General features: G+C 38.8%; 3 protein-coding genes and 1 long non-coding RNA gene across 4 annotated transcripts; 3 read left to right on the top strand and 1 right to left on the bottom strand.

The window, feature by feature from the left end:
• The first annotated feature begins 12,108 nt into the window (after nucleotides 1-12,108).
• Nucleotides 12,109-23,870, top strand: LOC117338544 (apolipoprotein D-like). Its single transcript, XM_033899902.1, has 4 exons — nucleotides 12,109-12,186; nucleotides 18,375-18,499; nucleotides 22,598-22,686; nucleotides 23,647-23,870. The coding sequence occupies exons 1-4, from the start codon at nucleotides 12,109-12,111 to the stop codon at nucleotides 23,868-23,870; spliced, it is 516 nt and encodes a 171-aa protein (XP_033755793.1).
• Nucleotides 23,871-23,915: 45 nt separating this feature from the next.
• Nucleotides 23,916-25,220, top strand: LOC117338069. The gene is made up of 3 exons (XR_004534957.1): nucleotides 23,916-24,441; nucleotides 24,492-24,939; nucleotides 25,039-25,220. It is a non-coding gene; the product is annotated as an uncharacterized LOC117338069 (long non-coding RNA).
• A 157-nt stretch (nucleotides 25,221-25,377) lies between these two features.
• On the bottom strand, nucleotides 25,378-44,020 carry LOC117338068 (peptidase inhibitor 16-like). Its single transcript, XM_033899253.1, has 6 exons — nucleotides 43,683-44,020; nucleotides 28,924-29,053; nucleotides 28,439-28,539; nucleotides 27,610-27,725; nucleotides 25,895-26,001; nucleotides 25,378-25,520 (listed from the first exon to the last, which is right to left on the bottom strand). The coding sequence occupies exons 1-6, from the start codon at nucleotides 43,926-43,928 to the stop codon at nucleotides 25,471-25,473; spliced, it is 750 nt and encodes a 249-aa protein (XP_033755144.1). The 5' UTR covers nucleotides 43,929-44,020; the 3' UTR covers nucleotides 25,378-25,470.
• Nucleotides 44,021-50,566: 6,546 nt separating this feature from the next.
• LOC117338645 (peptidase inhibitor 16-like) lies at nucleotides 50,567-55,456 on the top strand. The gene is made up of 6 exons (XM_033900003.1): nucleotides 50,567-50,836; nucleotides 51,544-51,670; nucleotides 52,621-52,721; nucleotides 53,794-53,904; nucleotides 54,196-54,293; nucleotides 55,277-55,456. The coding sequence occupies exons 1-5, from the start codon at nucleotides 50,591-50,593 to the stop codon at nucleotides 54,286-54,288; spliced, it is 678 nt and encodes a 225-aa protein (XP_033755894.1). The 5' UTR covers nucleotides 50,567-50,590; the 3' UTR covers nucleotides 54,289-54,293; nucleotides 55,277-55,456.
• The last annotated feature ends 16,633 nt before the right edge of the window (nucleotides 55,457-72,089 follow it).

The following is a 72,089-nucleotide window of genomic DNA, read 5'->3' as shown; positions in this document are numbered from 1 at the left end:
GCAATTATCAGGCTGTCAAGGAAGTGGAGGTGGGGCAATCATCAGGCTGTCAAGGGAGTGGAGGTGGGGCAATCATCAGGCTGTCAAGGAAGTTGAGGTGGGGCAATCATCAGGCTGTCAAGGAAGTGGAGGTGGGGCAATCATCAGGCTGTCAAGGAAGTGGAGGTGGGGCAATCATCAGGCTGTCAAGGAAGTGGAGGTGGGGCAATCATCAGGCTGTCAAGGAGTGGAGGTGGGGGCAATCATCAGGCTGTCAAGGGAGTGGAGGAGGGACAATCACCAGGCTGTCAAGGGAGTGGAGGTGGGGCAATCATCATGTTATGAAGGGAGTGGAGGTTGGGCAATTATCATGCTGTCAAGGGAGTGGAGGTGGGGCAATCATCATGCTGTCAAGGGAGTGGGGGTGGGGACAATCATCAGGCTGTCAAGGAAGTGGAGGCGGGGCAATCATCAGGCTGTCAAGGGAAGTGGAGGAGGGACACTCCATCAGGCTGTCCAAGGGAATGGAGGTGGGGGACAATCATCAGGCTGTCAAGGGATGGAGGTGGGGACAATCATCGGCTGTCAAGGAAGTGGGGTGGGGACAATCATCAGGCTGTCAGGAAGTGGGGGTGGGGACAATCATCATGCTGTCAAGGGAGTGGGGGTGGGAACAATCATCAGGCTGTCAAGGAGTGGAGGTGGGGCAATCATCAGGCTGTCAAAGAAGTGGAGGTGGGGCAATCATTAGGCTGTCAAGGAAGTGGAGGTGGGGACAATCATCAGGCTGTCAAGGGAGTGGAGGTGGGGCAATCATCAGGCTGTCAAGGAAGTGGAGGTGGGGCAATCATCAGGCTGTCAAGGGAGTGGAGGTGGGGCAATCATCAGGCTGTCAAGGAAGTGGGGGTGGGGACAATCATCAGGTTGTCAAGGGAGTGGAGGTGGGGCAATCATTAGGCTGTCAAGGAAGTGGGGGTTGGGACAATCATCAGGCTGTCAAGGGAGTGGAGGTGGGGCAATCATCAGGCTGTCAAGGAAGTGGAGGTGGGGCAATTATCAGGCTGTCAAGGAAGTGGAGGTGGGACAATCATCAGGCTATCAAGGGAATGGAGGTGGGACAATCATCAGGCTATCAAGGGAGTGGAGGAGGGACAATCATCAGGCTGTCAAGGAAGTGGAGGTGGGACAATCATCAGGCTGTCAAGGGAGTGGAGGAGGGACAATCATCAGGCTGTCAAGGGAGTGGAGGTGGGGCAATCATCAGGCTGTCAAGGAAGTGGAGGTGGGGCAATCATCAGGCTGTCAAGGGAGTGGAGGTGGGGCAATCATCAGGCTATCAAGGGAGTGGAGGTGGTGAAAATCATCAGGCTGTCAATGAAGTGGAGGTGGGGCAATCATCAGGATGTCAAGGGAGTGGAGGTGGGGCAATCATCAGGATGTCAAGGGAGTGGAGGTGGGGCAATCATCAGGCTGTCAAGGAAGTGGAGGTGGGGCAATCATCAGGCTGTCAAGGGAGTGGAGGTGGGGACAATCATCAGGCTGTCAAGGGAAGTGGAGGTGGGGCAATCATCAGGCTACAAGGGAGTGGAGGTGGTGACAACCATCAGGATGTCAATGAAGTGGAGGTGGGGCAATCATCAGGCTGTCAAGGAAGTGGAGGTGGGGCAATCATCATGTTATGAAGGGAGAGGAGGTTGGGCAATCATCAGGCTGTCAAGGAAGTGGAGGTGGGGCAATCATCAGGCTGTCAAGGAAGTGGAGGTGGGACAATCATCAGGCTGTCAAGGGAGTGGAGGAGGGACAATCATCAGGCTGTCAAGGGAGTGGAGGTGGGGCAATCATCAGGCTGTCAAGGAAGTGGAGGTGGGGCAATCATCAGGCTGTCAAGGGAGTGGAGGTGGGGCAATCATCAGGCTATCAAGGGAGTGGAGGTGATGACAATCATCAGGCTGTCAATGAAGTGGAGGTGGGGCAATCATCAGGATGTCAAGGGAGTGGAGGTGGGGCAATCATCAGGATGTCAAGGGAGTGGAGGTGGGGCAATCATCAGGCTGTCAAGGACGTGGAGGTGGGGCAATCATCAGGCTGTCAAGGGAGTGGAGGTGGGACAATCATCAGGCTGTCAAGGGAGTGGAGGTGGGGCAATCATCAGGCTATCAAGGGAGTGGAGGTGGTGACAACCATCAGGATGTCAATGAAGTGGAGGTGGGGCAATCATCAGGCTGTCAAGGAAGTGGAGGTGGGGCAATCATCATGTTATGAAGGGAGTGGAGGTTGGGCAATCATCAGGCTGTCAAGGAAGTGGAGGTGGGGCAATCATCAGGCTGTCAAGGAAGTGGAGGTGGGGCAATTATCAGGCTGTCAACGAAGTGGAGGTGGGGACAATCATCAGGCTGTCAATGGAGTGGAAGTGGTGCAATTATCAGGCTTTCAAGGAAGTGGAGGTGGGGCAATCATCAGGCTGTCAAGGGAGTGGAGGTGGGACAATCATCATGTTATGAAGGAAGTTGAGGTGGGGACAATCATCAGGCTGTCAAGGAAGTTGAGGTGGGACAATCATCAGGCTGTCAAGGGAGTGGAGGTGGGACAATCATCATGTTATGAAGGAAGTTGAGGTGGGGACAATCATCAGGCTGTCAAGGAAGTTGAGGTGGGACAATCATCAGGCTGTCAAGGGAATGGAGGCGGGACAATCATCATGTTTTGTAGGAAGTTGAGGTAGGGCAATCATCAGGCTGTCAAGGAAGTGGAGTTGGGACAATCATCAGGCTGTCAAGGAAGTGGAGGTGGGGCAATCATCAGGCTGTCAAGGAAGTGGAGGTGGGGCAATCATCAGGCTGTCAAGGGAATGGAGGTGGGGCAATCATCAGGCTGTCAAGGAAGTGGAGGTTGGGCAATCATCAGGCTGTCAAGGGAATGGAGGTGGGGCAATCATCAGGCTGTCAAGGAAGTGGAGGTGGGACAATCATCAAGCTGTCAAGGGAGTGGAGGTGGGGTAATCATCAGGCTGTCAAGGGAGTGGAGGTGGGACAATCATCAGGCTATCAAGGAAGTGGAGGTGGGGACAATCATCAGGCTGTCAAGGATGTGGAGGTGGGGCAATCATCAGGCTGTCAAGGAAGTGGAGGTGGGGTAATCATCAGGCTGTCAAGGAAGTGGAGGTGGGGCAATCATCAGGCTGTCAAGGAAGTGGAGGTGGGGCAATCATCAGGCTGTCAAGGAAGTGGAGGTGGGGCAATCATCAGGCTGTCAAGGGAATGGAGGTGGGACAATCACCAGGCTGTCAAGAAAGTGGAGGTGGGGCAATCCTCATGCTGTCAAGGGAATGGAGATGGGGCAATAATCAGGCTGTCAAGGGAGTGGAGGAGGGACAATCATCAGGCTATCAAGGGAGTGGAGGTTGGGCAATCATCAGGCTGTCAAGGGAGTGGAGGTGGGACAATCATCAGGCTGTCAAGGAAGTGGAGGTGGGACAATCATCATGGTATGAAGGGAATGGAGGTGGGGCAATCATCAAGTTGTCAAGGAAGTGGAGGTGGGGCAATCATCAAGTTGTCAAGGGAATGGAGGTGGGGCAATCACCAGGCTGTCAAGGGAGTGGAGGTGGGGCAATCATCAGGCTGTCAAGGAAGTGGAGGTGAGACAATCTACAGGCTATCAAGGGAGTGGAGGTGGGACAATCATCAGGCTATCAAGGGAGTGGAGGTGGGGCAATCATCAGGTTGTCAAGGGCGTGGAGGTGGGGCAATCATCAGGCTGTCAAGGAACTGGAGGTTGGGCAATCATCAGGCTATCAAGGGAGTGGAGGTGGTGCAATCATCAGGCTGTCAAGGAAGTGGAGGTGGGACAATCATCAGGCTATCAAGGAAGTGGAGGTGGGGCAATCATCAGGCTGTCAAGGGAGTGGAGGAGGGACAATCACCAGGCTGTCAAGGGAGTGGAGGTGGGGCAATCATCATGTTATGAAGGGAGTGGAGGTGGGGCAATTATCATGCTGTCAAGGGAGTGGAGGTGGGGCAATCATCATGCTGTCAAGGGAGTGGGGGTGGGGACAATCATCAGGCTGTCAAGGAAGTGGAGGAGGGGCAATCATCAGGCTGTCAAGGGAATGGAGGTGGGGACAATCATCAGGCTGTCAAGGGAATGGAGGTGGGGACAATCATCAGACTGTCAAGGAAGAGGGGGTGGGGACAATCATCAGGCTGTCAAGGAAGTGGGGGTGGGGACAATCATCAGGCTGTCAAGGAAGTGGGGGTGGGAACAATCATCAGGCTGTCAAGGAAGTGGAGGTGGGGCAATCATCAGGCTGTCAAGGAAGTGGAGGTGGGGCAATCATTAGGCTGTCAAGGAAGTGGAGGTGGGGACAATCATCAGGCTGTCAAGGGAGTGGAGGTGGGGCAATCATCAGGCTGTCAAGGAAGTGGAGGTGGGGCAATCATCAGGCTGTCAAGGGAGTGGAGGTGGGGCAATCATCAGGCTGTCAAGGAAGTGGGGGTGGGGACAATCATCAGGTTGTCAAGGGAGTGGAGGTGGGGCAATCATTAGGATGTCAAGGAAGTGGGGGTTGGGACAATCATCAGGCTGTCAAGGGAGTGGAGGTGGGGCAATCATCAGGCTGTCAAGGAAGTGGAGGTGGGGCAATTATCAGGCTGTCAAGGAAGTGGAGGTGGGACAATCATCAGGCTATCAAGGGAATGGAGGTGGGACAATCATCAGGCTATCAAGGGAGTGGAGGAGGAACAATCATCAGGCTGTCAAGGAAGTGGAGGTGGGACAATCATCAGGCTGTCAATGAAGTGGAGGTGGGGCAATCATCAGGATGTCAAGGGAGTGGAGGTGGGGCAATCATCAGGATGTCAAGGGAGTGGAGGTGGGGCAATCATCAGGCTGTCAAGGAAGTGGAGGTGGGGCAATCATCAGGCTGTCAAGGGAGTGGAGGTGGGACAATCATCAGGCTGTCAAGGGAGTGGAGATGGGGCAATCATCAGGCTATCAAGGGAGTGGAGGTGGTGACAACCATCAGGATGTCAATGAAGTGGAGGTGGGGCAATCATCAGGCTGTCAAGGTAGTGGAGGTGGGGCAATCATCATGTTATGAAGGGAGTGGAGGTTGGGCAATCATCAGGCTGTCAAGGAAGTGGAGGTGGGGCAATCATCAGGCTGTCAAGGAAGTGGAGGTGGAGCAATTATCAGGCTGTCAACGAAGTGGAGGTGGGGACAATCATCAGGTTGTCAATGGAGTGGAAGTGGTGCAATTATCAGGCTTTCAAGGAAGTGGAGGTGGGGCAATCATCAGGCTGTCAAGGGAGTGGAGGTGGGACAATCATCATGTTATGAAGGAAGTTGAGGTGGGGACAATCATCAGGCTGTCAAGGAAGTTGAGGTGGGACAATCATCAGGCTGTCAAGGGAGTGGAGGTGGGACAATCATCATGTTATGAAGGAAGTTGAGGTGGGGACAATCATCAGGCTGTCAAGGAAGTTGAGGTGGGACAATCATCAGGCTGTCAAGGGAATGGAGGCGGGACAATCATCATGTTTTGTAGGAAGTTGAGGTAGGGCAATCATCAGGCTGTCAAGGAAGTGGAGGTGGGACAATCATCAGGCTGTCAAGGAAGTGGAGGTGGGGCAATCAGCAGGCGGTCAAGGGAATGGAGGTGGGGCAATCATCAGGCTGTCAAGGAAGCGGAAGTGGGGCAATCATCAGGCTGTCAAGGGAATGGAGGTGGGGCAATCATCAGGCTGTCAAGGAAGTGGAGGTGGGGCAATCATCAGGCTGTCAAGGGAATGGAGGTGGGGCAATCATCAGGCTGTCAAGGAAGTGGAGGTGGGACAATCATCAAGCTGTCAAGGGAGTGGAGGTGGGGCAATCATCAGGCTGTCAAGGGAGTGGAGGTGGGGACAATCATCAGGCTGTCAAGGATGTGGAGGTGGGGCAATCATCAGGCTGTCAAGGAAGTGGAGGTGGGGTAATCATCAGGCTGTCAAGGAAGTGGAGGTGGGGCAATCATCAGGCTGTCAAGGAAGTGGAGGTGGGGCAATCATTAGGCTGTCAAGGAAGTGGAGGTGGGGCAATCATCAGGCTGTCAAGGGAATGGAGGTTGGACAATCACCAGGCTGTCAAGAAAGTGGAGGTGGGGCAATCATCATGCTGTCAAGGGAATGGAGATGGGGCAATAATCAGGCTGTCAAGGGAGTGGAGGAGGGACAATCATCAGGCTATCAAGGGAGTGGAGGTTGGGCAATCATCAGGCTGTCAAGGGAGTGGAGGTGGGACAATCATCAGGCTGTCAAGGAAGTGGAGGTGGGACAATCATCATGGTATGAAGGGAATGGAGGTGGGGCAATCATCAAGTTGTCAAGGAAGTGGAGGTGGGGCAATCATCAAGTTGTCAAGGGAATGGAGGTGGGGCAATCACCAGGCTGTCAAGGGAGTGGAGGTGGGGCAATCATCAGGCTGTCAAGGAAGTGGAGGTGAGACAATCTACAGGCTATCAAGGGAGTGGAGGTGGGACAATCATCAGGCTATCAAGGGAGTGGAGGTGGGGCAATCATCAGGTTGTCAAGGGCGTGGAGGTGGGGCAATCATCAGGCTGTCAAGGAACTGGAGGTTGGGCAATCATCAGGCTATCAAGGGAGTGGAGGTGGTGCAATCATCAGGCTGTCAAGGAAGTGGAGGTGGGACAATCATCAGGCTATCAAGGAAGTGGAGGTGGGGCAATCATCAGGCTGTCAAGGGAGTGGAGGAGGGACAATCACCAGGCTGTCAAGGGAGTGGAGGTGGGGCAATCATCATGTTATGAAGGGAGTGGAGGTGGGGCAATTATCATGCTGTCAAGGGAGTGGAGGTGGGGCAATCATCATGCTGTCAAGGGAGTGGGGGTGGGGACAATCATCAGGCTGTCAAGGAAGTGGAGGAGGGGCAATCATCAGGCTGTCAAGGAAGTGGAGGAGGGACACTCATCAGGCTGTCAAGGGAATGGAGGTGGGGACAATCATCAGGCTGTCAAGGGAATGGAGGTGGGGACAATCATCAGACTGTCAAGGAAGTGGGGGTGGGGACAATCATCAGGCTGTCAAGGAAGTGGGGGTGGGGACAATCATCAGGCTGTCAAGGAAGTGGGGGTGGGAACAATCATCAGGCTGTCAAGGAAGTGGAGGTGGGGCAATCATCAGGCTGTCAAGGAATTGGAGGTGGGGCAATCATTAGGCTGTCAAGGAAGTGGAGGTGGGGACAATCATCAGGCTGTCAAGGGAGTGGAGGTGGGGCAATCATCAGGCTGTCAAGGAAGTGGAGGTGGGGCAATCATCAGGCTGTCAAGGGAGTGGAGGTGGGGCAATCATCAGGCTGTCAAGGAAGTGGGGGTGGGGACAATCATCAGGTTGTCAAGGGAGTGGAGGTGGGGCAATCATTAGGATGTCAAGGAAGTGGGGGGTTGGGACAATCATCAGGCTGTCAAGGGAGTGGAGGTGGGGCAATCATCAGGCTGTCAAGGAAGTGGAGGGGGGGCAATTATCAGGCTGTCAAGGAAGTGGAGGTGGGACAATCATCAGGCTATCAAGGGAATGGAGGTGGGACAATCATCAGGCTATCAAGGGAGTGGAGGAGGGACAATCATCAGGCTGTCAAGGAAGTGGAGGTGGGACAATCATCAGGCTGTCAAGGGAGTGGAGGAGGGACAATCATCAGGCTGTCAAGGGAGTGGAGGTGGGGCAATCATCAGGCTGTCAAGGAAGTGGAGGTGGGGCAATCATCAGGCTGTCAAGGGAGTGGAGGTGGGGCAATCATCAGGCTATCAAGGGAGTGGAGGTGGTGACAATCATCAGGCTGTCAATGAAGTGGAGGTGGGGCAATCATCAGGATGTCAAGGGAGTGGAGGTGGGGCAATCATCAGGATGTCAAGGGAGTGGAGGTGGGGCAATCATCAGGCTGTCAAGGAAGTGGAGGTGGGGCAATCATCAGGCTGTCAAGGGAGTGGAGGTGGGACAATCATCAGGCTGTCAAGGGAGTGGAGATGGGGCAATCATCAGGCTATCAAGGGAGTGGAGGTGGTGACAACCATCAGGATGTCAATGAAGTGGAGGTGGGGCAATCATCAGGCTGTCAAGGAAGTGGAGCTGGGGCAATCATCATGTTATGAAGGGAGTGGAGGTTGGGCAATCATCAGGCTGTCAAGGAAGTGGAGGTGGGACAATCATCAGGCTATCAAGGAAGTGGAGGTGGGGCAATCATCAGGCTGTCAAGGGAGTGGAGGAGGGACAATCACCAGGCTGTCAAGGGAGTGGAGGTGGGGCAATCATCATGTTATGAAGGGAGTGGAGGTGGGGCAATTATCATGCTGTCAAGGGAGTGGAGGTGGGGCAATCATCATGCTGTCAAGGAGTGGGGGTGGGGACAATCATCAGGCTGTCAAGGAAGTGGAGGAGGGACACTCATCAGGCTGTCAAGGGAATGGAGGTGGGGACAATCATCAGGCTGTCAAGGGAATGGAGGTGGGGACAATCATCAGACTGTCAAGGAAGTGGGGGTGGGGACAATCATCAGGCTGTCAAGGAAGTGGGGGTGGGGACAATCATCAGGCTGTCAAGGAAGTGGGGGTGGGAACAATCATCAGGCTGTCAAGGAAGTGGAGGTGGGGCAATCATCAGGCTGTCAAGGAAGTGGAGGTGGGGCAATCATCAGGCTGTCAAGGAAGTGGAGGTGGGGACAATCATCAGGCTGTCAAGGGAGTGGAGGTGGGGCAATCATCAGGCTGTCAAGGAAGTGGAGGTGGGGCAATCATCAGGCTGTCAAGGGAGTGGAGGTGGGGCAATCATCAGGCTGTCAAGGAAGTGGGGGTGGGGACAATCATCAGGTTGTCAAGGGAGTGGAGGTGGGGCAATCATTAGGATGTCAAGGAAGTGGGGGTTGGGACAATCATCAGGCTGTCAAGGGAGTGGAGGTGGGGCAATCATCAGGCTGTCAAGGAAGTGGAGGTGGGGCAATTATCAGGCTGTCAAGGAAGTGGAGGTGGGACAATCATCAGGCTATCAAGGGAGTGGAGGTGGGACAATCATCAGGCTATCAAGGGAGTGGAGGAGGGACAATCATCAGGCTGTCAAGGAAGTGGAGGTGGGACAATCATCAGGCTGTCAAGGGAGTGGAGGAGGGACAATCATCAGGCTGTCAAGGGAGTGGAGGTGGGGCAATCATCAGGCTGTCAAGGAAGTGGAGGTGGGGCAATCATCAGGCTGTCAAGGGAGTGGAGGTGGGGCAATCATCAGGCTATCAAGGGAGTGGAGGTGGTGACAATCATCAGGCTGTCAATGAAGTGGAGGTGGGGCAATCATCAGGATGTCAAGGGAGTGGAGGTGGGGCAATCATCAGGATGTCAAGGGAGTGGAGGTGGGGCAATCATCAGGCTGTCAAGGAAGTGGAGGTGGGGCAATCATCAGGCTGTCAAGGGAGTGGAGGTGGGACAATCATCAGGCTGTCAAGGGAGTGGAGATGGGGCAATCATCAGGCTATCAAGGGAGTGGAGGTGGTGACAACCATCAGGATGTCAATGAAGTGGAGGTGGGGCAATCATCAGGCTGTCAAGGAAGTGGAGGTGGGGCAATCATCATGTTATGAAGGGAGTGGAGGTTGGGCAATCATCAGGCTGTCAAGGAAGTGGAGGTGGGGCAATCATCAGGCTGTCAAGGAAGTGGAGGTGGGGCAATTATCAGGCTGTCAACGAAGTGGAGGTGGGGACAATCATCAGGTTGTCAATGGAGTGGAAGTGGTGCAATTATCAGGCTTTCAAGGAAGTGGAGGTGGGGCAATCATCAGGCTGTCAAGGGAGTGGAGGTGGGACAATCATCATGTTATGAAGGAAGTTGAGGTGGGGACAATCATCAGGCTGTCAAGGAAGTTGAGGTGGGACAATCATCAGGCTGTCAAGGGAGTGGAGGTGGGGACAATCATCATGTTATGAAGGAAGTTGAGGTGGGGACAATCATCAGGCTGTCAAGGAAGTTGAGGTGGGACAATCATCAGGCTGTCAAGGGAATGGAGGCGGGACAATCATCATGTTTTGTAGGAAGTTGAGGTAGGGCAATCATCAGGCTGTCAAGGAAGTGGAGGTGGGACAATCATCAGGCTGTCAAGGAAGTGGAGGTGGGGCAATCATCAGGCGGTCAAGGGAATGGAGGTGGGGCAATCATCAGGCTGTCAAGGAAGTGGAGGTGGGGCAATCATCAGGCTGTCAAGGGAATGGAGGTGGGGCAATCATCAGGCTGTCAAGGAAGTGGAGGTGGGGCAATCATCAGGCTGTCAAGGAAGTGGAGGTGGGGCAATCATCATGCTCTCAAGGGAGTGGAGGTGGGGCAATCATCAGGCTGTCAAGGGAGTGGAGGTGGGACAATCATCAGGCTATCAAGGAAGTGGAGGTGGGGACAATCATCAGGCTGTCAAGGAAGTGGAGGTGGGACAATCTACAGGCTATCAAGGGAGTGGAGGTGGGGCAATCATCAGGCTGTCAAGGGAATGGAGGTGGGACAATCACCAGGCTGTCAAGAAAGTGGAGGTGGGGCAATCATCATGCTGTCAAGGGAATGGAGATGGGGCAATAATCAGGCTGTCAAGGGAGTGGAGGAGGGACAATCATCAGGCTATCAAGGGAGTGGAGGTTGGGCAATCATCAGGCTGTCAAGGGAGTGGAGGTGGGACAATCATCAGGCTGTCAAGGAAGTGGAGGTGGGACAATCATCATGGTATGAAGGGAATGGAGGTGGGGCAATCATCAAGTTGTCAAGGAAGTGGAGGTGGGGCAATCATCAAGTTGTCAAGGGAATGGAGGTGGGGCAATCACCAGGCTGTCAAGGGAGTGGAGGTGGGGCAATCATCAGGCTGTCAAGGAAGTGGAGGTGAGACAATCTACAGGCTATCAAGGGAGTGGAGGTGGGGCAATCATCAGGTTGTCAAGGGCGTGGAGGTGGGGCAATCATCAGGCTGTCAAGGAAGTGGAGGTTGGGCAATCATCAGGCTATCAAGGGAGTGGAGGTGGTGCAATCATCAGGCTGTCAAGGAAGTGGAGGTGGGACAATCATCAGGCTATCAAGGAAGTGGAGGTGGGGCAATCATCAGGCTGTCAAGGAAGTGGAGGTGAGACAATCTACAGGCTGTCAAGGAAGTGGAGGTGGGGCAATCATCAGGCTGTCAAGGAAATGGAGGAGGGACAATCATCAGGCTAGCTAGGGAGTGGAGGTGGGACAATCATCAGGCTATCAAGGGAGTGGAGGAGGGACAATCATCAGGCTATGAAGGGAGTGGAGGTGGGGCAATCATCAGGCTGTCAAGGGAGTGGAGGTGGGGCAATCATCAGGCTGTCAAGGGAGTGGAGGAGGGACAATCATCAGGCTTTCAAGGGAGTGGAGGAGGGACAATCTACAGGCTGGCAAGGGAATGGAGGTGGGGCAATCATCAGGCTGTCAAGGGACTGGAGGTGGGTCAATCATCAGGCTGTCAAGAGAATGAAAGTGATGAAATCATCAGACTTTCCTGCGATTATCTGTCATTGCTGATTGTCGATTTTCTTGCAGCGTTCCTTCTACTGTTGTTTTGTACTCCCATCTGCTATTTGGTTTTCCTTCTCGTCATGACAATTTTATTTTCTTTCAGTTTAATTTAATCACCTTTTTTATGTAGCAATCATGTTCATTCATTTTTCGAAAAATCCCAGCGGATGATAAATCATTTTCTATTGGTCAGAATAATACTGCACTCTTTTCTTGACACATTTTTCAGTCGCTGTGTGTGTTGACGTATTAACTATTGTTGTTTCGATGCTAATACAAGTCCGTTCCGATTTGTCACAAACATTTACGGAATCGGTTAATTAAAAATGAAAAATCGTGTACAAAATCAAACATTCCTTTTCACTGCAAAAAATCAAGACTAGCCACCATCATGCTGTGTTATTCTCCCCGCAACATTTCTATGAATATGCATGAGCAGCGACATGGGGGTCCAGTATAACAGAAACAGTCACTTGTATAACACAGTACTTCCTTTACTATCATCATTCTGTACGACTGACTAGAATTGGATTCTGTACAGAGAATGCATTCACGAGCTTTATGTGTGCTGGTGACATTAAGATTGGTCATTATGGACATCGACGGTCAGGTTCTCTCCCATGGAAAGTGTCCGAATGTTGAACCAATGCCAGAATTCAAGATCCAGCCGGTAAGTTTTCATATCAGTCAAAATATAGGATCTTAAATGAGTTTCCATTATATGAGATTTTATAAAACGAGTCTTGGAATTGTTTAACTGTATGATGTCTCTATCATCACTGACGAGTCCTATCAGGACGACACAGCTGTCGGATGTCCCTATCATCACTGACGAGTCCTATCAGGACGATACAGCTGTATGATGTCTCTACCATCACTGACGAGTCCTATCAGGACGATACAGCTGTATGATGTCCCTATCATCACTGACGAGTCCTATCAGGACGACACAGCTGTATGATGTCCCTATCATTACTGACGAGTCCTATCAGGACGACACAGCTGTATGATGTCCCTATCATCACTGTCGAGTCCTATCAGGACGACACAACTGTATGATGTCCCTATCATCACTGTCGAGTCCTATCAGGACGACACTGCTGTATGATGTCTCTACCATTACTGACGAGTCCTATCAGGACGATACAGCTGTATGATGTCCCTATCATCACTGACGAGTCCTATCAGGACGACACTGCTGTATGATGTCTCTACCATTACTGACGAGTCCTATCAGGACGATACAGCTGTATGATGTCCCTATCATCACTGACGAGTCCTATCAGGACGATACAGCTGTATGATGTCTCTATCATCACTGACGAGTCCTATCAGGACGATACAGCTGTATGATGTCTCTACCATCACTGACGAGTCCTATCAGGACGATACAGCTGTATGATGTCCCTATCATCACTGACGAGTCCTATCAGGGCGATACAGCTGTATGATGTCTCTACCATCACTGACGAGTCCTATCAGGACGATACAGCTGTATGATGTCTCTACCATCACTGACGAGTCCTATCAGGACGACACAGCTGTAGGATGTCCCTATCATCACTGACGAGTCCTATCAGGACGATACAGCTGTAGGATGTCCCTATCATCACTGACGAGTCCTATCAGGACGATACAGCTGTATGATGTCTCTACCATCACTGACGAGTCCTATCAGGACGATACAGCTGTATGATGTCCCTATCATCACTGACGAGTCCTAGCAGGACGATACAGCTGTAGGATGTCCCTATCATCACTGACGAGTCCTATCAGGACGATACAGCTGTATGATGTCCCTATCATCACTGACGAGTCCTATCAGGACGATACAGCTGTATGATGTCCCTATCATCACTGACGAGTCCTAGCAGGACGATACAGCTGTAGGATGTCCCTATCATCACTGACGAGTCCTATCAGGACGATACAGCTGTATGATGTCTCTAGCATCACTGACGAGTCCTATCAGGACGATACAGCTGTATGATGTCCCTATCATCACTGACGAGTCCTATCAGGACGACACAGCTGTATGATGTCCCTATCATCACTGACGAGTCCTATCAGGACGACACAGCTGTATGATGTCCCTATCATCACTGACGAGTCCTATCAGGACGATACAGCTGTATGATGTCCCTATCATCACTGACGAGTCCTATCAGGACGATACAGCTGTATGATGTCCCTATCATCATTGACGAGTTCTAGCAGAACGACACAGCTGTATGATGTCTTTAGCATCATTGACAAGTCCTAGCAGGACGACACAGCTGTATGATGTCTTTAGCATCACTGACGAGTCCTATCAGGACGACACAGCTGTATGATGTCTCTATCATCACTGACGAGTCCTATCAGGACGACACAGCTGTATGATGTCCCTATCATCACTGACGAGTCCTATCAGGACGACACAGCTGTATGATGTCCCTATCATCACTGACGAGTCCTATCAGGACGACACAGCTGTATGATGTCCCTATCATCACTGACGAGTCCTATCAGGACGATACAGCTGTATGATGTCCCTATCATCACTGACGAGTCCTAGAAGGACGATACAGCTGTAGGATGTCCCTATCATCACCGACGAGTTCTAGAAGGACGACACAGCTGTAGGATGTCGCTATCATCACCGACGAGTCCTATCAGGACGACACAGCTGTATGATGTCCCTATCATCACTGACGAGTCCTACCAGGACGATACAGCTGTATGATGTCCCTTACCATCACTGACGAGTCCTAGAAGGACGACACAGCTGTATGATGTCCCCATCATCACTGACGAGTCCTATCAGGACGATACAGCTGTATGATGTCCCTATCATCACTGACGAGTCCTATCAGGACGATACAGCTGTATGATGTCCCTATCATCACTGACGAGTCCTATCAGGACGACACAGCTGTATGATGTCCCTATCATCACTGACGAGTCCTATCAGGACGATACAGCTGTATGATGTCCCTATCATCACTGACGAGTCCTAGAAGGACGATACAGCTGTACATGTAGGATGTCCCTATCATCACCGATGACTTCTAGAAGGACGATACAGCTGTATGATGTCCCTATCATCACTGACGAGTCCTAGAAGGACGACACAGCTGTAGGATGTCGCTATCATCACAGGACGCGTCCTGATAGGACTTTTCAGGACGACACAGCTGTATGACGTAGTATCATACATTTTTTTATTCTACTGTATCTAATCCTCAATTAGTGCTTTAAACTGCTAATATCTTGCTCGTCTTTTGCACTATCCAATTTTTCTAACATTTTCGTTTATATGTTCAACACCGCAGGAATTATCGTAAAGCTGGTTTTGTATAACCGTAGTTAGAAAATTAAACTACCTATATACTTTGATTTCGGAATCATTAAATCACTGAAATGTGTTTAATGCAGAGTTATGTGTTATACCAACAATATCAATGGTTTTAGTGTATCAATTGTCAAGTGATACGAAAAAAAATATTTAAAAAATACAATACAATAATTCTATGAGAAAACAAAGAACGTGATGGGGATGTGACATCTTTTAATCAAGATGTGTATGTACTGGACACAACGCCATATATATCAAATTAGACCTCTCCAGTTCTGGGCGTAGACGTACTGTACTATGTACTCGTACACGGACGCGTACTATGCAATTCCTGGGGTTCGTATGAAAAGTTAAAATCACTTATATACGTACATTAAAATCTCTTATATGCACTAAAATCGTGCACATTGCATGTGCTCATATAAAATAAGACGAACATAGCTTCAAAAATTCAGATTTTATCATCTATAACATTTCCAGTTCTGTGTGTAGACTGACGCATATTATACAAATGGTTACATTTAAATGTTTTGTAATGGGAGACACATATTATAATACAAATGTATAAAGAAATTTCCATAAAATTAGCCATTTCAAGGTTAAGTAATATCTTTATTATCATATCAAACTATTACAATCATTTAAAAAATCATATTACGCTGACTCGCTTAGATCCCCTATAGTATTTCGTTAGACTTTCGCCATTCAGTGATGTCAATAACAGATAAGTTTCACTAACACCCTCACACAAAGCATTACATGGAATAGGAGGGGGTAATTAGCTATGTCGAAACACTTTATCTTGATTGATACTACCTGTAGATTTGATCATGTGACGCAGTGACAGCTTGCTTTGTCACGTGATATGTTTGTTCACCCCATGCTTCATAGTCAGAACCTAGCTGATACAAAGAACGCTTACTAAAATGTACAATATCAGTTTATATGCGAGATAGCTTTAGTTCATCAACCATGTATTGTTCTTTGTGGCTGTTTGCAATAAAAAAAATCTATATCGGGTTTATAATACACTAGCGGAAGAAAGAAACGCAAATCTATTTTCGATAAATATTATTTTACATGATTCTTTAATGATGTGTTTATGGTGTGGGTTTCTCGATTATTTCATCTTCACTGAAAACATTTTGATAATTTTCACTGCCCTATCACAAAGCAAGGATACCCTACCCCGTTTCCTGATCCAAATCAGTAGTGTATAAAACCCACCCCTGGCATCAGTCGCTACTCTTACTCTCCTTAACATTGGCCCCATTAAATGACATTATTCCATTCCTGAATAAGGGCCTACGTTAGTTGAGCGACGTCATATGGAAGTTGACGCACTTTCTAACTCACCTGTCTAGCTCGTCCCACAAATGCTCAATCTGGGACATACAGTATATGGACTATACGGCGGCCAATCAAGGCCTGGAACGTTGTTTTGAGCCAGAAAGTCACGACAAACCCCAACAATATGGGGCCTCGCGTTCACCTGCTGCAACGTTAGGTTGCATTGATGGATAAGAGGAAGAACGTGTGGTCTCAAGACCTGATCCCGATATCTTACTGTTGTAAGATTACCATGGATAACCATGAGAGGTGTTTCACGCCTTGAGGTATCCCTGCCCTTAACATAACTGTTTGTTTTGTTTTTTGTTTAACGTCCTTTTAATAGCCAGGGTCATTTAAGGACGTGCCAAGTTTTAAAGGTGGATGAAAGCCGGAGTACACGGAGAAAAACCACCGGCCTACGGTCAGTACCTGGCAACTGGCCCACGTAGGTTTCGAACTCGCAACCCAGAGGTGGAGGGCTTGTGTTAAAGTGTCGGGACACCTTAACCACTCGGCCACCGCGGCCCCTTTACCACAACAGACCCTACCCCGAATCTGTCGCTTTCCGTTACGCAAGCGTCAGAATATCGCTCGCCACGACGTCGATAGACACGTTGTCGTCCATATGACGTGTAAAGCTTAAAGCGACACTCGTCAGTGAACAACATGCGTGACTAGTGGGCAAAACGAAACCGATTAGGTGCATGTGCAATAAGCCACTGCATTCGACGTTGGCGTCGCCTCTGTTTAAGTGGCTGACCTACATAGGACATCCTCACCTTAAATGAAATTTCCGCAACTTATTCCTAACCGTTCTTGGACACACTGGCCGCATGTCTTGATCATGACGTCGCGACGTAATGCGTGGGCGTCCGCTCCTGGGACGATCACCCAATCTCCCTGTGGCCCTGAGACGTTCAACTTAGCGGAATACTGTTGTTTCATGTACAATGTATACCGTATTGTTGGGTTACATGATGTCCTGAATGCCCCTGAATTATCAGAGCAATGGCCCTACCCCTATCGACTTCACTTAATCGCGGTATTTTGTTGTAAAATCGCTGCTAATGTTCGATTTGTAATTATTTACTAGCAAATATGGTGCAATAATACCCCGGATGCACGCTTTCTTGAAAAATCTGCTGAAAATGTAACAGAGCGCATGATAAATTAAATTTAAATCACTGCCTTCGCTAGGGATCGAACCCGGGACCTCTGGCTTACTAGTCTTACGCTCAACCGATCGAGCTAAAGAGAAGATCTCTCTAGCCGAGCGGTATATTGCGGCTAGTATTTACCAGGGTTACAGGCCTCATATGTCTGTTGGTTCCGCCGTCACCGTCCCGGATCTCGTTTTGATATTGGATTTGACATAGTACTATATTTGCATCATAAAGGAGAGGACGCTTACTCTGCAGGGACATCTTATTGTATGTTTCAAACGTTACCGTGATATGTGTTTTAGTAAGGATTACGGTTTTGTTAACACATAGGTATTTCTTTGTTCCTTACGTAGGCTAGTAGCTTGTCATCGACTACTAAAAAGGTATCCACTCCTTGTTATTAACTAAGGTTAATTGGCTTGGTATCTTTGCAACTACAATTGTACTCCGGTTCTCCTTTAAAGAACATATTATTACTGGGATATGACCTTGGTTTACCGAACGCTTACTCTTCCGAAACACATGGGTTTAATCGTTTTGTATGTTTTATGTGTATATTTGAGTCTTTTGTTTGTTCACATGCTGCCTTCATTTAATCGATTTTGAGTTGGAATTAAGGTTTTGTGTTCACATCGGTAAACTCTTTATGTTTTTAAACATATTAAATAAGATATTTGGCTTATTTGGATTATTAGATAGGGGTGACTCCGTTGTGTAATTACCAATTAATTTCCATGCGTGTTTATTTGGTAGTACAACAAGCATACTCCCGGATATGTAGAACTCTGTCATATTCCAGTCATTCGATGTGCTAAATATTGCTTGTAAAGTAATCTTATATGTAATATCAGTTTCGAAAATTTCAAACTCACTTATATGTATCTGTAACCTAACATAAGTTGATTTAAACATTGTTTTTTAATCAACATATATATCTGACCTTAATGATGAGAAAATGTAATCTAACTCTGTGCACATGCCAAAAGAATTTATGAAAACAATAAACTATATTTTTATATCTAAAAGTTCCTTGGGGTGTGGTACGAGGTGTTCCGATTCTATGACCAATTTGAGGAGAATCAAAGTTGTATCCGAATGGAATATACACTCAAACCAGATGGACATATAGGCCTTCACAACTTCGGAGATATGTAAGTATTTTTACTTTCTACCTAAAATTTGACACTACTTCCTGGCAATACAATTAGACTACATACGTATCTTCTTATTTATGTTCTTTTTGTACAGGAAATAATAACCAAAACACTGCTTCAGTCGTTATATATAATTAACTACGATTACGCTTTTACGAGGGATGATTGATATGTTGTGAGCCTCGTATTGAAGGAGGTACTCAAGGATGTTCTTTTTAAGTCCCTACTATTCTCTGACTATATAGGGCCCTGTTTTCCAAGGATCGGTTTCATTTGGTTAGTTTATATCGCCATTCACGATAGTGACTTTAAGTTGATTGAGCATCCGCCTTATTCATCTGATCTCGCTCCATCAGACTTTCATCTATTTCAAAAACTGAAAATAGCTATTTCAGTCCGATGATGACGTTACATGCATGCAGTGGATGGCTTTATTAAAATATTAAAATGGCATTGAGGTCCTTAAACACTGCTGGCAAAAGTATATAGATACTGAAGGAGATTATGTTGTAAAAAAATAATACAATATGTCCGTCAAAATTCAAATAATTCAATATGAGGCTGCAACATATCAATCAGCCCTTGTAGTTTAGTTTTAACTTGATTTCTTTCCTTGTTAAAAAACATTGTATTAAAGTAGTTTCTAGAAAAAGGATTCAAAAACAAGTGAGAGACACGTACATAGATTAGTCTCCTTTTCCTTTTACTTCTGCATGAAGTCAACATGACCTTTATTTTTCGTGCTCTGCTATTTTCCATATAGCAACAATTATAGCTATGAAGATACAATATTCGCTCCTAACGGAAATTATACAAAGTCAGCGCGAGTTGGTGATATAATACACTAATTAGCCTCCGACAGAGGTCCAGAACACTTCAGAACGCATTGGTACCAGTCCCGAAAGAGGGAACACAACATACCGGTGCTTACTTCATTGTATTTGGAACATTTGCGATACAGATCACAATACAAGGAGTTAGATATGTATATATAAAGCATTGCATTCGTTCACGACCACTACGATCGGAGACAGAATCCTTGTTATGTGTTCCAAACTTTCTACTCTGACATATGATAACTGCAGTGTTTCGGAAAGGTAACAGACACTTTGGGGGAATAGTTTACCATCTGCTACCAGGAAGTCGAAAACCAGGCCAAGAAAATTAAACTTCATCTGTTTACGTCTACCTTTTAGACTCTAACGCTGACTTCATGTAAATTAGCACCTATTTACTTGCATTGATATTTTATTATATATATGTTATACCTGTTATATGCATTGTGTATCACTTGACATGTTATTATATCATTAATGTGAAGCGCAATGTTATCATATCATTAATGTGAAGCGCAATGTTATTAAATCATTAATGTGAAGCGCAATGTTATCATATCATTAATGTGAAGCGCAATGTTATTATATCATTAATGTGAAAATTAATGTGAAGCGCAATGTTATCATATCATTAATGTGAAGCGCAATGTTATTATATCATTAATGTGAAGTGCAATGTTATTATATCATTAATGAGAAGCGTATTGTTATTATATCATTGATGTGAAGCGCAATATTTAAGGTAGTTTAGACAGTGCTGTATATATATGATGTAAATTTGTTATTATCATACATTGAATCCCCATCAAAGATCTATTAGGACTACTGTCATTTTCATAAAATGGGTTTAAACATATGACACACCAAACTTATCGGTAATATAAATAGATATACAACTGAGTAACATTTATCTTTTTGTTTCTTCACATAAGTGACCTTGATGTATTTCAAATAATGAAATAAATTGTAATAATATACCTGTTCTTATGACGTATCCACGTAGTGTATGAAGATGAGAAAATTGTAAGGATACAATACTTCAAATGTCAAGAATATTTCAAATGAATATATCATATCTAAACGTCTTACTGGAGGTTAAAACATGAAATGAACACCATATAATATGACATGTTCACCGTTTTCTTGATGATAATGAACCGCGAGCAGTAACCCTTGACCATGGCGTGTTAAAAGTTGTAATATTCAATAATTCCATATCTAAATTCAATCCTTTATATTTTCATTGATCCATTGATTAAAGAGAGACGATTCTTACAGAAATATATAACTCTTGCAACCTTATTTCTGGAATGTTCTGGAAGAGAGATGTGTCATAATATTTTGTTAACAAATATTTATTGTCAAGTGGTTGCTTACAAAAAGTGTGTTAGAGAGTTCTAGAAAAGAGATTGTTGGAGAATTTGCTTGAAAGATTTGGCAAATTGTATAAATATACAACGAGAGACAAATTGTTATTCAGAAGTGGTTTACAATTGTCAATGAGAGCTATATGAATTATTTTAGATTATTAATTGCGTGGGACTGAGAACTGACTTACAACTGTTAAGGGGGGCTATATGAATTCTGCTGGATTATTAATTGCCCGATAGTGAAAACTGATTTACAACTGTTATACCCCCATCACACTAGGTCACGTTCCCACTACGTCCAACCACGTCCTGGAAAAAATTGAAGAACGCAATGCGAACGCAGAAAGAACTTGTACAACGTAGTAAAGACTCAATAGAGACCGATAAGGACGTGTTATGGTCTTCATGGACCTGGAGGACGTGAACAAACTTTGAGCATGTTAAAAAAAAGCGTAGCGAGGACGTGGTCCAATCGGGACGTAGTAAGAACGTAACAGGGACGCAGTACCAGCGGTATTGACGTGGTAATGACGTAACCAAAACCCAATGAGAACTTCATTGACGCAGTGGAAGCGTAGCGCTGATGGAAAGGATTGTATTACGTTCTCATTGCGTTGTCAGTGCGTTCTTGCTACGTCAATGTAGTTCTTATTGCGACCTCTCTACGCTTGTACAATGACCAAGGTACGCCAATACCACGTTGTTGATGACCACGTTAGGTTTCCAGTACGTTCTTACGGTGCTCATTAAGTTTACGACACGTCTGTCACAGGTTACCACCACGTCAAAACCACGTCCAGAGGATCGGCTGTATAAATACTCATTTCAAGTTTAATTCATTATCACTTTCGTTCAAACTACAAAAGAAGATGGTTACAAGTTATCAAGAACTTCTCTGCCCTGCCTGTACCAGTCGAAAAATTCGGTTCTTCGTCATAATCGTTGGTTGCTTCGGATGCAACAACGCTGGCAACTGGTGGTGGATTTTTTAGAATTTTACCTCTGCCTCTCCCACCACGGCCTGTCTTGGACTGTCCGGATTTTCTCGGCGGCATATTGTGAATATTGCAGGGGAATGGAAAAAAGAAACAAGTCAAGTTGTATTTATAGGGAACGGGCAAACGCAGAGAGAACGTAGTAATTACGTAATGCACGCGTAGAAAGATCTTTTTGGACGTAGTAAGAGCGTATTAAGAACACACAGAGCGTGGTGCACGCGCGAACATGCGCGAGATAAGGTCTTAGTGGAAACGTGTAGGACGTAGTAAGAACCCAGCAAGGACGTAATGAGGGCGTAATATGAACGTGACAACTGCAAAATTCTCCATTTTTGCCACGACCCCGCTGCGTTTCTCGAAATTTTAAGGACGCAGTGCGGTCTTCGTGGTCTTTGTCTTAGTGTGATGGGGGCATTAAGGAGAGCTTTGTGAATTCTGTTGGATTATTAAATCCTGGAACTGTGAGCTGTGGGATTTAAAACATTCTTAATTCTGGAGAAACTTAAAGGAAAGGATTACTCAGGGACAGCTGTTAAGTAATTAACTGTGCTGATTAATACACCACCTCGTACACCACGAATCTGTAAGGTGTTTAGTTTTGTATATATCATTAAATTGTGTTTTGAACTTAGCTGCTGGGTTTCATCTATCTGTTATTATCACGTAACAATATTTATGTTCAACATTTTATATTTATATTCAATATCTATACATAGTATTTGATCATAAAATATTATAATATAACCTATATCTTTAAGAATAAGCTTTTGACAGGCATTGACCAAAAGTCCATGTGCATTTCTACAAATCGATAAATGTGTACGATGGCTACTGCATAGACTGTAGCATTTGATAATAAAACTTGTCACTGCCTGCTATCTCTCTACACAGGCCAGACAACACCACGGTGGTAGCCGAGGGAGACGGTTATGTTGCCGACCCTTCCACTCCAGCCAGGTACATGGTCACGTTCGCGGATAGTAAGTATATTGCGTAACTCTGTTATCACATGTTCAGGTATGTAATCTTTCAAATACCAATTCGCATAATATTGACCATATGTAGACACTATTGATAACAATTTCATACTGATACATTCATATAGTCAGCTTTATTTCATACCTGGTGAATATTACCTGTCGATATAGGTAATGTTATTACATACTGCAGAGCATTTCTATAGTGATACATCTAGTCGTCGTCAGACCTTATACATGTTTACATTACAAGGCATTGTATCGGACATTTAACACTAAAATAATCTTATGTTGTTTTTATCGGGATATCGTTTTGGCTGGAATCCATCGGTTAGTATCCAATGATCGATTTAAAGGAGAAATGAAACAATAAGATGTCCTCAAATGCTTTCTTGAAATGCATTGTTTAATCATACCTTGTTATTTTTACATAAATGCAAAAATATATGCAGAACAACGGTATCAAATAAGCTAATGCATATACAGATGTACATTAAGCATACTTTTGGATGGCGCTGGTGGCTTGGTTGGACTATGGGTGTTTTCGATTAACACGAAGCCCACATTTTTCCTGCGACGTCCTGCAACGAAGTGTTGTAATATGTTTTATCTCCGTCCGTCTTGTATGTAGGTAAATGTTTACATAACACCGATTCCCAGCACTCTAGCGGCTTTGTTCCCATAGGGATTTTGATCAAACTTCACACAATTACAAAGAACAATAATATCTCGGACAAGTGTTCGACTTTCAGGGTTGTTAGTTCAAGGTCAAGGTCACCATTACTTTTTTTTTTTTTTTTTTTTGAAAATCAAAGTTTCTTTTAAAACATTACAGTGTAATAGCTGGCGGGCGCGGGTAAGGGACATGTACTGTTTTAGCTATACTCAGTGTACTTATTCATAAAATATACTTACATATTAAAAAAAAACAAAAAATAGCAATACACATTACTTCCATTTTAGGCTCTCAACCATTGGACTATTCCATCGTAGCAACCGATTACATAGACCACGCCCTCGTCTTCTCCTGTACCGAGATCCTGGGAATGGCTAACGCCCAGTTCGCCTGGGTCTTGAGTCGCAACAGGACCATTGACAGCAAGGTTATGCGAGGACTAACAGCAAAACTGTCGTGTTACGGAGTGGATATTGACTACTTCGAAGATAGTCCACAACTTAACTGCTGATGATGCCATTTTACTGTCATATATATTTCAAACATGACAGCTTTGAACAGCTGCCATTTTCGCATCCATAGGCAAAATGAAGAAAGGTTACATGTAAGAAACACATTTAGCATATAGGCTACAGATTCTATCAAATGCGATTTAAAACTTGTATTTTACATACTAGATTATCTTTAAATCTAATAGAACAATGCTTGTTGCATCAATTGTTGATTTTTCAACAAATATCATTTTACTAAATTATGATATTTTTATCCTTCACCATCTTTGAACGTACAATTATTACTCCATATCATTTTATCATTTACAAAAGAAACTGAATATATTAATGAAGAACAAGACATATACATACACAGGTACTGTAACCTCGGTCAGCTAATACAATGACACCACACAAATACATATACAGGTACTGTAACCCTCGGTCAGGTAATACAAGGACACCACACAAATACATATACAGGTACTGTAACCCTCGGTCAGGTAATACAAGGACACTACACAAATACATATACAGGTACTGTAACCCTCGGTCAGGTAATACAAGGACACTACACAAATACACATACAGGTACTGTAACCCTCTATCAGGTAATACAAGGACACCAAATACATATACAGGTACTGTAACCCTCGGTCAGGTAATACAAGGACACCACACAAATACATATACAGGTACTGTAACCCTCGGTCAGGTAATACAAGGACACCACACAAATACATATACAGGTACTGTAACCCTCTATCAGGTAATACAAGGACACCACACAAATACATATACAGGTACTGTAACCCTCTATCAGGTAATACAAGGACACCACACAAATACATATACAGGTACTGTAACCCTCTATCAGGTAATACAAGGACACCACACAAATACATATACAGGTACTGTAACCCTCTATCAGGTAATACAAGGACACCACACAAATACATATACAGGTACTGTAACCCTCGGTCAGGTAATACAAGGACACCAAATACATATACAGGTACTGTAACCCTCGGTCAGGTAATACAAGGACACCACACAAATACATATACAGGTACTGTAACCCTCGGTCAGGTAATACAAGGACACCAAATACATATACAGGTACTGTAACCCTCGGTCAGGTTTACAAGGACACCAAATACATATACAGGTACTGTAACCCTTGGTCAGGTAATACAAGGACATCACACAAATACATATACAGGTACTGTAACCCTCGGTCAGGTAATACAAGGACACCACACAAATACATATACAGGTACTGTAACCCTCTATCAGGTAATACAAGGACACCAAATACATATACAGGTACTGTAACCCTCGGTCAGGTAATACAAGGACACCACACAAATACATATACAGGTACTGTAACCCTCGGTCAGGTAATACAAGGACACCAAATACATATACAGGTACTGTCACCCTCGGTCAGGTAATACAAGGACACCACACATACATATACAGGTACTGTAACCCTCGGTCAGGTGATACAAGGACACCAAACAAGGGTTTCGGATGCAAGACTGATTTATTATCGTATTGTTGATGGACAGAAACAAATTAAGGAAATAAAAAGCGTGCTAGTATATTAGTAGTCTGTAGTTAATTACAGGTAGAGCTTCCACTGCTGCCATTGGCGCCACTGCTGGAACCTGTAACAGCATCAATGAAATTATTAAATTTAGAGATATTCCCTATATATTCTTTGATTATGTTGGAATACCTGTGTAAATTTTTGTAAAATATATCTCTGTGATGTTAATATTTCGAAATTTCTGCATGACATTTCGTTTTATCTTTGTACAATAACATTATTTGTTTCAAATTGTATTCCACGTGTGATAGTAATGTATTATATAATGTTATTTCTTAATATTTCAACCTTAACAATAAAAATAACTATTCCGAGCTGATGTTAAGGTAATTGGCAAACGTTATTAATAAATATTTTGTATTGGTCAATAATTATAATCTTCAGTTTCAATTACTTATTGTATGCAACCTTTTATGTTTTGACCGGACTTACCTGTATCCCCGGGGTTAGCACACAGTCTGTTCTGACAAACTTTACCGGAGGGACAAGCCGAACATGACCTTCCCTGTGTGTAGGGCTGTCTCCCACGGTAGTTACCCCTGTAAGAGACATAAAGGGAGGTAACATATGGAGACATTTCACATCAGGTCATTTTGTTATTCACGAGAATTCCAGTATGAAATTCGAAATTGGGGTATCATGAAATAAAAAAAGAGGCCTCATGGACAAATCTTGATTACATTTGTTTATTGGGAGGTCTGGCTTAACATCAAATATATGTGAATACATGGTAATATTTATAAAAATTACATAGAATACACGTAGATATTCGGTACTATTTATAAGAATGATGTAGACTTCACGTTAATATTCAGTACTATTTATAAGATTTACGTCAAATACATGTGATAACTTGTTACTGTTTATAAGAATTACGTGATATGTAGCTCATACTGGATAAGCAGGATTGCTGTTACGTAAGTATTGATTATTAGTATACAACTCGTTTGCCGTATATACATGTATAGTGTAATGAATGGCAGAAGACAGAGTTACCCATCCCTTACAGGAGTGGGAGTTACCTACCCCTTACATGAGTTAGAGTTACCTACCCCTTACAGGAGTTAGAGTTACCCACCCCTTACAGGAGGCAGAGTTACCCACCCCTTACAGGAGTCAGAGTTACCTACCGCTTACAAGAGTCAGAGTTACCTACCCTGTATAGGGGTCAGAGTTACCTACCTCTTAAGGAGACAGAGTTACCTACCTGGTACAGGAGTCAGAGTTACCTACCTCTTACAGGAGTCAGAGTTACCTACCCCTTACAGGAGTCAGAGTTACCTACCTCTTACAGGAGTCAGAGTTACCTACCCCTTACAGGATTCCGAGTTATCCACCCCTTACAGGAGTCAGAGTTACCTACCCCTTAGTTACCTACCCCTTACAGGAGTCAGAGTTACCTACCCCTTACAGGAGTCAGAGTTACCCACCCCTTACAGGAGTCAGAGTTACCTACCTCTTACAGGAGTCAGAGTTACCTACCCCTTACAGGAGTCAGAGTTACCCACCCCTTACAGGAGTCAGAGTTACCCACCCCTTACAGGAGTCAGAGTTACCCACCCCTTACAGGAGTCAGAGTTACCCACCCCTTACAGGAGTCAGAGTTACCTACCCCTTACAGGAGTTAGAGTTACCCACCCCTTACAGGAGGCAGAGTTACCCACCCCTTACAGGAGACAGAGTTATCCACCCCTTACAGGAGTCAGAGTTACCTACCCCTTAGTTACCTACCCCTTACAGGAGTCAGAGTTACCTACCCCTTACAGGAGTCAGAGTTACCCACCCCTTACAGGAGTCAGAGTTACCTACACCTTACAGGAGTCAGAGTTACCTACCCCTTACAGGAGTCAGAGTTACCCACCCCTTACAGGAGTCAGAGTTACCCACCCCTTACAGGAGTCAGAGTTACCCACCCCTTACAGGAGTCAGAGTTACCCACCCCTTACAGGAGTCAGAGTTACCTACCCCTTACAGGAGTTAGAGTTACCCACCCCTTACAGGAGGCAGAGTTACCCACCCCTTACAGGAGACAGAGTTACCTACCCCTTACAGGAGTTAGAGTTACCCAACCCTTACAGGAGGCAGAGTTACCCACCCCTTACAGGAGTCAGAGTTACCCACCCCTTACAGGAGTCAGAGTTACCTACCCCTTTCCGTAGTTACATACGACAATAATGGCGTTGGACCAACCACTGCTCAGACCGTAGACGGAGTTACATTGTGCAGCGCCACATCCGACAAACTCTGAGTCGTGCCACACAACCTAGTTATGCGTATGATTTCAAGTCACATAAACAATATAGCTAACAACACAAACTCCGAGTCGTGCCACACAACCTAGATATGTATATATCAAAACACATACATCAATTAGGCAACAGCATTTAGCATCAAACACAATTGATTTAGTATAGGGCATACTATATAGTATATATCAGAAACGTATATTACACAAGCGTAATAATATAACTCTATAGTATATTTTACAAGCTATAAAACATTTAACACAAACAATGGTATATATAACACAAACGTAATAATATATAGAGGATAATAATAAATATCTAAAATTGCCTTCAGTAATACCAGATATATTTCACGAGTGGGCCTAATATCAAAATGTTAGCAGCACGAGTGAAATATATTTGGTCGTACTGAAGAACTTGTTGGATCTTCTGTTCATTACATTTTATAGCAAAATCTACTGCGGCAGCTTTAAAGTTCTCCCATGGTCATTAGTAAGCAGTGCATTGATCATTGGTCAAATCAGTAAAAATACCAAAAACTATAACAGAATTGATGTATATAGCGCGAATTGTATAGTACATAACGCAAAACACGACATATACATCCTACGCTAAAACATTGACAGAAACCCCTTCCTACATATAATACCTCTATTACCACACATCGGGTACAATGACAATTTACATGAGAGTTAGGGGATACGTATATACCTCATTCTTGTTATCTTACCTGTGTATAGTGTCCACACACTGAAGTACAACCTAACGTGAAATAGTTGTAATTGTTCACCTCTTTAACCCACGAGTTCACGACACCTTCTCCTTTATATGCTGAAACGATGGAACCAAAGTAGGTTGACAATGAATATATCTATATTTCCTAGGATTGTTTATGTTTTATTTCAAATAGAGTTTTGTTTATTAATGAGTAGAATTAAACGAGAAACATAATCTTAATCGTCGTGTAAGAGTTTGGCTTGCCAGCACTCGGCATGCCAAGTGCTGAACAGCTAAGCTCTTACTCGAGTTGAGATGTTCCTGCCCTTGTAAGATTATATTATTCACAACAATCGAGGTAGGATTCTAGGTCTATAATTCATTGTATCCACCATTGTAATCAAGGTATTACCACTAATAACATACAAAAATAAATATTGCAAAAAAAAGCAGAACGCCCAGTGTTTCCTCCACCATGAGTTGAATCTCCTTACTTACATCCAGATGTCAAGAAAAGATTCTCGCCAACATAGCTGAAGGACGGAGCAGCTGACCTTGAAGGATTATGGGACCAGACACAACGTTCGGCGTAGTTCTGAGCTACATCAGCGAGCTCGTCACTCCAGGACTGGAAAGTTTACAAACCAACACTGTTAACAATACAGAGGATGGCAAATACATCATGCATATACTCATGTTAAGAATTTAGACTATTTGACCACTGTGACCTTTTTATTTGCGACTGTTGGCAATAAACTTGTTATCTAATACCGGAAAAAGTTACTATTTTTTACAAGGTAAGCCTCAAGGCAAGCATGATCAATAGCAAGACGTCATTATTTCCAAGAAACGGCCATGCGTAATGATCTAGTATAGGTGTATGTTAAGGGTTTAGCCTATTTGACCACTGTGACCTTGTCATTTGCGACTGTTGGCAATAATACCGGGTAAAGTTTCAATGTTTACAAGGTAAATTTCAAAACAAGTATGTTTACGGTGAAAATTACCAAAATTGTACTATTAATAGCAAGACGTCATCATTTCCAAGAACACACCAGATATAAAGATCTAGTATAGGTTGCTTTAGTCACAGACACAGAGATAACGGGTGAGCACATTCAACAGTATTTGAAGGTAATGTTGTATATGATTTGTGTTCTAGAATGTATTTTAAAGGAACTACTTTCAGTAATGACCATAATATTGCTTCAGTCTTAACATACTCCGGCGATCTCCATTTTAGGAAGCGCCGAAGCTTTATTAAGAAGAACATTTAGCTTTCCTCGTTCTTACTCCTATCTTAAGCTACCTCATTTTTCTTTTTAATTCTCATTTCTCCATAACAATTCTCGATCGTGTATCCCATTAACATATTTGTTATTGTTTTCCTCCCCTTCGCTCTCACTCTCCCCATATCATTGTAGGACTTGCATGCATACAGCAAACTCGTGGTTTTTGACGACATGTTCCCCTAAACATACCCCTTTTCTATTTCATTCAGCAACAAGCGGATCAATAATATGTCAGATCACAGTGCCAATTATTATTGACAAGAGCAGATCGCATCTGCAATTCATTCGGCCTGAAAACCATATATATATTGTTTTTAAAGTTTGCCTTAAATAAAAATATAAAGATATTATTTACTTCCTCTCTGGTAACAGGCGAAGTAAATGGGAATCATGTTCCCATTTCCCCCCCTCGCTATTCAAGAAACTTAGAGACCAGCCACATTCTAAAAATATATAGCTAACAAGAGACATCAATACTGGCTTTGTAGCATTGCTCAGCATGGACGTGTAGTTAAAATTAGACCAGGAAAGTCTACGCTTTGTTTCGTTGTTCTTATTCATTCAATGTTAGAATATGTTATAATTAAGTTATTCATTTTGATTTGTTTGGTTTTGATTTGTTTGGTTTTGATTTGCCTATAAAACAATAGAATACCAGAAATGCATGTGTTTAAACTATCTTACGCGTTGAAAAGCCACGCCTACTTATCGATTTCGCATGCTACCTATAAATGTGTGCACACTGTTTTACGAAAGCCGTTGGGGATCATTTTCGTAGGAGAAAGAAATTTTGGAAAACACTTTGAGTCAAAGTGGTAAAGGAAAATAATTATTTTTCTCCAGTTTCTGTTGTTGATAATTGTAATACAAACTGAACACAATTTGTTATGAAATATGCGAATTATACGTAATAATGTTATCAGTGTTGACGACTCATTAGAAAAGCAGTGTGAGCTGCCAAAAAATAGTCATTGGATGATCATTGCTACGACAAGAGCGCTTTCTTCCCATATATTATAATTTTAACCGTTCCATCCGTGAATGTTCCTTTACCGATGCATGGAAGAAAGTTCATGTCTTACCTTTGTTTAATAAAAAATATCCCCATCTTCCTTTAAATTACAGACCTATATCATTATCAAGTTGTGCTTCTAAAGAACGGAAAGGCGTGCTTTTAAATGTGTCTATAATTATGTAGAGGACAAATATGTTTATTACACAAATACCAATCTAGGTTTCCCCTAAGTCATTTGACAGTGTATCGATGCCTATAGAAACATACTGTCATGGTTATTCAGTTATTTAACAAGAAAACAAGAGTCAAAAATATAATAATATTAAAAAAACAAACTTTTAGATTATCTAACGAAGAATAACGTCGAGTGGGTTAATACTTCGATACGACCTAAGTATTACGATAAGTTATTGTATCATCTAGAATATCGATTTTTTGTCTTACGGCTAAATCGTTACGACAAGTTGTGATTAACAATACATTTGGACATTTAAATGGAAACTAGCTTAGTTAGATATAGCCAAATCGACAATTTTTCAGAAACAGAGGTCCATCTACGTCTTTATTATAGTGATAATCGGATACTCAGAGACCGTTTCATCGCTTTATATAATTGTACCTATTTCAACTAGTTTCGTTATATAGCGCGTTCGAAAGTGATCCTAACCGGCGTTTGTACGATTTGAATACGTGTACCCGCTGACAAAACTGTTCACTCTCTACTACATAAATCATTGAACGCCATAATCTTCCTCAGGTAAACAATTTTAATTTCTAATTCTGATACAGTTATAATTATTTAATTGAATTAATAATTGGTCCTTGCCTTGTAAGCTTTAGCTATTAATTATTATCTTTGGGATACGATACATTCAACCCATGTATACATTCGAATTAAGTTCTGAATTTGAATACATTCTGATGTATGTTGATAAGTTATTGAGGCACTTCCTGTTGTTTCGATTTTGTCGAAAACAGAAAGATCAACACTTCTCATGTCAGTAGCTATTACTTAGTGTTTGTTAAGGGTCATCTTTATAGCAAAATAATGTTGAATTTCAAGCACGAATGAATATATAAAAAATGCACAAAAATAGCCATGGTGTATACTAAAATGTTTCTTAGGACATGTAGTTACTTATAATTGCCAAGAACTTGCTATAGATGCTAACAGTTTTTTTTGTGGTAACATGTAGCATGGAATAATTCTGAGTCGCAAAAATGATCAAACCTGGAAAATAGCATTTGTTTGACCGGATTTGACATTATGTACGTATTAACACTTATTTTGTTTTGACCTTGAAATGCAAATGGTGGCTGTGAATAATATTACACAAATATGGCAAATAGAAAGGCATTTTGATTAATAAAATTGCTCATATATCATACTATAGTTTTAAGACTCCTTAGCATAGTTAGAAGAACCCCTTTTAAGTGATATTTTTAAACTGGTGACTCTGGGGAGTTTGTGGCCTCTTTCTGAAATAGGCACATTTTACCTCAAACACAACAGTTGAACATTTTTTTTCTAAATGCAGTCATCTTGCCATGTCTAGTGTTCTTTATAGTATCTAATAAGAGCATATTTGATGCTTGAAACACCTCCTTATAGCATATGATGTCATATTTGTGTGGTAATATTCACGACAGCCATTTGCATTTCAAGGTCAAAATAAAAACAAATATTAAGTCGAATCTGGTCGAACCAATGCTCGTATTTTGTGCTTTAGACACTTGTTAGCGCAAAGACATCGCTATTTTGTGCAATACATGCGATGCAAATTAACTAATTATGTCCCCCTGAAACATTCATTTTTCGTATGGTTTGATGAAATTACAAACAGCTTAACAAATAACATGTCAACAGGAAGTCCCACAGTTGCCATGATGACACTTACTAAAATATCATCATGTTAGTTCTGTAAAATTGCACCACAGTAGGAGTTTATAGGCATGCAAAACATCACTGTTTTGACTGCATTTGTTGTTTAGATGCCCCTTAATATATATATATATATATATATATATAAATAACTGAAGCCACAAGGCCATTGTCGTTTTTGAAAGAGAAGCGGTACTCTAAGAATTGTGTTTAGTGTTCGCGATTAATTGCGGACGAAGAATTGGCGGAAGAAAGGCATATTATACCCTTTCGCTGAGTATACGAGAAATATTTTCATCCTGTTGATTTTTATCACGTATTGAAAAAGCATTTTTGTATTTCTACGAATATATCATGGTGCCTTCTTTACAGTTAGCACCACACCTGCATCTGACACCCTTGAGTCGACTGTTGTTCAGCAAAAGATATGTTCACATCTTGTTTAACGCCCACATACAAAAATGTAACTATTACTGACAATTATGATATGATTGGCTATTGATGTCAATAAACCTAAGAGTGGAAATACTTTCTTCTGTTTTCTGAAGATACTACAATTCTATGTCAACAGTAGACATGAATAATAGTAACGTCGAACTTTTTTTTTTTAGATATTTTTCGATTTTGATGAAAATTTGTATACAAGGGTGTTAGGGACTGCAAATTCCACCGCGTGTGTTTCGTTTTCATAACAACCACACGAAGGCTTATGATTGGTCGAAATTAAGATATTGTGATATTTCGATGAAAATAGGTATATAACCTTCAAACAATACTGCGATATCAACTACTTTATTAATGACTGTGGAGCTCGTTTGGGGGACATATGTAATGGTCCCCGTTACAATAAGCACTTCTTATGCATTATTTTTTTAAGATGAAACATTAACGTGTATTAAGCGGTACTCATGTATCCTTGCTTATATATTTCCAGGATGGGGATTCTATCAAAACACATGGACAACTGCACTCTTCCGTCTCTAACCAAGTGTAAAGATGGCCGCGAATGGTTCTCTAGTTTTGAATTCTACCCTTTTGCTGTTGGTGTTCGAAAAACTGTTTTTCAGGGTATGATGTATGTCCCAAACAATTATTGGAGTCGAACACCCGCCATCATCAAATGCACAAACTACGGACAAGGAATGGAGGAAGACGTAAAAGCGGAAGTGAGTTGTGCGATCAAGGCGCAAGAATTCGCTGAAGGATTTTCGAAAAAGTTTTCCGGGTTTTCGCTTAAATTTCAGCGGCCTCTAGCGGCCGTGATGGACACCGTCTCAGTGTTTAATGGCATTTTTCGCTTCCTAAAAGGCTACGACAAAGTGTTATCCGAGGGAGAGGGCGTGTTGCTGGAGGAAAAACTGGAAGGCGATTTTGTTTCTTTCATATACAAAAATGGCGTCATCACATCCAATTGTGAGGCTATCATGCAGGCGTTCTGTCATTACACCTACTTCGCTAGTAACGAAGAACTGGTGGTATCCGGACTACAGGGAGTGAAGAATGGCAACAACTATACCCTGTCCACTCCATGTGTCCACTCGCGTTCTCGTCAATACGGAAATACGGATGCTGGTGAGCGCGGTATATTTTGCTTCTTCTCCCACCACCAATGCAATGCCTACTGCAACGCATTGCCAAAGTTTACACCCACAGATGTCTCTGTGGCATCGCGTATCTCATATGACAAGCCGTATTCATTCGAAGACACGTTTCCGGTTCAGTATCCATGCGAGCGGTCAGGATGCGATAGTTCGGAATTTTCTTGTACTGAGTGCAGTATGTCTGTACCGATAGAAATACAGCTCCCAGCGTATCAGAGATCTGACTCGCAGCCCCACGCCTCCATACGATTCCCAAAGTAAGGCGTGTGAAAATCATACAATGCTGGACCACTGAACCCTTTCTCCTCATCGGATTTCCGAACGTATTAACCCTCTCATCTCACTTCTTGTCATTCATGCTATGATGAGGAGACGCTGTATATGAATGTAATTTAAGAAGACACGGACTTCCGTCATCAAGTCAAACGGTAATTGTAATTTCATCTTTTTAGGTAATGAACCGTTAGAGTGGAGCAAGAAAAGAAACTTTGGCGTCATTATAGACATTTAATTTTAAGTGAACACAACTTTATACTGATGTACAAAACTTAAGGAAGAGTTTATCCGGAATATGCTAATACAGTATGGCATCCTTTTAGGACAATTCATACAGATATGATTACATCCATTGACAGCAGGGCAATCATACACATGCCTGGATTTCGGAATCTATCTAAATCAGAGTGGCTAAGGAAATTCTGTTTGCCTACTCTTACTTACCGGATAACGCGCGGCGATATGATAACAAATTACAAACAATGTCTATGATAAGTTTTGGAAGGATCAGTCAAAAAGACATGGAACAGGGGGAAACTCAAAGAAAATATTCCCACAACACGCCAAACTTGAAACCCATGTAATAGGCGAGGAGAAAATGTAAATGATCGACCCAGTCCAGCCCCGCTATATACCTCCCTCCTTTTTTCCAAGTCTTCGCCCTCGAAGACACACGAGGACCCATATACCACCACTGTCGGTATCTTAGCTGGGTGCCAATTTTCTACCAGGAAAGGAGAAAATATAGCGTCCAGACCGGGGTTCGAACCCGGGACCTCCGAACACTAGCCGGATGCTCTACTAATTGAGCTACCTGGTCACCGATGATCGACCCAGTCCTGTCCCACTACACCCGTAAGCAATCATTTATTTTCCTCTTCGTGTCGTCAAATATTGGAACTATATCCCTGGAAATGTGGCCACAGCACCAAGCGTAAATCTCTTCAAAAATAGAATTGACTCACACTGGGAAAATCAAAACCTGAACTTGAATTATTAATTTGATGTCCTTTTCTTAATTTAATGTCAAAATGAGTCCGGTGTAGAGGATTTCGTAAGATCCTGTACTGGAAACTTAACTTATGATGTCTACTCCTTTGTCAGATAGTCGACGTTTGTTTGTTTGTTTGTTTGTTTTTGTTTAACGTCCTATTAACAGCCAAGGTCATTTAAGGACGTGCCAGGTTTTGGAGGTGGAGAAAAGCCGGAGTACCCGGAGAAAAACCACCGGCCTACGGTCAGTACCTGGCAACTGCCCCACGTAGGTTTCGAACTCGCAACCCACAGGTGGAGGGCTAGTGATAAAGTGTTGGGACACTTTAACCACTCGGCCACCGCGGTCCCTAGATAGTCGATACTATTCGATAATTGAAATAGAAGATGAAAAGTATTCTTAAGTTTCAAGGACATAGTAATAACTTTGCTGTTTGGTGTATAGTCATCGATTTACATACAGTTTCGGAATTAGAAACTTCCGTCCAGTTTCTGGTTGACCGGGTTATTTTTTTATGGAAAGAATAACATACAGTTTCGGAATGAGAAACTTCCGTCCAATTTCTGGTTGACCGGGTTATTTTTTATGGAATGAATAACATACAGTTTCGGAATGAGAAACTTCCGTCCAATTCCTGGTTGACCGGGTTATTTTTTATGGAAAGAATAACATACAGTTTCGGAATGAGAAATTTCCCGTCCAATTCCTGGTTGACCGGGCTATTTTTTTATGGAAAAAATAACATACAGTTTCGGAATAAGAAACTTCCGTCCTGTTTCTGGTTGACCGGGTTATTTTTTATGGAAAGAATAACATACAGTTTCGGAATGAGAAACTTCCGTCCAGTGTCTGGTTGACCGGGTTATTTTTTATGTAAAGAATAACATACAGTTTCGGAATGACTACCGTCCAATTTCTGGTTGACTGGGTTATTTTTTATGGAAAGAATAACATACAGTTTCGGAATGAGAAACTTCCGTCCAATTTCTGGTTGACCGTATAATTTTTTTATGGAAAGAATAACATACTATTATACATATATTTAAACGAGTTTCAATTGATGTTGTTAGGTAATTGATGGCTAACGAGCGGCTGACCTCGCTATGATTGTGTTGTTTATAAAATATGTCAATTATAGGTGAACAATTTGACTTGAGATTAATGTATTCCTAGGATTTCACATTTACATATTAGTAGGATTTTATTAATTTCACACTGTTAAATGAATGTGATGCCAATTTGACAAAAATGATATGATTATACGTCGTTATCAGTTATCTTATTCTGACATTAAAACAATATTTATGTGATTTAAGTGATGGACCTTGTACATTATATTACACATTTTTTTTATTCTTCTATTTGAAATCTAGACATATTTTTCCCAAGACAGATTTTTTTTGCACTCTGCTTCAAAGTCATAATATTCATAATATATATGCACTATAGTCAAGAATTCATTTTTTTGTATTTATTAATTACATGCTTGTTCAAATAAACCAACAAACGAATTTTGCTTTTATTTCTTTTGCAAAAATAATATGTATAGTTGTGAATTATTTCAATTCAAAATGTATTATTAAATGATTTCGCTTTTGAATAAAATTGTGTTTCCATGACGTGCGTGTCTTTTTTCTCTGAAATACCATAAAAACAAAGATATATTACTTAGCTGATTGAACAAGTGTTTATAGGGGAAACAAAAGTAAGACAGCATTAATCATAACAGAAGAATTGTAACGAAAATCAAAATTAAATAAGAGGGATATCATTCCTGAACCTACACAAAAAAGAACGGACAGAAACTTCAACAAAATAGGACAGTATTCTTGTACCTCTACAAAAGGAGTCAGACTGAAACATTAACAAAAGGAAGGACTGAGCCTTGTCAATTTAAACCGGAAGGACACACAAACAACAGTAATCAAGTTGTTCGTCGGTTTGCCTTCTGTCGTCCGCTCATTCTTTTTTTTTTATTGATGAAATATAAGGAGAGATTATACTCCAATTGAACTCTTGATGGCACAAAGAACATTTAATAAATTCATATAATGTAAAAAGTGACTCTTTTCTGTCATAAAGATTAAAACTGATCGGAATTAAAACAAGTCATTAGCAGACCAATCATCTCATTGCTTGAAATAAAGTATACCCCACCTATGTTCTATATCTAAAATTTAAATATCGTACAAAAGAAAAACAAGATATCAACATGTTTCAAAACAAGTTGAGACATAAAAAGAGCATAGCAAAAAATAAGTCAAATTGCTTCATACAGCTGTCTTGTCCTTCGAGGGTGTTTCAGTGATGATGAGGGTATAAAGTGTTGATGCCAGGTATGCCAAGGAGGTAACTCAAAATAGGCCAAAAGGAAGGTCAAAATCTGGATGGAAGGTTGAAATAACCCGATAATATGGATGTGAGGGTGTAATAACCCAGTAGTCTAGATGGGAGGTTGTAATAACCAAATAATCTAGATGGGAGGGTGTAATAACCCAATAATCTGGAGTGGGAGTGTAATAACCCAATAATCTGGAGGGGAGAGTGTAATAATCCGATAATCTGGATGGGAGGGTTAATAACTCGATAATCTGGATGGAAGGGTGTAAAAACTCGATAATCTTGATGGGAGGGTGTAATGACCCAATAATATGGAGGGGAGAGTGTAATAATCCGATAATCTTGATGGGAGGGTGTAATGACCCAATAATCTGGAGGCGAGGGTGTAATAATCCGATAATCTGGATGGGAGGGTGTAATAACCATATAATCTTGATGGGAGGGTGTAATAACCCAATAAACTAGATGGGAGGTTGTAATAACCCAATAATCTAGATGGGAGGTTGTAATAACCCAATAATCTAGATGGGAGGGTGTAATAACCCGATAATCTGGATGAGAGGATGTAATAACCCAATAATCTGGATGGGAGGGTGTAAAAACCCAATAATCTGGATGAGAGGATGTAATAACCCAATAATCTAGATGGGAGGTTGTAATAACCCAGTAGTCTAGATGGGAGGTTGTAATAACCCAATAATCTAGATGGGAGGGTGTAATAACCCAATAATCTAGATGGGAGGGTGTAATAACCCAATAATCTGGATGTGAGGGTGTTATAACCCAGTAGTCTAGATGGGAGGTTGTAATATCCCAATAATCTGGAGGGGAGGGTGTAATAACCCAATAATCTAGATGGGAGGGTATAATAACCCAATAATCTGGATGGGAGGTTGTAATAACCCAGTAGTCTAGATGGGAGGTTGTAATATCCCAATAATCTGGAGGGGAGGGTGTAATAACCCAATAATCTGGAGGGGGAGTGTAATAATCCGATAATCTGGATGGGAGGGTGTAATAATCCGATAATCTAGATGGGAGGTTGTAATAACCCAATAATCTAGATGGGAGGGTGTAATAATCCGATAATCTGGATGGGAGGGTGTAATAACCATATAATCTTGATGGGAGGGTGTAATAACCCAATAATCTGGAGGGGGGAGTGTAATAATCCGATAATCTGGATGGGAGGGTGTAATAACCCTATTATCTGGATGGAAGGGTGTAATAACTCGATAATCTTGATGGGAGGGTGTAATAACCCAATAATCTGGATGGCAGGGTGTAATAACTCTATGATCTTGATGGGAGGTGTAATAACCCAATAATCTGGATGGCAGGGTGTAATAACTCGACGATCTTGATGGGAGGGTGTAATAACTCGATGATCTTGATGGGAGAGTGTAATAACTCAATAATCTGGAGGGAAGAGTGTAATAATCCGATAATCTGGATGGGAGGTTGTAATAACCCAATAATCTAGATGGAAGGTTGTAATAACCCAATAATCTAGATGGGAGGGTGTAATAACCCGATAATCTGGATGAGAGGATGTAATAACCCAATAATCTGGATGGAAGGGTGTAAAAACCCAATAATCTGGATGAGAGGATGTAATAACCCAATAATCTAGATGGGAGGTTGTAATAACCCAGTAGTCTAGATGGGAGGTTGTAATAACCCAATAATCTAGATTGGAGGGTGTAATAACCCAATAATCTAGATGGGAGGGTGTAATAACCCAATAATCTGGATGTGAGGGTGTTATAACCCAGTAGTCTAGATGGGAGGTTGTAATAACCCAATAATCTGGAGGGGAGAGTGTAATAACCCAATAATCTAGATGGGAGGGTATAATAACCCAATAATCTGGATGGGAGGTTGTAATAACCCAGTAGTCTAGATGGGAGGTTGTAATAACCCAATAATCTGGAGGGGAGGGTGTAATAACCCAATAATCTGGAGGGGGAGTGTAATAATCCGATAATCTGGATGGGAGGGTGTAATAATCCGATAATCTAGATGGGAGGTTGTAATAACCCAATAATCTAGATGGGAGGGTGTAATAATCCGATAATCTGGATGGGAGGGTGTAATAACCATATAATCTTGATGGGAGGGTGTAATAACCCAATAATCTGGAGGGGGGAGTGTAATAATCCGATAATCTGGATGGGAGGGTGTAATAACCCTATAATCTGGATGGAAGGGTGTAATAACTCGATAATCTTGATGGGAGGGTGTAATAACCCAATAATCTGGATGGCAGGGTGTAATAACTCGATGATCTTGATGGGAGGGTGTAATAACCCAATAATCTGGATGGCAGGGTGTAATAACTCGACGATCTTGATGGGAGGGTGTAATAACTCGATGATCTTGATGGGAGAGTGTAATAACTCAATAATCTGGAGGGAAGAGTGTAATAATCCGATAATCTGGATGGGAGGGTGTAATAACCCAATAAACTAGATGGGAGGTTGTAATAACCCAATAATCTAGATGGGAGGGTGTAATAATCCGATAATCTGGATGAGAGGGTGTAATAATCCGATAATCTGGATGAGAGGGTATAATATCCCGATAATCTGGATGATAGGGTATAATATCCCGATAATCTTGATGGGAGGGTGTAATAACCCAATAATCTGGAGGCGAGGGTGTAATAACTCGATAATCTGGATGAGAGGGTATAATATCCCGATAATCTGGATGAGAGGGTGTAATAATCCGATAATCTGGATGAGAGGGTGTAATAACCCGATAATCTGGATGAGAGGGTGTAATAATCCGATAATCTGGATGAGAGGGTGTAATAACCCTATAATCTGGATGAGAGGGTGTAATAATCCGATAATCTGGATGAGAGGGTGTAATAACCCGATAATCTGGATGAGAGGGTGTAATAATCCGATAATCTGGATGAGAGGGTGTAATAACCCTATAATCTGGATGAGAGGGTGTAATAATCCGATAATCTGGATGAGAGGGTGTAATAATCCAATAATCTGGATGAGAGGATGTAATAACCCTATAATCTGGATGGGAGGGTGTAATAATCCGATAATCTGGATGAGAGGCTGTAATAATCCGATAATCTGGATGGGAGGGTGTAATAATCCAATAATCTGGATGAGAGGATGTAATAATCCGATAATCTGGATGAGAGGGTGTAATAATCCAATAATCTGGATGAGAGGATGTAATAACCCTATAATCTGGATGGGAGGGTGTAATAACCCTATAATCTGGATGGGAGGGTGTAAAAATCCAATAATCTGGTTGGGAGGGTATAATAACCCTATAATCTGGATGGCAGGGTGTAATAACTCGATGATCTTGATGGGAGGGTGTAATAATCCAATAATCTGGATGAGAGGGTATAATATCCCTATAATCTAGATGAGAGGGTGTAATGACCCAATGATTATTAACGCAACGTATTATATGAACTATGTGTTGTGAAATTTATGTTTTCAATCTTCGGATCAAGAATACAAAGTGCATATGATAAATTGATATAATAATTATGTATAGGGCACAATGACACAAATGACGAAGGAAGACAATTTTATGAGTCGTTCCCTGACCGGGCCTCGAACTCACGATTTTATTTGACTTCATCCGGGTACAATGTGTATGTGTGATACTGTTATATTCGGATGCAATACGTGCGCATGCACCATCTAGATGCATGATTTATGCCATATCTGGGTATGTTACATCTAAGTGTAATGTATTGGATAAACCATGTAAATGTTTTACTATTAAAGGGAAGCAACTCTTCTTAACTGCCAGCATATGAGATAGCTTGACTGAATGATCCACAACAAATTTTCTTAACCAAATCCGTTATCACATGACCCTGGCTGTTACGAGGACGTACAACCTAAAACAAACAAGCTCTACGAAATACTGTTCATATAGTAAATAATATAGTCATTTAAGATACTTGCGATGCCAATCTCAAGTGGGTTGGACCAAACAGTCTATAAGTATATAAGGACCTCACTCCAGGAATTAGAATAGCCAATCATATAAATGAATATTTAGAATGAAACATCAAAGGATTTAATATTATTTTGATATATTGTATATATAGAGGATATATAACAGTGTCTTCAGTAATATCAAATATATTTCACGAGTGTGGCTAATATTTTGATATTTCTCACGAGTGCGTAGTGCGTAGAACAAGTGAAAAATATATTTTTTTTAAATTAGCCACACGAGTGAACTATATTTGGTATTACTGAAGGACACAATCAGCTTATTTGTATTACATATATCGCACAACATAACCATGCCGTTATGCCCACAAGTTTCTATGGCACACAATAGGAACATTGATTTGACTGCATTTGACTCCTGTTGTATGTATAAAAACGGATTATATTTTGACCATGAAATGAAAATAGAGGTTATGAATAATATCACACAAATATGGCATATGGCGAAAAATTTTAAGCATCAAATATGCTTTTATTAGAAACTATTGAAGCCTCTCTTTGTTTCCGTAACATACAAATTATGACAAAATTATCTCATCAATACCGTAGTTCTTGCAATTAATTGCAATTGAAATTGGGAGATCACCCACTGATTACGAGGAATATCTAATGCGATGCTCTTCTCTCTATATGTAAATGAGCTGCGGAAAATATGCAATCGAAGAATGGCGGGCTGGCGATCAAAGCAACGCACGAGAAGTCAAAAGTCAATCAAACGCATCGGTTGTTGTCGCGAAGGCAAAGGATTGGGAAATATCAAAATATCATTTACGACTACAAAACACAAGTCTGATAGACAAAACATGAAGATAGGTTAAAGGTGAGAAGCCACCATGAATTAGTAAGTGTTTCTCGGCATTTGATAAAAAAAAACCCATGCTTTTCTGTTTATTATCCGAAGATGTAGCTTGGCGCTCCACGTTCTTTTTCTAGCTGTTTATTACATACTTGACTTATGAATTGTTGACGTAACTGAGCAGATTTGAAGGAAATTTAATGAAGACAACCCCATAGGGATTTATAAACTTTAACTTCTTATATCCATCAACAAAAACATATCGAGACCATTTAACAACTGTGATAAGATGTGTTAGAAATATGACGTGGGAGGTTTTTATAGATATAAATGCTTTCTTTTATGCCATATTTGTGTAATTTTATTCACAACCGCCATTTGTATTTCAAGGTCCAAACAAAACAGTGTTTGTACGTACCTTAAGTCAAATTCGGTCAAACAAACGCTCCTAACTTGTGCTATAGAAACTTATGAGCATAGTAGCTTGGCTATTTTTCAGGTTTGATTATTTGTGTCACTCCATGTTACGCATACTACAAAGTTACTCCACAGAGGAAACTGCCAGCATCTATACCAAATTATCAATGATTTTGAAAGTGTCCACTTTGGTATATTTCATGACCAGACTTGTGCAAATTTGTGGACATCTATTCGCTTTTAAAATTCAATATTATTCAATATATATAACCTATAAACTAGGTATCGAGCGATCAAAGAAAACATTAAAAGAATTTTCATTAGCATTGTACTTAAATGAATCCGTGCTTGGCATTGACAGAGATATGATGAACAAGGAACACAGTTCTGATTGTGTACTTTTTACGCGTAGAGTGTTGATGCTACTGTATGTTCTACAAGTGTTGTTTGTCAGACGCTACGAAAGATTTTGTCAATATATTGATGCTACAATTTTTTTGTCTCGTTTGCTTATGTTTATATATACTTGTGTCTAATGTCTTGTACAGATGGTTTCTGGAGATGTAGTAAATGAAGTACAAGAAATGGTGGCTTTATTAAACGTGTCAAGTTATCTCAAAAGCTCAGAACTCACCATTTTCAGCATGTTAGATGCGGACGGGGATACCTCGGATCTGGCTTTGTTATGGAAATCCACCATGTCCTGTTTCTGACCCGCTGAAAGGCCACTAAATCCAGCATTTTTCTTGTCCAGATGTAATTCCCCTCCTACCTTGAAGGCTTGCTGCAAATCCTCCTCCAGTTCCTTTAGTACCTTATCTTGTGGGAGAGCCGTTACCATGGCAAACAGAAAAATGCCAATCACAAATGTAACCCTCATGGTGATGTTTTAGCAGTTCAATAAAACACTAACGAGTTGATTCTAACAACAGACTTATATACATGCCATTGTTTACAATACATATTTAGTTTCTTAATAGTTTGGACGACAATGTTTCAGTTCAAGTCTATTTACCAAAAGGATAATTTTGATATAAGCCCCTAGGTCTGGTAAGTAGAATGAAAAACTATCTATCTTTCCAAAACAAAGTGTCAACAATGTATTTGACTACACTTTAAAAAGATTAATATTGGTCCAGATGAACAATCACCACCACTTTTTGACTCATATATTTACTAGAACGACATTAGGATAAAATCGGATCATCACTTATGAACAATTGTGCAAACGACACAGTCACACGTTTACATTTTGATTTAGTAACAATGTATATACCCAATAATTAGTATTGTTATGAAATTATATTTTCTACAGTTGGCTGAAATAAGGTGACATGACACCCGATAAACCATCAAGTAATCTGTAAATTTTACACTTTAATGTGTAGCTTTTACACTTTAATCTGTAAATTATACACTTTAATCTGTAAATTTTACACTTTAATCTGTACATTTTACACTTTAATCTGTAAATTATACACTTTAATCTATAAATTTTACACTTTAATCTGTACATTTTACACTTTAATCTGTAAATTTTATACATTAATCCGTAAAATTTAATCTTTGGCTTTTCATGGAGCCATTTCGATACCTTGAGAGGTCTTCGAGATCAGAAGGTAGGCTATTTGACCTTGTAGAAATCAATATACATGAGGTGTAATTGAGTATTTTATCGAGGGTTAAAGTGAGTAAAAGCCAAAGTAAATTTTACATATTGATGTATATAACTTACAGATTAAAGTGTAATAGTTACAGATTAAAGTGTATAATTTACAGATTAAAGTGTAAAATCTACACATTAAAGGGCATAATTTACAGATTAAAGTGTAAAATTTACAGATTAAAGTGTAAAATTTACAGATAAAAGTGTAAATTTTACACATTTAAGTGTATAATTTTCAGATTAAAGTGTAATATTTACAGATTAAAGTGTATAATTTACAAACTAAAGTGTAAAATTTACTGAGTAAAGTGTAAATTTTATACATTAAAGTGTCAAATTTACAGATCAAAGTGTATAATTTACACATTAAAGTGTGGATATAAAAAAAAAAAAGTTTAAATGTGGCCCTAATACGCTTCAAAATTCAAAATAAAAAAAAACAAAAAAACAAAAAAACAAAAAAAAACAACAACAACAAAAAAACAAAAAAATACCTTGACATTCAACTAGGTTCGAGAGCTTCATACATAAAAACCACCGTATGGAGTTTCATGAAAAGCCGTTCATTATTTTTCTCCCGGTTTACTCGATTTACATATAACGGAATGCGATCTTCTTAGAAGGCTTCTCTTCTGAGAAGAGCGCAAATCGAGCGGGGCTCGGATGTTAGTGTATCCTGAAGTCCAGCCTCGCCCTGTGTTGTCAACACAGGTTCGGTAGGGTTACACACCATGACAAATGTGTTGGTTTATAAAGAGATAACAGACTCCAGTATGAAGTTATGTTATGATTCCGATAAATAATAACAAAAAAGGATGACAGAAACCACGAGGAAAGACGAGATATTGGTCCACAACAAAACAAAATTCAAGAAACCGACTTCGGACGTACTCTCAATTAATGGAGGATTTTGAGAGTAATGTCAAACTCACAAAGGAATCAAGAACTTTTCTTTCGAAAACAAAGTGTAAAAATGTTTTTGACCCCTTTTTAAAAGGGTTTAATTTTGGTCCAGATGAACTATCTACCCCCATTTTTTTAAATAAAATTTTCACTAGAACGACATCAGGAAAAAAATCGGATCATCCCCTTGGAAACAACAGTGCAAACGACACAGTGAACAAAAAATTTACATTTTAATTAGAAACAAGGGTTTATCCCCAAATTTTTTCTTATTTTTAAATAAAATTATATTTTCACATTTGGGCTGAAAAAAGGTGCCCGGACATCCAAAAAAACCCTAAGACAGGTAATAGACTCCGTTGTAAGCAAAATAGGTTCTCAACTACCTCCGCTTGATTCAAATCAAAAATCAAAACAACACAGACAGTCTAAGAAATAATGTTGTATTTTTCGCCTGTGTGAGCTTTCAAGGGTATACTTGTGAAACGATTGTGACAACCGAGCTCAGTACTAAGGCTCCACGATTTGACCTTGGCCCTGGTGTATTTGTTACCGATACGCATAGGTTTACACGGAACAAATCAAGATGCTTAATCACGCTACCTGGTATGTTTTTATTAAATAGCTGCAGTGAAACATTTGAAAAATCCTAAATGACGAGTAAGATGAAAGAATATGCTTACATCCATAATAAAAGATTTTCCTGTTAATATTGATTTTCTATGAAATATTAAACGATAACACGACTCATTATCGATTGGAGAAACAATACCTATTTAAGATATGCATGCAAATCTAGGAAAATAGACAAGGATATCGCTGTATTTAATTCTACATACGAGATAGAGGGAGGTTAGATGAGATCAGGCTACAGATAACTACGTGTTACAGCAATCACATAGTGTAGGGTTTTTACAGACAAACGCCATGTCTGGTTTCATCATTAGTATTCCGGGATTTCCAATACGCAGAACCCTGTTTACACTTTAATTAGTTTCCGAAAGTTTCATGTTCCGCAGGAATATCCTATATGTTGAATTCAATGTTGGTACCAATCCAAATATATGTATTTCTGATAATGATTTCTGAACTACAATGAAATAAGCTCACCTGATATATATGTTGTGACGTAAGTGCACTATCATAATGATTTCCGCGTTTGTGTGCCCTCCAAAAAGAATTCTCGTATTAGGTCATTCCTTGATTACTGTTAAAGGAAATAGTCATTCACTTCCCAGAATCCAAATCAGAGATTGATTATAAAACAAACAAGAGAATAACGTAGTAAGAAGAAACGGAGCAAGTACATGTTATCCCATTTCCATTGTGTGATGATACATTATGGCGTGAAATACTTGAGTAAAAGGATATTATCACACAGACTAGGTGGTGACGTGGTTAACAAAGAAGAATATGTTGTATGCATTATGCGATTCACCTGGAAAGAGGAGAAACCAGGATGATTTCATATGAAATCAAATCACATATATACATAACAGTTGATAGATACTATACAACCTACTTTCTGTCAGTGCGAAAAATGAAGTTAATTGTTAATTATTGTTGTGTCAGGTTGCAACAAATCAGAGACGAATTTATGAAAGGAAATGGAAAATGGCAATATAAGTATATGGGTATTTTACAAAAAGTTTTTTTTAGCTCAGTGGCCTCGGAAACGGTACATAAAACGCCTGCCAGATTAAACAATACATGTACATGGCTGATACAAAAGTGGAAAACATACAATAGGATTAGCCACATTTGTCTCGTTAAAGTTTTTGTTTCGTTGAAGTTCAATTTGTCTCGAGAACATGATGGAAGGATCAATTGTATGAAGTTTAAGAAAAATCCATTCACATTCCCCCAAGAAATCTGCTGGAAAGCAAATTTTATATGAAAGTTCCATAAATAGTAATGGTGTCCTTTACGACTTGATTTCCAACCCCTTTCAAGAACATGACGCAAAAGAGAACAGCATTGTCTTGTTGTCTTCACACAAGGAACAACTACTGTATATGAAATTTTATGAAAATTATTGAATGCTTTGCAACACACAGGCTTTATTTTATAAAAATTTCTTAAAAACAAAAAAAAAAACAAAAAAAAACGGAAGCGTATTAGGGCTATTTTAAACTTTTTAATTTTTAATTTCCAAATTTACAGATTAAAGTGTATAATTTACACATTAAAGTGTGGAAATAAAAAATTAAAAAGTTTAAATTCAGCCCTAATACGCTTCAAAATTCAAAATTCAAAATTCAAAAAAAAAAACAAAAAAAAAAAAACAACAACAACAAAAAACAAAAAAAAACAACCTTGACATTCAACTAGGTTCGAGAGCTTCATACATAAAAACCACCGTATGGAGTTTCATGAAAAGCCGTTCAATATTTTTCACTGAAAGTTGCAGACAAACTAATTTCGTAAACTTTCTAAAAAAATAATGCTGATTTCAAGGCCTTGACATTCAACTGGTCTTGAGAAATTCCTGCAATGAATATCTGTATGACGTTTAAAAAATTCCATTTATTGCTTTTCCCAGAAAACTACGGACAAGGTAAATGTTAATGGACGGAATGAAGGACGGACGTTCGTTGCGACTAACGGACAGACAAAGTGATGTGAATATTCGCCACTTCACTCCTGTACACAAAGTTAGTTTTGTGAAAGAATCATTGTATCTTTTCAATATTAACATAAAGAAATAGACTATGCATGTCTTATACACACTTATTCAATTCTGACAAGTCTGGGCTTCGGGGAATCACACACCTACTCCAGAGCCCCACTCAATTTGCACTCTTCTTCTTCTAGAATATATCTTCCGGTCACTCGATTTGTAGCTCTTCTGCTTCTGGAAGATCTTCTACCTCTTCCGTCTCAAAGCTGGGAGATTTATCTTCCAAGATGGCGGCGACCATGTTTTAAGTGTGCGAGTGATGAGTTTCACTAGAGAGGGATACATGTATATGACACATACATGCATGTGTTTGTGTCATAGTGTTTGAGAAAACTTAAAAAACTTGTTTATTTTGGGTTATATTCTCCCGGTTTACTCGATTTACATATAACGGAATGCGATCTTCTTAGAAGGCTTCTCTTCTGAGAAGAGCGCAAATCGAGTGGGGCTCGGATGTTAGTGTATCCCGAAGTCCAGCCTCGCCCTGTGTTGTCAACACAGGTTCGGTAGGGTTACACACCATGAGAAATGTGTTGGTTTATAAAGAGATAACAGACTCCAGTATGAAGTTATGTAATGATTCCGATAAATAATAACAAAAAAGGATGACAGAAACCACGAGGAAAGACGAGATATAGGTCCACAACAAAATAAAATTCAAGAAACCGACTTCGGACGTACTCTCAGAATTAATATGGATGGATGTTTTGAGAGTAAGTGTACACAGGGGCGCAGCTGCACAAATGTCTAAAACAAATTCGCCCGCTCGCTCCCTTTTATTTTTCCAATTTCCCAAAGAACAACTTACTAATTTCGCGTGGCCTTAAACTGAATACGTTTCGCATAGCACATTCCTATATGCCTACTCTACAATATAATATCTATAAAAACCTCTCCTACTACACTATTGTTAAGTATCCAAAGTTAAGTGAAGAATAATTAAGATAAAAAAACTGCTTATTTTTGTCTGAGAAAAATTAAGCGTGAAGTCCTTTTAGGACTGTACTTTAAACAGCCTTTTTCGGACACAGATTTTGTGTGTGTATGTTATGTAGGAATACGGACTAATTATTACAAAGTAGGTGCAAATCTTCAGACAGTTACAAAAGACCTTAAATGACAAATAAGAAGTCTGAGCATTAAAAATAATTTAAAAAAAAGACAATAAATGAATGAATAAATAAATAAACCTCCTTTCTACCAGTCCTATGATTGTGGTTCAAATGTTGTTTAGGTCGGTCCTGAAGTATAATTATTTTATCATTGTACCCATCTGACCGACATAGCATAGCGCTTTGATTTCGGTTTTAATCTATTCCATGCCTACGTCATTAAGGATAAGTAATGTTTGTTTGTGCATATTTACTGTACAAACATATGCTGTTGTCTCCCATTGATTGATGTAGACACTGTGGAGGGCCTATAAATAAACATGTGTTTGTTAAAAGACGTGGGCAGAAAAAGAACAAATATGAATCGCGTATGACCTTTACGTTGATAAGAATCAAACATGTCTTATGTACATAAGTACTTAAAATAGCATGGAATGTGTCATGTATCTGTTAAGGAGAAGCATTAAGGACTTAAAGCAGTATTCCATACCAAATATTAATTTTGAATTATTCGAATTCAATCGTTCAGGCTCTTAAAAAAATAGTGACGCAATTAATTTTAAACTAATAAATAATTTTGTGTGCTTTAATAAGGTGATATGCTGTTCCCATAGCTCATCTTTTTTATGTGTTAAAGCCCGAACTATTCTTAGCTAAGAATAAAAACAATTGAAAAGATAATGTATCATATAGTTGTCCTTTGGTCATCCAATTTGTAACTCGATGTCAACAGCTAATAAAAAATGTGATTGAAAGATATTCATGTCAAATGAAATTGATTGATTTATTTGTATGAAGAGTTCCGATCGATGAAATCGCAATCTGTGTAAAGAAATGTGATACTGTTGTAAATGTATAACTGAATTATTTGAGGACCTGAATGCTAAATTTTACAGCTCGATCACATGTAAGCAATACACATGCCGTTAAGTTAATGGAAAGGATTATTTCTATAATTAAATATGAATGTTCATGTAGGTATATTTACTGTATTTGTGTAAATTACGCGGAGAAAGCAACGAAATTGTTTACAGAAATGGTTTTGGATAAAAATAAATAAGATCAAAGAACCAAGGCATGTCATGTGCTATATTAGAAATTATGAACAGTCAACACAATTAAGTATAAAAAGGGCAATATCGCTGGCCTGCAGCAGTAGATTTCTGAAACCTACCGTAACAATGCAGATATCAGTATTCGTTGGCTGTTTCCTCTTGGTCGCAGTATCTGCTGCCCCAGATGGCATCGTACTGAGAGAATTGGAGAAGGAGCTGGAAGATTCGTTTAGACTTGGCGGAGATCTGCTTCTGGACAGGAAATCTACGGAAAAGAATGGCTTGACTGAGACGGAGAAACAGGACATCTTGGACTACCACAATGACATCCGAGCCAATGTCCAGCCCAGTGCATCCAACATGCTGAAAATGGTCAGTTCTTAATTCATACTTATTTTTGTACGTTTCATTATAAATAAGTATTTTGATAAGCATTTATAGATGTCCAGCCAAATTGACATTTAGTCGTAGAGTAGTGCTGAGCTATTTACATGAGTTGATATAAATAAGAAATTTATACATATACAAATTGAATTTGCATCAACATCGCTCGATCAAAAAAACTTCGCTAGCCATTATTAGAAACAAATTTGATATGAGAACTAAGATCTATTCATTTGGGAAGTTGTCTAGATGTTGAAGGTGACACTAAAAATGTTAGCTTTATATTTTGTTGTGGGTTTGGGCTTCAGGATTTTCACACCGCTGTCTACATAATAATACAAATACCAGGCTTCTAAAAGCTTTAAATAGGAAATCTTTACAAAAAGAAAATATATATATATATATTATCCTCAATATCATTTTTATGTTTTCATCTTATCGTGTATCGTGTAACAGCTCAAAAAAGAAAAAATCATGCATCAAGAAAATATCTTAAAATCCTTTTTTGTTGAAATATGAATCCTGATCTGCGGTTAAGCATCCATTGTTTAATTGATTATTTAGAATAGATCACAATATATAAATAAGTGATCAGTATTTTAATAACTTAGGAATTGAATAGTCCATTTTGGTCCTCACGACGTAAACGTAATAGCTTGGCAGAGTATGTTGATGTTATGAACGTTTCTTTTCAGCAATGGAGTGATGAGTTGGCAAAAACTGCCCAGGATTACGCTGATAAGTGTATCTGGGGTCATAACGGTGATAGGTCGTCCGGGTCATCGTTCTGGTATGTCGGAGAGAACCTCTTCCTTTCCTCATGTAAGTATTAATTAGCTTGATTAAATCAGTACCCAGTGTTCCTGGTGTTAAGAGGAGGGATGAAGGGAGGAATCTTCTTCATATATATTTCAAATTATAATATTATGTTCAAAACGTTTGTAGGCATGAATTGCACAGACACAGAGTAAACAACCTATTTCTGATTTAGTAACAAATACCGTTTAAATTAAAGGACTCACACAATTAAATCAGCCAATCAGCAGGTGTTTCACGCTGAACCAAGTCCCTGAGGAAAATGTGTTTCTTAGGTTTGTAGCTGTTTTCCTGAGTAAATAACATATGGAATAGGTACTTTCTATATACGAGAATAAAGAATTAGGTGTTGAGGTTTGGAAAATCAAAAATATACACTCCTACTGAAAATAGAATGACGTAGGATTCGAGGTGTAAAAAGGCGGGGATTCCCCAGTTGGGGGTTCCCCAGTGTACTGTACATGTTAGGGTTACTGTCTTTCGAGTACCCGTGTGCTCTTATATGACATTAAACCTATAACAACATTTATCCGATAGAAAAAAACTTCAAACTTTAATTTGATATAAATTTCACATCATTTGAACTTCAAACGAGCGAATAAAGGGATGGGGTCACTAGTTATAACATATAGTAAATTATTTAATTGTTTGAGTCCTTTAAATAGTCCTTGATATGTACGATCACCAATTTTTGTCTCGAAAATAACTTTCTCTAAGAAAAGTCTTAATAGAAAGATGTTCTTCCGTTGCTATTTGACACTTTCTTTTACATTCAGTATCCCGCAAACTGTTTTCACATAATAAACAGTTCTGAAAAAATGGTTACGCTGTAAATTTTACACTATTTTGTTAGAAACTGTCAAACGATTTCGTAAAAATGTGTATACCTATACAATAGAATATTATATTCAAGAAAATAGTGTAAATTTGTGTTTCTTTTCTTTCATTACATGCAGACTACAACGGAAAGTATGTCGTAGACAAATGGGCTAGTGAGGAGTCGGATTTTACCTATTCCTCTAATACCTGTAGCGGTGTGTGTGGTCACTATACCCAGGTGAGTTAACACGTATTGATACTATACCCAGGTGAGAATGTGGTCACTTTACACAGGTGAGTTAACACGTATTGATACTATACCCAGGTGAGGATGTGGTCACTATACCCAGGTGAGTTTACACGTTTTGATACTATACCCAGGTGAGGATGTGGTCACTACACACAGGTGAGTTCATTTCATTTCAACATATTTTATTGATAATCAAATGGATTGAACATTGAACATTGAACATTGAACACAGGTGAGTTAACGGGTATCGATACTATATATACCCACCCAGTTGAAGATGTGGTCACTTTACTGAGGGAAGTTACAGGTATCGATACTATATCTAGGTGAGGATGTGGTCACTTTACACCGGTGAGTTAACAGGTATCGATACTATACCCAGGTGAGGATGTGGTCAGTTGAGTTCACGGGTATCGATACTATACCCACCCAGTTGAAGATGTGGTCACTTTACACAGGTAAGTTAACGGGTATCGACACCATACCTAGATGAGGATGTGGTCACTTTACACGGGTGAGGTACAGATGTGGTCAAAATACATTGTTTACCAGTAATTCATTGAATGAAAGTAAAAAAAATCCCCTTCGTCGAGATCAACCTACTCGCTCAGGAAAAACCGGATTAATTTCCGGAAACCTGCGCCCAATGGCAAGGGAGAGTTCGGACTAATTACTTCTGACTGAAAGTTATCCTCAGGGATAACATTGGAACCTATGTTAGATCCTCCTGTACAATACAGACACTGACAGTTATGAACCTACAATACAGTCAAAACAAAAAATGGTATGACCGCTCAGTACGAGACGACGGCTAGAAATGACCCCAACTCGCATGCGAAACGCAATCGCACACAGCACATGCTACATTAGCTAGAACATGCCGAACAAGAGATACCATTCACGCTATACTACGAAACGCGGGAATATACGGTCACCAAATACAAATAAGTAAACCAAACCAATTCACAATAGCGGTAATGGTTACAACATTATATTTTCAAAACACCTATGTAGTATAGTAGATGGATGCGATATATTTCATATTTCGTTTTTGTTACAGGTAGTCTGGGCTACGTCTGGGTATTTGGGATGTGGAGCCAAGATGTGCAGTTCTCTTCAGGGTCTGAGCTGGAGTAATGCCGTCATCGTCGTCTGTAACTATGGCAACGGGTACGTTATTCACATTGTCACGTGATTTAGTGCCGTCATCGACAATGATTTGAACAGCCAATGATAAAACTGCGTTAGAGATACAAAGTATATACACTATACCGCAGTTATTTCACGCGTTTCGGTGCCGAAGTAGTATGAAACTTCTCATTTCTTGGCATTGCTTTATGGAAATGACTCTTTTAATGATTTAGATTATTTGTTTTAATCTAATCCTTCAACTCACAATAGAAAGGCCAAGAGACATCCTGGCATTATTAGCTTCTCTGAAATCCTACTTGTTTTACTACAGGGGAACTTCCGAGGCTATCTCCCGTACAATGAAGGCACGTCGTGTTCCAAATGTCCCTCTGGAACCAGCTGTCAAAACGGGCTTTGTGCATGAACAAAGTAAGTGAGAAAGATGCTCAAATATTCTATAAAATAATAATGCAAACATGACCCTAAAATAGTCACTAAAAAGGAAAAGCAACCTTGCTCCAGGTTTTTTTTCAATTTTCTCTAACTTGAGCTAAATTCCTAAACTTTTGATTTCCATAAGAAACCATTACATAATATAAGGGAGATTCCCTAACTAAGATTTCCCTCTTAAATCTATGAAGTTTTTCTATGGAAAATTTAAGTCAAGGAATTTCTTTAAGTTAATTCCATTGAGGCTGTAAGAAATAATTTTATCTTAAAGAACATTATACATGCATCATTTGTTCTCTTTAGTTTCATGATAAAATATTGAACGTCAAAGTTAATCTCATAGGTGCCAATCAGAAACATGTTTTATTGTAGATAGTAATTCAATATTTCGCAAATAAGGTATTCAATCTTATCATAACGATTTTTTTTTTAAATTGTGACAAATTTCAGTTTTGTTAACTTAAACGAACGTACTCCCTGATCAATGCATATACAATGCAGATTTTCAGATGCAGATGAAGATGGTTTTGTCACATTTTTTCAGTTTCAAATAATGTTTTCACTTAATTACACAATTAATAACATATTTGTAAGGGGTTAGCCGCTTATTTCCACTTTTGAAAGTAATACCATTCGCCCTTGCGCGTACTTTGAAATAAATCGAAAATTAAATGTTTTGTGTTGAGTATCAAAAAAGTTCTGTATTTTCATTACAAATCCAATGCTATTTTTCACCTGCGGTAAGCACTCAATATAATATATGTTCGGCACTGAAAGGGAATCTTATCTTTAGATTTGCATCAGTTGTCGCTCCATATGATATTTCTCGTACGAGTGATTAGCACCTTTAAATATAAACAGGGGAAATTACTGTGAATGAGTTTGTGTACTTGTTTACTGTGACGTAATTCGTACAACCTTATCTTGATATGATGTTAACTATTATATTTTTCTCATTTCAGGAACCTGATACTTTTCACAAATGGAATGACGACACACAATCTGACAATTCTCTAGGATCTTCCTGTGACTTTTGCAACTTGCATACTTTTAAAAATTAAATTGTACTAACATAACATTTCAACTATTTCATATTCTTTATACTTTAATATTCAAAATAAAATTATTTTCTGAAAAAGAAATCTTGTTATTATTATTTAATTGGAATGAAACATTGCTAATTTATTGATTATGAAAAATGGATTTTAGAAACAGTGTAAGAGTTATTTCCCCTTAGATGTAAATTTCACGAATAACCAATTTTCGCTTTAAGAGTTGCCACCCTTCCATTATTATTGTCAAGGAGACATTAAACATTAGAAATGTGTTAATACAGGAAGGCAGACATCCATTTTGTTACTTTTACAGTTTTTTTTCGGCATAGCCGTATAATATTCTTTTGGTCCCGGATATGACGCGACAGGTGGCGTTACTGGTCAAGATGAAGTATGTTATTGGTCAATGCAAAATGCAGATAAGCAGTTAAAAACGAAACAACGTTAAGATTGAATGCAAGCTGAATAAGTGGATGTATCTTTTCAAATGACACATCAATGAAATTATATTCCTGATTCAAATGCAGTCTTATTATCACCAAAAATGGTTCAAACGGATATGATTTTGTTATCTGCTGAAACACATTACTGTAGTTCGTTAATTTATTTCACCAGCAGTTTTACATTATTACCACCAGCATTAAAACTATGCCGTTTATCTTTTTTAAATATATTTCTTGTTTAGCTGTGTCTTATTTGTATGATCTTGTTTTATATATAATTCACTACATCCTTTGTCGTTATACTTTGATTAAGTTGTTCAAATTGTACAACTGATTCCAAATTATCAAATAATCGAATTAAATAGCAACTGGCTTAAAAACTAAAAAAAAAAAAAAAAAAACCCAAATAAATATTTAATGTAATCAATTAATTTTAGAAAATTAAGAAACCATGCTTACCTCTTCACTTAGAAGTATAGTACATTAAAAGTGAAAGAAGTAAATATTTGCAAAAAATGACCCTGTATTCAACGCTACATGTGCATCCTAATGATTCATTTAAAAAATTATAACAATTTAGTATAAACGGTTTCGTTTCATAAAGACGAGACAAAAAAGCAACAAAAATCGCTTCAGGACTTAACAGTATATGGAAACAGACTGTAAAGCTTATGTTAAACCAATTCCCTTCTATAGAAATTTACAATATCGAGATGGACAAGATCAGCAATAAAACAAAATGTGAAAGAAGATTTGATTAGATATAGAATCCTTAGGTTTGATACTTCTACTGTTTATACATCCTATAGTAGGAGGAGGGTGTGCAGGGAAGAGGGGGAAAGTGTGTGTGGTGAGCTTGCAAGATTAATTTGTTATGGGTGGTTTAAAACCTTTCAAAGCTTTCATGATCATGCATGTTAAAAAAAGAAACAACATACACTGTAATAACAATGATTAATTCCTCGGGTACCTGATGTAATTCCAACGTGATGTTAGCATAAGATATGAAATCAGAAACGTTTAGTTGCTGATTAACTTTTGAACACAGTTAAACAATTCACTATTTTTCTTCGAGAGAAAGGTCAACATCTCCATATAGTAATATTCTTTCCGGAAGGTTATAACGAGTTATTTGATTGAAGTAAGTCGTGCGGAGATTATCGTATAGTGGGAATATAAGATAAAAAGATAGTGGAAGTTTGTTTCATTCGATAATCCGCATGAGCAGAGAGGACTATCAACCAAGCCTTTCGAGAAGAGGTAACTATTCAATGAGCTGCATTCCATTCTGAGTCTTGCATGTAGAATCTGACCATGTCTACTTCCAGAGGAGAAGTATAATGGAACTTTTCTGGAATGTCCATGTAAGTGTTTCTTAAGATTTCGTAATGACGGATTCGCTTTATCATAGAAAGAAAGAGGGTTCCAGCAGTGTTAGAAGGATGGAATGAAAGAATTATAAAATAAAGAAGTATGACAAAGCAATGGACGAAAGTTTTCTCCGTCTCTAGTTGTATGAGTATGTACATCGGAATTTCTTTTCCGAAAAATGTCTGGCGTTTTCTTTCAAATTTGTACTTGGATCTATTGTTGCAACATTTGATATAATTTATTATTTCAATAACAATATAGATTTAGTTTTAGTCATCTTCATGGTGCACTGTTCCTGTTAAGATGATGTTTTTATACCATTGAAATAAAGGAAAGCAAACTGTAGCATTATATATATGTATAAATAGAGAATACATTTTACAATTTAGACACACCATCTGTAAAAAAGAATCGAATATTAGATATTACTAAAACACTTCACATATTGGTAACTGTTTTTCAGTTATATTATAGCATAATATAAACATACAACTGTTGTTAATACTATTTATCATACACTAATATTCTTTATGTTAAAGCTTGATCATAACACGTACCATAAAATAAAAGATAACAGGAAGAAAGTGGTAGTCATAATGTAACATACAGAAATAAAATACTTTATCAATTATTAAATGAGCATAATATAGATATATTGTTATCATATGACCGTGATATGATCCGTGGGATGATTAGTCGACAGGAAAACGGAAACTCACTTCCATCAGATAGTAGATAGTTATATATGAAGCTTCCTTCAGATAGTAGATAGTAATATATGAAGCTTCCTTCAGATAGTAGATAGTAATATATAAAGCTTCCATCAGATAGTAGATAGTAATATATAAAGCTTCCTTCAGATAGTAGATATTTATATATGAAACCGTATGTAAACGATTTGAACAGCAACATTTTTTGGTTTTCATCAACACTGATTAACAGTTTTCAAATGGTACTGTTCAGGTATATGTTGAATTTAACATATTGATCTTAACTGTTTTTTTTAATTTTTCAACGCAATATTTAGACGCGGATTTCAAAGGATTTGAGGAAAGACTGGTGGATAACAATTTTAAACGTGATAGTCCGTGAAAAAAGTGGCAAATATGTATCGTGTCACGAATACATATGTAAGATTATGTTCTTTTCTCTTTGTGAAAGTATCATAGGGAGATTACCATATAACGATAAAAGGCATAACACAAAGCGTTCCCACATTTCATCATTAGAAGCATTACTGTTTAATACATTGTAACATTTTCAAAGCGAAACAGGAAAAAAACTGTCGAAAAAGAACACGAAATCCATACTCAGTATCGCATTACGATAAAACACCAACTATCTTAATGAAATAACCTTTTAACCTATACGATGACGCGCTGCGAAACAAGCAGGAGCTCTCTGTATTAGTATTCACTACCGAATTGGAATAGCATGCTCCTAGATGCACTTCCATGAAAACATCCAGACCACAGCGTATTGTCAGGAACAACACCCACTGCGACTAGCCCAGTCATAAATTGAATTTATGATAATATCACTGGATGCAATGATAGCGCGTTTTGGATTTCAAACAAACCGCGTCGAAGGTGAATATAACATAGTTTATTTCACCAGAGAGGCCATTGAACAGAGCTGGACAGCCCTAGTAGTCATCCTGATTTTTACCTTGCGAAGTAAATGTAAATCGATTTAGCAATCGGAAAACGTTATCCGATGTGAACTGCCACACTTATATCGGTGAATGTCCAATAAAACACTTATGTTGGATATAACGTACTGCCCTGTGTGCATGCTAGGATCACAAACGATCACATCGACGACTTAATTGGAAAATAACAAAATTGTCTTTAATCAAATATCTGAGACTTGCTCTGCTTTTGACGCTTCAGTGCTCCAAGTCAATACCTGCCTCCTCCGTATAGGCCGAGCAGCTTATCAGCACACTTAGGACGGACAATGCACGCACCGCAATGGGAAGGACAGGCGATAGCTATTACTTATGCACGTGTGGCACGTGTCGTGTCAGCCTGATAATACTGGGCTTGCACGAATACTAGTTTGTGTTAGTCAGGGCGACATTTACACATGCATAACATTTGAATTCACTTTCTCTCTGTTTTTGTTTTATGTGTGCATAATAAAAATGAGATGTGAAGAATTCTTGATTAAATCAAAATATATATTATTTGAAAATTGGTTTTCATTCTTTCATATTATGTATTTGGATTATGAATTATTCGTTACATAATCTATCTCAGGTGCAAATTGTAAATAAATTGCTGCAATACCGATGGTTTTTGAATAGTTCAAATTTCAGATTTGAACACCTATTTAGTTTAAACTATGTTTTATTTGTCAGTTTCTATTTAACAAATGATATACAACATATAAATGATACAAAAAGGAATCAGAAACAAGTGTCAATACACTTATATATAAATCTGACACCTAAATATATAGATTGGCGTTACATAACAGCATAGACATGATAAAAAACGACATCGCATCATAATGACAATAGAGCCTAATGTGAAAACATGGGATCTGGTTGTAGATATATATTTAACGTGGTATTAATCTAAAATAATAGACGTACGACATATGTACATGCTACGTTAGCATGGAAAATCTGTTTGATTTTAATAGTAAATTTTGCACAGCAAGGAATATCCTCGTGTTATGGTCGATGGACAGCATCGCCAGACAGTAATAAACTTACAGGTATGTTATATGGTACGGTGAGAATATACTTATGTTGTAGATAGGAAAAATTATTACATGTTAGGAGAAAATGAGAAGTATCCTAAATTAGACCACAGGTACACAGAGGTAAGGGAATTAAGTTTCTTTTAAATAAATGATCATTCAGTGAACTACTGTTTATTCTCAGTTTTCTATTCATCATTTGGCAAATATTTGAGCTATTAATAATTTTATATTATAGCGGATATTTTTTTAATTACAATTTGCGGTCATACACAAATAAATATACATTGATAATTAAGTTTTCAGTTAGTTTATACAGATTCCTTCTGATCGTTGCTTTGTCTTTATGATAATGTCTTTGAACACATATTTAGTCCTCGTTAAAATTACACAATAAACTACATCAGTTGAATAACTTATATTACAATACTACCACTCTCTAAATGATCTATAATAAACTATGAGTAACATGAGAAACCTTGTCAGCATATGAATTGTATAGGAATTAATCGTCATCATTAACAAGCAACATCATGCTATTTATATCCACCGGTCATCATACCCTAATTATATACTGTTCTACCCACCTGTCATCATACCCTAATTATATTCTGTTCTCCCCACCGGTCTTCATACCCTAATTATGTACTGTTCTCCCCACCGGTCATCATATCCTAATTATATACTGTTCTCCCCACCGGTCATCATACCCTAATTATATACTATTCTCCCCATCGGTCATCATACCCTAATTATGTACTGTTCTCCCCACCGGTCATCATACCCTAATTATGTACTGTTCTATCCACCGGTCATCATACCCTAATTATATACTGTTCTACCCACCGGTCATCATACCCTAATTATATACTGTTCTCCCCACCGGTCATCATACCCTAATTATGTACTGTTCTCCCCACCGGTCATCATACCCTAATTATATACTGTTCTACCCACCGGTCATCATACCCTAATTATGTACTGTTCTCCCCACCGGTCATCATACCCTAATTATATACTGTTCTACCCACCGGTCATCATACCCTAATTATGTACTTTTCTCCCCACCGGTCATCATACCCTAATTATATACTGTTCTACCCACCGGTCATCATACCCTAATTATGTACTGTTCTCCCCACCGGTCATCATACCCTAATTATGTACTGTTCTACCCACCGGTCATCATACCCTAATTATGTACTGTTCTCCCCACCGGTCATCATACCCTAATTATGTACTGTTCTACCCACCGGTCATCATACCCTAATTATGTACTGTTCTCCCCACCGGTCATCATACCCTAATTATGTACTGTTCTACCCACCGGTCATCATACCCTAATTATATACTGTTCTCCCCACCGGTCATCATACCCTAATTATATACTGTTCTACCCACCGGTCATCATACCCTAATTATATACTGTTCTCCCCACCGGTCATCATACCCTAATTATATACTGTTCTCCCCACCGGTCATCATACCCTAATTATATACTGTTCTCCCCACCGGTCATCATACCCTAATTATATACTGTTCTCCCCACCGGTCATCATACCCTAATTATATACTGTTCTCCCCACCGGTCATTATACCCTAATTATATACTGTTCTACCCACCGGTCATCATACCCTAATTATATACTGTTCTACCCACCGGTCATCATACCCTAATTATGTACTGTTCTACCCACCTGTCATCATACCCTAAATATATACTGTTCTACCCACCGGTCATCATACCCTAATTATGTACTGTTCTAGCTAAATGACCTTTCTATAACGATAACTACACAATTGTTATACATTCAATACATTAGACATTAGCCGACCTTATGCACTGTTTCTACCAAATCATTTACACACACATTGTACTTTACACTCCAATGCTTCCAAGGAAGGCAGATTCTTTATTTTCAATTTTCTTGATTTATTTCATTTTCATACCTTGTAGTATATTGATTCCAGCTGTGTAGCCACACCGAGTATATGTTAGGGTACGTCCAGTTTTCCTCATTCAGGGTACATTACCTTCTGTTCATTCGACCTATCCTTACTAATGGCTTGCCAGCTTCACTCATGCGTGACGGCACACGTCTTAAGCGTGTAGGTTGGTACACTCCAGTTGACACCGTTTGAAAAATGGCTTCGTATCATGTCCGAGAGGGAGACTATAGAACGCGTGTAATGACGAGGCGACAAGCTTCTCTATAATCTTTGGTTCGTAATTGAAGCTGAAAATATGACCCCAAATAACGGTCAAATTATTGTGATTCATCAAAGTACTGATTTTGGTGTTCATTTTTCTAGGATGTAATTTTAGAATGATCACTCTTACAACAGGTTTATTGGTACCCTAACGATGTCGGCGTGCACGCGGACACCAGTCACGCGGAATGGTCAGCTCGTGAAAGGGTTCAGTACGAGATCATGATAACATTGTAGTAATTGTGTAGGCTGGTACTTAAATATGAAAATAGATGAAATTACATTGTAACCATAAAGTTTATTAACACCATAAAACCCACAGCTGAAACATACGATTTCTTATCGCTAATTTATGTATCTACCTGGGACATATCTCAATGACGTGAACAATATACAATGTATCAAACTAAGTTCTCGCTCTCCTTTGCTTAAAACTTATGTTATATGTTAAAAGTTTCGGTTTATGATAAACAGCTGACCCTTTGTCAAAATCTTACAGCCATTTAGATGGTTAGATAGTTAATGTTGTGCAATTTTGGAGCAAACAGAGCTCAAGGAATGGACTAGATTGTGTAGTAGATGTAGATGCAGATGTAATAGGTTGATATTTTTTTTATCATCTTTAACTTTAGCAGAAAAAATTCTGCTTTTAGTTGGATGTTGTACGGCAACGCACGCTGTTAATTGTATATTAAAAAATCTCCTATAACCATGTATCGACCGAATTTTAAATGCTATAATTGATTTATTATTTTTCTTGATTTTGTGAAAAAAACTTTATATCGGGCGATATAAACTTAAACGTTAGTTCAAAGTAATTGTCATTTGGTTTCTAGATATCAATTCCAAAAAGATAAATGAAAAGACCAATAAGAATTAGACAACAATATTCAATATGAAATTAATTGCCGCTTCTATAGACCAACAATGTTTATTTCTTAAAAGTTTCCCTTTCCTGTCACGCATCTCAAGATGAAAAGTTGACAGTGCGTCATCCAATTATACAGATACCTCGAAGTTTTCCTGTATGCTCCTGGCTGTAAGGTATTGGCGAAAAAGCTTCACAGATGTATTGGTAGCTCGCTTCGTGTTAACAGCGTCGGCATTTTCAAGAACATTGTTGATATCGTCTTCAGACAGTTTGGGGAAAAGGTTGTCGTCTGCCATCTTTGATTGTTTACACTCTATTCAGGTCGCTCAAACGCTTGTATCAATAACGTACGTACAAAATGCTAAGCGCTCGTGTGATCTAGATGCTTTCTAAAAATGACCGTGCAATATCGTTTTTTTTATAAACTTTTTCCGGAGACAGCGGTCAATATAGCTTTTTATAGGTGGTCGCGTGACCTCTTTTCAGCCAATCAGAAGTGGCAAAAAATCAAGAAAAATAATAATGTGTGATATTATACCATTACTGTGTTATATTGTGTGATATTATACCATTACTGTGTTATATTGTGTGATATTATACCATTACTGTGTTATATTGTGTGATATTATACCATTACTGTGTTATATTGTGTGATATTATACCATTTCTGTGTTATATTGTGTGATATTATACCATTACTGTTATAATGTGTGATATTATACCATTACTGTTATATTGTGTGATATTATCCATTACTGTTATATTGTGTGATATTATACCATTACTGTGTTATATTGTGTGATATTATACCATTACTGTTATATTGTGTGATATTATACCATTACTGTGTTATATTGTGTGATATTATACCATTGCTGTGTTATATTGTGTGATATTATACCATTACTGTGTTATATTGTGATATTATACCATTACTGTGTTATATTGTGTGATGTTATACCATTACTGTGTTATATTGTGTGATATTATACAATTACTGTTATAATGTGTGATATTATACCATTACTGTTATATTGTGTGATGTTATACCATTACTGTTATATTGTGTGATATTATACCATTACTGTTATAATGTGTGATATTATACCATTGCTGTGTTATATTGTGTGATGTTATACCATTACTGTTATATTGTGTGATATTATACCATCTCTGTGTTATATTGTGTGATATTATACCATTTCTGTGTTATAATGTGTAATATCATACCATTACTGTTATATTTACATCTCTCCATTATTCAGCTTAGTAAACTCTGACTGCGAATAAATTAGCCTGTACGCAGTGAAAAAGGGCTAAGCGGATTAATAGGCGCGGGAGTCAGTAACATAATTATGACGTCGTCTATTTGTGACGGTTCTGGAACGTCAACTAGACGGCGCCATTTTGAAAGGACTGATCAACGCAAGTTTAGCCCTTTCTCCTGTTACCTGATGATCTCTGCACTCAAAGCTAACGTCAAGTGAGTATTTTGTCAAAAACTAAATTGAATATTGCGGAAATGGGTGCATATTTAACTTCTCTACGAGGTAAGATAACGAGAAATGGCGGAAGCGTACAGTTCCTTCTACTAACGCTGTGACAATAAACGCTTTGCTTGACAACCATAGCTAATCTGAAACGGAAATTGTGGATTGTGAATATATCAATTAATTAAAAACGTGATAGGTATTGAACAAAAATGTTAAGTTGTTTCTTTGAATTTTGTTAACAATACTGGTGTCTTTACGTAGATTAACCGAAACTATATTATCTTAGCAACCACGGCTGCCGTAGTTACCAACGGCGCAACACAACCTGATTTTTTTCTCCGTACTGTATTAAACTATATACTTGATGTAAATATAAGGATTGTATCTCAATTTTAGTGCGTATACGGTAGAATGCCCACAGTTTGCAACGAACATTTCCTATGGTTAGCGTTTCGCTAACGCGCTAACCATAAGACATGTTTGTTGCCAACTGTGGGCATACTACCGTATATGCAGTCAAAATGAGGTACAATCCTTAAATATTGTGTGATGTTATACTGTAACTATGCTATATTATGTGATATTATACTATTACTATGTAATATAATGTGATATGATACCATTTTTATGTTTTATTACATTTTTACCAGTGAAATATCAAAAATTATTCATTCTATAAAAGTGATATTTTTCACTAGTGAAAATGAAATATCACTTTTGCTGATTTGACCAATCGAATTAATGATTAGAAAATACCAAAATAACTGACCAATCAGAAAGCCCGACATATATGTCAGCACCTGGACAGGGGGAACTACTTTTTTTGTTTACACATTATCGCTGTAGGCCTAGTTAGCATACGGGGTAGGTTTTTCGTTGATAAAAAATGTAATAAACAGAATATCTAACAGTGTCTTCAGTAATACCAAATATATTTCACTCGTGTGGCTAATAGTTTGATATTGAAAAATATCAAAATATTAGCCCCACTCGTGAAATATATTTGGTATTACTGAAGACACTGTTAGATATCCTCTATGTATTGTGTTACATTATACTATTACTGTGTTATATTGTGTGATAATATACCATAACTGTGTTATATTTTGTGATATTATACCATTACTGTGTTATATTGTGTGATAATATACCATAACTGTGTTATATTTTGTGATATTATACCATTACTGTGTTATATTGTTATATTGTGTGATATTATACCATTATTATGCTTTATTGTGTGACTTACTATTACTGTGGTATATTGTGTGATAATATACCATAACTGTGGTATATTGTGTGACATACTATTACTGTGTTATATTGTGTGACATACTATTACTGTGTTATATTGTGTGACATACTATTACTGTGGTATATTGTGAGACATTATACTGTTACTTTGTTATATTGTGTGATACTATACCATTATTATGCTCGATTGTGTGACATACTATTACTGTGGTATATTGTGTGACATACTATTACTGTGGTATATTGTGAGATATTATACCATTATTATGCTCTATTGTGTGACATACTATTACTGTGGTGGTATATTGTGTGATAGTATACCATAACTGTGTTATATTGTGTGACATACTATTACTGTGGTGGCATATTGTGTGACATACTATTACTGTGGTATATTGTGAGATATTATACCATAACTGTTATATTGTGTGATATTATACCATTATTATGCTGTATTGTGTGACATACTATTACTGTGGTATATTGTGAGATATTATACCATAACTGTTATATTGTGTGATATTATACCATTATTATGCTTTATTGTGTGACTTACTATTACTGTGGTATATTGTGTGATAATATACCATAACTGTGTTATATTGTGTGACATACTATTACTGTGGTATATTGTGAGATATTATACTGTTACTATGTTATATCGTGTATTTGTCTATAACACTCCCACGCTGTACTGACCGGAGAAAATCACCGAATAGATATCAAACAGTCGGGTAGCCCTTTCTACAAAGATGTCAAAAACCGATGAAAAATGTGTTCATGCACATTACAATGCCATCAATTAAAGTCGGTATTTGAGGCTCAACGTCGTTCACGCACAAGGTACGTCGTGCAGCTCAACAAGATCTGAAGATAAGATTTGAGTCAAGCGTTACGCAACTGTATAGATCATTTGAACCTGTTGTAATTTGAGCGAGGTTCAAAAAGAGTTGTTACCCAGCATGGCAGCGTGGCTGATTTCGTTAGAATTTTATAATATTGCATAGTTTTAACTGGGTTAGCTGTTGCCGAAGCTATCTTATTATAAAATCTATTGAATGTTTAAGAAACTGAATCAACCGTCATCAGCGTTGAGAGTTAATTATCGGTGATCCAATACCACTGTTGGAAACAAGAATGTCGCTTTATTATATCGACGACAGGAAATTGTATAAAATATTCATGCTTAGACTTCCTGTTATTAGAATTATTTAAGATATTATGTATCAAGGAAGTAGTTTATAAATCACATTTTCAGAATATCATGCAAATGATCCCTATCAAAATCTCATTATATAAACAAGTATGCATTGCATTTTGAGATTGTCTGTGTCAGTTTGCGTGGGAGACAATGCAACGAGATTGTTATCAGGATATTAATTATCGTAGTTTAAAGTTTCTAATGTTTTGTTTAGTTGTTGATTTTTTCATTTTTTTTTCAAAGTCATATTTCAAAGTAAAAAGGACTAAACGCAACACTATAAGAACGACTTTACAAGGTGTAACAAAGGGACCGATTACTGACAGTACCGTCCATTTTACATTTACATAAAGGATTGATTTGATGCCTCAAGTCAATACTAAAAGGAAATACTGACAGTAAACAAAGGCTTAATTATAACAAAATATATGTTACAAGGGCATAGTAGGAACAAAAGGTATCTCGAGACTGATACCTTATGGAAAGGGAGTTCTGGGCCCATTTGTTCAAAAAGTGATTAGCTTAATCATTTGATTGGTGAAAATTTCATTTCTCATTTGTTGCAAAACCTGTGAGTATACCATCTTTAAATTATGCCAGTTGGAAGAGAATTAAGAATTACAGAATTTTACAAAATGGTCAGAAGAACTGAATTTGGTAGAAGGTACAGTATGGTGGGAAAAAAATAAACATAATCCCTTTTAAATCCACTATAGACTGTAAATTAAGATGGTTTCAATATAGAATAATACACAGGATTATAAGTACAAACAAATATCTACATATGATAAACCTAAAGGACTCTCCATTATGTACTTTTTGTAACCGTCATACAGAAACTATAGTCCTCATTTTTTGGGAATGCAGACTAGTAGCAATCTTCTGGGAAGATTTCAAAGTATGGCTATATGATGATACTTTAACTAATTTACAATTACATGTTACGGATGTAATCTTGGGAAAGTTACATAAAGATCAAGAAGTCAAATATCTCAATACGTTAGTATTAATAGCAAAATTCCATATTTATAAACAAAAAATTAAAAATTGTCTCCCCTGTATTAATGGATTCATAAAAGAACTAGATTTGTATCTAAAAACAGAGGATGTAATTTACAAAAACAACATGGAGTATGATAGTTTTGTGAAAAAATGGTCTATATAAGTGAATAATTTTTCAGATCTTCTTCACACATATCATAACATGTACTTAAAAGTAAGTCAAAAGTTTTTCTTTTTTTATACCTTTAAACACAATATATTAAAATGAGAGAAAGCGTGAGTGGAAGGTTGTTTGTTTGTTTGTCTCTGTATTCCAAAAAAAAACCAACCAATTCTTTTTTTTTCTATTCATCACTTAATACGTATTGTACATCTTACTGCTGTAATGATATGTCTGTATTATTATACCATGTAATATAATGTACCTGTATGTATACTATATGTAAAAGGATGAATAAAAAAAGATTTCAAAACTGAAAAAAAGAATTACAGAATTTCATAAAGTTTTGACAAGCTAGTTCTACCAGAAATTATTATATCAGGATTTGAAAAAATGTTGTTAAAATGTTATTAGCCTAATCAACTTTTGAACAACTGGGCCCTCAGACCGGATCTTCCATATCTTATGGCCCATAAATACTTCACGATGTCTGTAAATATATTGGTGGAACACAAGTAATTTCATGTTGCAAAATTTTCTGACAAACTATAACGAATATCAAAATCGTTATATTCCTATGGCAAAAGGAAACAGAATATTTCTCTTTGAGACCAAGAGTGGAGACAATAAAAATTCCCCATAATCTTCATCAGCCTGCACCTTTAGAAATCATGTGCTGTAATGTCGCCAGTCAGCAGACATCATCTATCATGGAGTAATGATATCTAAGACTATCCATTAGATATCGAATCACCTGCGACATGCTAATACTGTAGGTAGAGAAGTACGGGTGTTACTGTCAACGAATGAAAATTGAAGGAAATCGTCACGCTCGTCATTAATCATAGTGGTAAGCTATCCCTTCAGTGTCAAAATAAAGGAAAGGTCGTGAGATTGAGCAATCTTCTGTGCCATGGATCTATATTTGAATAACATAAATCGACTTGTCAACAAATTCTCAATTACTATTCAGTTTTTGAGATATTGTGTGATACTGATATGGTCGTCCCGCTTTAAAAGTGGTTAGTGATATCAGTTAACAAGTATGATATCAGTTAACAAGTATGATATCAGTTCACAAGTATGATATATGTTAACAAGTATGATATTAGTTAACACGTATGATATCAGTTAACAAGTATGATATCAGTTAACGAGTATGACATCAGTTAACAAGTATGATATCTGTTAACAAGTATGATATCAGTAAACAAGTATGGTATCAGTTAACAAGTATGATATCTGTTAACAAGTATGATATTAGCTAACAAGTTTGATATCAGTTAACAAATATGATATTAGTTAACAAGTTTGATATCTGTTAACAAATCTGATATCAGTAAACAAGTATGATATCAGTTAACAGGTATGATATATGTTAACAAGTATGATATCAGTTAATAAGTATGATATCTGTTAACAAGTATGATATTAGTTAACAAGTATGATATCTGTTAACAAGTATGATATTAGCTAACAAGTTTGATATCAGTTAACAAATATGATATTAGTTAACAAGTTTGATATCTGTTAACAAATCTGATATCAGTAAACAAGTATGATATCAGTTAACAAGTTTGATATCTGTTAACAAGTATGATATTAGCTAACAAGTTTGATATCAGTTAACAAATATGATATTAGTTAACAAGTTTGATATCTGTTAACAAATCTGATATCAGTAAACAAGTATGATATCAGTTAACAAGTATGATATCTGTTAACAAATCTGATATCAGTAAACAAGTATGATATCAGTTAACAAGTTTGATATCTGTTAACAAGTATGATATTAGCTAACAAGTTTGATATCAGTTAACAAATATGATATTAGTTAACAAGTTTGATATCTGTTAACAAATCTGATATCAGTAAACAAGTATGATATCAGTTAACAAGTATGATATCTGTTAACAAGTATGATATCAGTTAACAAGTATGATATATGTTAACAAGTATGATATTAGTTAACAAATATGATATTAGTTAACAAGTTTGATATATGTTAACAAATATGATATTAGTTAACAAGTTTGATATCTGTTAACAAGTATGATATCAGTTAACAAGTATGATATCAGTTAACAAGTATGATATCAGTTAACAAGTATGATATCTGTTAACAAGTATGATATCAGTTAACAAGTATGATATCTGTTAACAAGTAAGATATTAGTTAACAAGTTTGATATCAGTTAACAAATATTCTATTAGTTAACAAGTTTGGTATCTGTTAACAAATATGATATCAGTTAACAAGTATGATATCAGTTAACAAGTATGATATCAGTTAACAAGTATGGTATCTGTTAACAAGTATGATATCTGTTAAAAAGTATGATATCAGTTAGCAAGTATGTTATCTGTTAACACGTATGATATTAGTAAACAAGTTTGATATATGTTAACAAGTATGATATCAGTTAACAAGTTTGATATATGTTAACAAGTATGATATCAGTTAACAAGTATGATATCAGTTATTAAGTTTGATATATGTTAACAAGTATGATATTAGTTAACACGTATGATATCAGTTAACAAGTATGATATCAGTTAACAAGTATGATATATGTTAACAAGTATGATATCAGTTAACAAGTATGACATCAGTTAACAAGTTTTACGAACGCATAGCATAACCATTGTTATAAAATCATAAAAAAACAAATGTTAGCAAACAAGGTCCGCAGTCAGAAAAACAAGCATGAAATAATCATGTGTTTCGTACTCCTGAGGGAGGTATTGGTGAGTATGTCCTGGTATGACCAGACCTTGTTAAATGTAGTCCCCGATGTAAGTTATTAATCCCACTTAAGCGCTGCCTTCTCTGTCAAAAATAGGTGGGTTTTTTTGGTAACCGTGTGTTAGTCAACCACCCATGTGCTGTAATCGTCAGCTTCCATACCATTCTAACAGAAACGAACGAAAATATCGGGTGATACAAAAATGTGGATGTATGACATTGACTCGCAAAAACCAAGAAATGACTCTTTATTGTTTTATATTTATCATACATTTTCCGAAAATAGTAGTTTGAAAATTGCTTTAATGAATCTTTGAGATACATCTATTTATGTTCTTTATAGCATTATCATATCAATAATGTTCACGTTTATAAATGAATCGAGTGCAATGTTTTCGGCCATCATTTAGTTAATTGTCATATATATATATATATAAACTTAATGTATAGCTAGCTTGAGGTCATCATATATTACATATCATAAATCGCTTATCATATACAAGAGCAATACGTTTTAGCCTCTCCTATATTGGTGATCAATAACTCGTCTGAAAGGTTCCTCATTAAGTGTTGCAATTGGATTTCTAAATCACCAGCCATTCCTTTTGACTATAAAGGAACTGACAGCTGAAGTAGTTATTACACACACTAGTCAGACTCCAATCAAGTTCGGGTACATCACTATGCTAATTTCGTTTGTCTTTTGTTCTTTCTATGATTCATGCGAGTCAAAAATAAATAATAAAACAAAATAGTACATTGTTACTTACGAATATATGAGAAAATTCTTAGAGCTTGCCATGATAAATTTTAATTAAGCATTTCGAGAAGTGGTTGTATTTCTCCGGCACGCACGTTTAATATCATCCTCTAATGGAGCAAGAGGCCTAATTGACTATTTATATTGCCGCATAATTAACATAAGACCATTAATCATTTAAATGGTCTCCAGTAAGAAGGGTGCATCCGCTACAACCTCATAACACTTGCAGAGATTCTTGTCTCACACGCAAAGAATCGTCTTGAGTTACTTTTGTGCGAGTCATGGCGATGGTTGTACCGTCTCAGATAGAGTTGGAAGATAGAAAGTGTTCAGTAATGACATGCTTGCATTTACCACTCATAGTTTTATGGCGTAATTCCTTGAAATTATCTCTGATGTAGATTTTGTAGTTTCTTTGATGCTATTTATAGGTTGACATGCACACAAGTCTGTCTTTTCTAAACGAGCCACGTGACACTGAAATCGGTCAATGATG

This window comes from Pecten maximus, chromosome 11 (genome assembly GCF_902652985.1).
Source record: "Pecten maximus chromosome 11, xPecMax1.1, whole genome shotgun sequence".
NCBI classification, from domain to species: Eukaryota; Metazoa; Mollusca; class Bivalvia; order Pectinida; family Pectinidae; genus Pecten; species Pecten maximus.
This window is presented reverse-complemented; position numbering and strand designations above follow the sequence as displayed.

What these genes read in the sequence shown, in the direction of transcription:
- LOC117338544 (XM_033899902.1), top strand. Translation starts at nt 12,109, where the DNA reads ATGGACATCGACGGTCAGGTTCTCTCCCATGGAAAGTGTCCGAATGTT. An exon ending in CTTCACAACTTCGGAGATAT is followed by an intron (nt 18,500 to 22,597) that starts GTAAGTATTTTT and finishes CTCTCTACACAG; the next exon opens with GCCAGACAACACCACGGTGG. An exon ending in CATGGTCACGTTCGCGGATA is followed by an intron (nt 22,687 to 23,646) that starts GTAAGTATATTG and finishes CTTCCATTTTAG; the next exon opens with GCTCTCAACCATTGGACTAT.
- LOC117338068 (XM_033899253.1), bottom strand. Translation starts at nt 43,928, where the DNA reads ATGAGGGTTACATTTGTGATTGGCATTTTTCTGTTTGCCATGGTAACG. An exon ending in TCTTTTCTTGACATCTGGAT is followed by an intron (nt 28,540 to 28,923) that starts GTAAGTAAGGAG and finishes CCATCGTTTCAG; the next exon opens with CATATAAAGGAGAAGGTGTC. An exon ending in TGCTAACCCCGGGGATACAG is followed by an intron (nt 25,521 to 25,894) that starts GTAAGTCCGGTC and finishes ATGCTGTTACAG; the next exon opens with GTTCCAGCAGTGGCGCCAAT.
- LOC117338645 (XM_033900003.1), top strand. Translation starts at nt 50,591, where the DNA reads ATGCAGATATCAGTATTCGTTGGCTGTTTCCTCTTGGTCGCAGTATCT. An exon ending in TGTGTGGTCACTATACCCAG is followed by an intron (nt 52,722 to 53,793) that starts GTGAGTTAACAC and finishes TTTTTGTTACAG; the next exon opens with GTAGTCTGGGCTACGTCTGG. An exon ending in TCTGTAACTATGGCAACGGG is followed by an intron (nt 53,905 to 54,195) that starts TACGTTATTCAC and finishes GTTTTACTACAG; the next exon opens with GGGAACTTCCGAGGCTATCT.